The following is a 69,420-nucleotide window of genomic DNA, read 5'->3' on the forward strand; positions in this document are numbered from 1 at the left end:
TGTTCTTGGTTTTTGTGTTTGTTTGTTTGTTTGTTTGCTGTGCTGGGGCTTGAACCCAGGACCTTCACCTTGAACCACTCCACAAGCCCAATTTTTTGTGATAGGGTTTTTTGAGATAGGGTTTCATGAACTATTTGCCTGGGCTGAACTGCCATCCTCCTGATCTCTGCCTCCTGAGTAGCTAGAATCACAGGCATGAGCCACCAGCACCCAGCTTGTTTTGTTGAAATGGGACCTTGCTACTTTTTACCTGGGCTGGCCTGGAAAAATGATCCTATGATCTCTGCTTCCTGAGTAGTTGGGATTATAGAATGTACTGCTGCACCTGACCCTCAAGTCTTCTATTTCCTTTCTGGTCTTCTGTGTAGCTTTATCTACTTAGTGGGATATTGAAATCAATCCCAGCTGGGAGTGTTGGCATATACTTACAGTCCCAGCTCTTGGAGAAAGAGGCAGGAGACTCACTTGAGCCCAGGAGTTTGAGGCCAGTCTGGGCATCATACTGATACCCATCAAGAAAAGAAAGGCCAGTACTATTGGCTCACACCTGTAATCCTAGCTACTCAGGAGGCAGAGATCAGGAGGATCACAGTTCGAAGCCAGCCCAGGCAAATAGTTCACGAGACTCTATCTCAAAAATACCCATCACAAAAAAGGCCTGGTGGAGTGGCTCAAGGTATAGGCCCTGAGGTCAAGCCCCTGTACTGCAAAAAATAAAAGAGAGAAAGAGGAAAAAAAGAAAAGGAAGAGATGGAAAGAGGGAGGGAGGGAGGGAGGGAGGGAGGGAGGGAGGGAGGGAGGGAGGAATTACAAGTTAAGCATACCTAACTGGAAAACCCAAAATACGAAATGCTCCAAAATCCAAAACTTTCTGAGCACTGACATGCTACAAGTGAGAAATTTCACATCTGATCTCATGTAATAATTTGTAGTAAAAAAATATTGAATAAAATTACCTTCAGGATATTGTATGTAAGGTATATATGAATTAAAGTGAATTTTGTGTTTAGTCTTGAACCTTATCCCTAAAATACCTCATTATGTATATGCAAATATTCCAATTCTGAAAAATCTGAAATCCAAAACATTTCTGGTTTTAAGCACTTCAGATAAGGAAAACTTCACCAGTATTATTGTTGAATTGTCTGCCTTTCTCTTCAATCCTGTTGTTTATTGCTTCATAGATTTGGAAACTGTCTTGTTAGGGTCAATTGCTTCTTGTTACAGCTTCCTGACTCCTTTCTCTTTCACACCATATTCGCAATCATGTTACTGCCCTCACTTTACGTTTTCTCTCTGCTTTGGATTCCTAAAGGCTTTCTTTGTTTTCTAGTGAGCTCAATTTATTCACTTAAAAGCTAGCACCTATAGAGGGGTACACTCATTTGAAGTATTCTGTATGCATCTATGAAATTGGCACAATGAAACCCCCTTGGAGTATTAATGTATGCTAATAAAAAATGGCAAAGTACATAACTAAATAAAAGTTAGCTCTTAGTGGGGACAGGGAGCATAGCTCATTGGTACTGCTTAGCATGCACAGGCTTTGAATTTGATTGTCAACATCACATTCAAAAAGCAATAAAACTAGGCCTGTAATCCTGGGCCTCTGGAGGTTGAAGCAGATCTCGAGTTCCAGGCCAGCCCAGACTGCATAGTGAGACGCTGTCTCCAAAAGCAAGTAATAATAATAAGCTGGAGCCAGGCTCCTGTGGCTCACGCCTATAATCCAAGGAGGCAGAGATCAAGAGGATCATGGCTCGAAGCCAGCCAGGGGAAATAGTTTGTGAGACCTTATCTCGAAAAACAAACATCACAAAAAATTAGGGCTGGTGGAGTAGCTCATGGTGAAGGCCCTGAGTTCAAACGCCAGAACCAAGAGAATAATGATGGTGATGATGATGATGACCTGGGCACTGGTGGCTTACACCTATAATCCTAGCTATTTGGAAAGTTGAGACTGGCAGGATTGCAGTTTGATGCCAGCCCTGGCAAACAGTTCATAAGACTCCATCTCCAAAATAGCCAGAGCAAAATGGATTGGAGGTTGTAGTTCAAATGGTAGCACTCCTGCTTTGAAAGTGTAAAGTCCTGAGTTCAAACCCCAGTCCCACAATAAATAAATAAGCAAGCAATAAAAACATTTAAAAGCTAACATTTATTACTATAAACCATCTCTCCTTTTCTTCTCCTCATCCCCTCAAAAACCCCACCCTCTCTATGTTTCCTATTGCTGTTACACAGCATATCACCACCATCTGGGTCATTTGGCAGGGCAGGTGTTGTATTTTATACTGAGGGAAAACTAGTGATTTAGCTGTCAAAAGTAAGGCATGCATTTTTACTTATGTATTTGTTTGTTTTATGGTACTGGGGTTTGAACTCAGGCTTGAGCTCCTCAATTTTTTTTTTTTTGTGGTACTAGGGCTTGAACTCAGGGCCTTATGCTTGTCAAGCAGGTGCTCTACCACTTGAGCCACTCCACCAGCCCATTTTTATGATGGGTGTTTTCGAGATAGAGTCTTGCAGACTATTTTCGAGGGCTGGCTTTGAACTGCGATCCTCCTGATCTCTGCCTCCTGAGTAGCTAGGATTACTGGTGTGAACCACCAGCATCCCAGCTGGCTCCTCAGTTTTGTGGAACTGTAAATTGCTTGTACTTTGGATCAGATCTGCCTTCAAATACTAATTTTTTTAAAATTGTTCTGCTGGGGTACATTGTGGCATTTACAAATGTTCTTACAATATATCATACTTGAATTCACCGCCTCCATCATTCTCCTTTATCTCCACTCAAAAACTAACTTTCCTCTTATTAAATATGCCACTCTGAGTAAGATGTTCCATAAAACGAGATAATCTGTAGATTGGGGATGATATCGCTGAAAGAGTAAATTACATATCATAGTCATCTCCCTTATTTATCTATGTGCATACATTCCAAGACCCCCAATGGATGCCTGGAGCCTTTGATTCCACAGCTGCCCATCTGGTAATGAGATCCTAAGCAGCTACTAAGGGACTAACACACTGGTAGCCTATGCTGATGGACACGCAGGACAAAGGAACGATACCATTCCAGAACAGGACCAGGCAAGATGGCACAAGATTCCATCACATGGAGATAAAAGGCATGGGGCCTTTTACCTTGGCTGTGGACTCATGTTAGGGGTTAACTAGCAATTTTTGGTGTCCTATAACCTGCTTTGAGGCAATTTTCCTATCCATTCCCCCTTCTGATGCTTTTCCTACTTGTGGACAAGCATGGATCTAGGTTCCCGGGACTCTATCGGGTTCCTCCTGTCCCAAGGGTCTGCATTGGATCACCAAAAGCTGTAACTTTGTTGGCTCCATTCATGAGCTAATGAAGTGAGTTATGGCGTTGAGAATGCAAAGGCTGAATAAGAGGGCCAATAGGTGCATGAAAAAAGGACCAGCCAAGCAGGGTAGCCATGAAGCCCAATTCCAGATGCTGCTCCATCTGTTCCAGGAATTTGCTAATTCCTGTCTCCTACCTGTAACCTGGTCCTGTAATTGTTGAGCCACGTCTCTGACTATTCCTGATGGACTCACATAAAAGCAACATTCTTCATTTAGGAAATGGCAGAGCCCTCCTTTTTCGGCAGTAAGTCCAACCCTGTCCGATTTTGGAAGACCACTGATGCTAGGGAGTACAGCTAGTCCTGTGTGGTTACTACAGAGTTAGCACTTATTCTACGTCATTTGTTATAGTAGGATAACTGATTATAGTAGGAGGCTGATGAGGCAATTCCTCCTGTGCCTGTTCCTATTCCAGCTGTTATCCCTAATCCAATTAATAAAGGTATGAATTGGATAGCTCTCTTTGACCGTGTGTGGGCCATCAAAGGTACAGGGAGGGTCTGATTGTTAGGCACTGTGTTTATCTGGGGTGAGGAATGTTAATGTGCAAATGCCCTTCCAGTTAGTTGGCAAGCACTGATAAGCCAGGGTCCCACATACAAAGAAGGTTCCTGGGCTGCTACACCATGCAACTCCAAGTGATGTGCAAATTTAAGACTTACGAGTTGAGGAAAAAACCTTACAATTTAGAAAGACCAATATCACATGTTCTCTCTCATATGTGAAATCTACACAAAAATAAAAGAAGGATGTGATTGTGAAATGGGGACTGTTTGGGAAGGAGAAGCAGTGAGGGGAGAGGAGGATGGGGAGAGTGATTATGATCTAAGTGTAACAGGTACTTAAAAGCTGCTTTTGCTGAGGAGCACTGGTTCCTTGCTTGGGCCCACAAATTAACTGAAAACAGGAGCGAAGCTTGAAATACCTACCTCCATTTTGTGTCTGTGTCCTTTGCTCTGAGCCATTCTGTCCTATGGTCACCATGAAACCCCAAGAAAAACAGGTCTGATTGGTAACATCTTTACAACAAGAGATGGAAGAAACTGGCTCTCAAAAAAGAACAGCAAGCCAGGTGCCAGTGGCTCATACTTGTAATCCTATCTAGTTGGGAGGCTAAGATCAGGAGGATCTCAGTTTGAGGCCAGCCTGGGCAAATAGTTCACAAGACCCCATCTTCAAAGTAACCAGAGCAAAATGGACTAGAGGAGTGACTCAAGCTGTACAGCACCTGCTTTGCAAGCATGCAGCCCTGAGTTCAAACCCCAGTCACATGCACACACACACAAACCCAGCAGAGCCTGGGAAAGACAGACCACCTGCCAGGTAACAATGATTTGGTCATCCTGATCAGTGATAACATCAACAACTCCCAAATCTCTCCCAAAACCAGGACTGAGAAGATGATTCACAAGCACACACCTGTGACCAGGACTGTTACTAAATTATGCACATCTCCCTCCCCTGCTGCCAGTTCTTCATCTGTTTCAACCTTTGGCTCGTGTCTGCACCTGGAAGATGGGTGAAGACAGGTTGAAGTGCTCACTTTGCCTCTTCCTGAAGCAAGCCTGGCCCCACCAGCATAATAAGCTTCCTTCCTCTGCTCTTAACCATTAGATCTCTACTTGGCCTATGGTGACAAATGACTGAACTCAACATGTAGAATCCCTGGAGCCTAAAACTCCAGTTCCAGAAGTACTTTATATATGCGAGTATGAAAATAGAATAATGAAACCCATTAACAATTGTCTGAAAAGGGGGGTGGAGATATAGCTCAAGTACAAGGTCTTGGATTCAATCTCCAATGCTGCAAAATAAATAATTTTTTAAAAGAGGAAAGGGGAAGAAGGTTAAGAAAGAGTAACTGGCTCACACCAATAATCCTAGATACTCAGGAGGCAGAGATCAGGAGGATCACTGTCCAAAGCCAGGCTGGGCAAATAGTTCGAGAGACCCTATCGCAAAAAAATCCTTCACAAACAAAGGTTAGTGGAGTGGCTAGAGGTGTGGGCTCTGAGTTCAAGACCCAGTACCGTAAAAAAAAATCTAGCTGTCCTGAGAGATGCCCATATATTTGAGGGATAATGAGAGAATACATTGAAAACCTGGAGTCAGTCAGTCAGACCTGAATCCAAGTCTTCTCAGCTGTCTAACTGTAGGTATATCATTCAACTTCACGGAGCTTGTTTTTATGGATAAAAGCCACAAGTGCTAAACAATGCAGCATGTCCAATGCTTGGTGCTTAGGAAACCTGTGATAAATTTGTTTATTGAATTTATTAATACCAAGACATGGTTTTCTAAAGTATTTTCAGGTTCAAGAGCTATAAATCCATCCAGATTATTTTGTGGATGACTTAAAAACTTTTTAAATTAATTTATTTTAAAAGTATTTTAAAAGTTAAAGTGTTTAATGTTTGTATCTATCTTAAAATGTAAAATAACTAAATTAAAGTTGTGCCAGGTTGAAGATCTAAATTGATAGACAATGATTTTGGTATTTTTCTTTTTTCTAGTGGTACTGGGGTTTGAACTTAGGGCTTGCAAGGCAGGTATTTTATCATTTGAGCCACTCCATCAGCCTTTTTTTTGTGATAGGTTTTTTTGAGATAGGGTCTCATGAACTATTTGCCTGGACTGGTTTTGAACTGCGATCCTCCTAATCTCTGCCTCCTGAGTAGCTGGGATTACAGGCGTGAGCCACAGCCCCTAGCTTTAGAATCTTAAAATGTTTTTTTAAGAGACCTGAGTTCTGCCTTTGCAGATTGGTGTGATTTTTTATTATTTTCTGTTATAAATTTAATATATACTCATAGAAACACAAATCAACCTTATTACTCCATCGAGAATTAACTATTAACATTTTAGATTTTCTTCCAATTTTTTTCATATTTTTTCACAGTGCTGTAATTTTGCATTTTTCATGTCTTACATCATGAAAAGTTTTCTCAGTAGAAAATATTCTCATTCAGTTGCTCCTTGCTTGTAAAAGTACTAGATGGAGAGGGGAGGATATAAGGAAAGGGTGTGGCAGGGTGAATATAGTGGAAATATTATGTACTCATGTATGAAAACGGAAAAATGAGACCTGTTGAAGCTCTTCCAAGAATGGGGGAAAGGGGAGTAATGGAGAATGATGGAGGGGGTGAATTCAACTATGATATAATGTAAGAACTTTTGTAAATGTCACAATGTACCCCCAGTACAAAAATACTATGATAATAAATAAAATTTCAAAAAATAAGATACTCTTTTTTTTTGGCTGTGCTGTATTTTGAACTGAGCCACTCTGTCAGCAAAGAAATACTCTTCAAAAACATGTTTTTAGAGCATGCAAGGTGTTCACAATTTTAATCCCAGCACTCAGGAGGGTGAGGCAGGAGAATCTTGGTTGAGGCCACCCTGGGCTACAGAGTAAGACTCTATCTCTAAAACACAAAAAGGAGCTGGGTGCCAGTGGCTCACAATGTATCAGGGAGGAGGACCAGAAAAGAAACAGACAGGCCAGTGTTCTGATAAAGTAGCAGGGAGGAAGGGATGGCATAGCAGAGAGATAAAACCACATGTAAAGAAGGTCACATAGCACTGAGGGTAGAAGGGCATTTAGCACTAGGGTGAAGTAGCCTAGCCTATAGAATTGCATATAACCATATATGGGTTAAACATTATTTTTTTTGCCTCTGCAACCTGCTTGCAAGGGTATACCTGCTTGCAAAGAGCCCTTTGTTCTCAGGGCTCAAGCCTTTGGACATAAGTTCACTGAGTCTATGCTGGGACAATAAAGTGTTGCTTCCTAGCCTTAGTGTCCTGTATCTCTGTTTGAGTTTCCCATAACATTTCTGGAGGCTCATCTGGGATTGTGGAGATGGTGCTCTTCACCTCCCTTGTCACTGGGGTGCATCCCCTGGATCACAGGGAGAAGTGATCCTTCCAGGCACCAATAGACAACTTGATCTGGAGGAGGGACTTGTCCTCCTGGCGAATCAGGGTGAGGCCCTCAGATGCACAATGGAACCCAATGAGGTGCAGGAACCAGCAAGGGGAGCGCCACCCATCAGACTGGTAAGAACCCAGGTTCAAATATTAGGCCTGCCCCTAAGTGGCAGAAGGGGAGCTTGATCACCTCCTGGAGTTGCTCTAGTAACTTTGAGCGAAAGTGAAACTGTAACTCCTAGGCACTGGGTGCAGGGCAAAGATGCTGGATGCCTGTATATGTTGGATGCCTGTGTGAATGAGACATAGCCTGGATGTGAAGCGAGTGAGGAGTCCCTATCCACAGGTTCGTGGCAAACTCATATGGTCTAGGGTGAGCCCTAACAGGGGCTCTGGTCTGGGATTTATAGATTCACTATGGCCAAAGAGACACCTAAATCCCCATGAGGGGAGCAGCTGGAGATGGACGAAGCAAATGAGGACCCTGTGTAGGTGCAGTTCCCAGCTGGGCAACTGTGTCCAGGTCACCAATAAGGGGCATGTATTGTTCTCCCTTGTGTGTCAGAGAAGAGGGCCCCCTTTACTTCTCCTCCAAAACCCCTACCCCTCTGTGTCTGTCTTGCCATCTGGTAATAGGAGATGAGTGGAAATCACAGTAAAAACAATCCCTTGGAGTGTATGGTTAAGAACTTTATAAAGGGATTTAATGGAGACTATGGAGTTAACTCCTAACAAGCTTATGGCCCTTTGTGAAGTAGATTGGTCTGCTCTTGGTGTAGGGTGGCCCCCAGAAGGGTCACTAGATAAAACTGTGGCTAATGAAGTTTATAAGGTAATTGTAGGGAAACCTGGGCACCCAGATCAATTTCCCTATGTGATTGCTGGCAGGATGGTGTCCTCAGGCCAGTACACGTGGCTAAGGCCTTTCCTGGAAGAGGCCTTTAGGGTTATGATAGCTAGGATGGCTGCAACTTCCAAGTGTAGGGAGAAAACAAAGGAGCGTATACTGCCTGGGGAGCCTGTGGAAGTACCACTGCCCTATGTGTCACTTTATCCACTTCTGCCACGAGCACCCAGTTCCATACCCCCAACTCCAACGTTGGATGGGGAAGCTCGAGGGACAATCACGCCTGTAAAGTCTGGCCTGGAAGCCCCTGGGGCTCCAACTCCCTTGACCTCCCTGAGTCCTATGGACCCCATGCCCACTCCAAATACACCAGTTCTCACTCACATCCCCCATTCAATTGGGGGCATCTAAACAGTCTCCATGAGGACCCTTCCTTTCCTTTCCTCAGATTCCTGCTACCCTGCAGATACCCCTGAGAGAAGCCCAGAGCCCCATGTATTATGACCAGGAAGGCCAAATATAAGGAGGCAGATGGATATTTGTCTATCATCCTTTTATCACCACAGACCTCCTCAACTGGAAACATCATATTCCCTCCTTCACAGAAAAGCCTCAGGCTCTGATTGATTTGATGTAGTCTATCATCCAGACTCATAAACCCACCTGGACAGACTGTCAGCAGCTTCTTCTGGCTCTATTTAATACTGAAGAGCAGCACTGCATAATGTTGTCAGCTCTAAAATGGCTAGAAGATCATGCACCTGAGGGCACCCTAAACACCCAAGCATATGCTCAGGCAAATTTCCCTGAGGAAGACCCCCATTGGGACCCCAATGATACTGAGATTACTGGCAACTTAAGCAATATCAGGAGGTATTATTGGGAAGCATGAAGGAAGGAGGGGAAAAGGCCATGAACATGAGCAAAACATCAGAGGTCCTCCAAGGGCCAGATGAGAGTCCCAGCCAGTTCTATAAGTATTTGTGTGAGGCCTTCCATTTGTATATCCTGTTTGACCAAGAAGCCACTGAAAACCAGCAGATGGTTAACACTGCTTTTGTTGGCCAGGCCCAGGGGGACATAAGGCGAAAATTGCAGAAATGAGAGATTCACTGGAATGAACGTTAGCCAGATCCTGGAAGTGGCCACAAAGGTTTTTGTCAATCAAGATCAGGAGGCTAGACAAGAGGCCAAAAGGAAGATGAAGAGAAAAGTGGACTTCCTTGCAGCAGCCCTTGCTGGAGAGTCAGATGGGCCCCAGTGAGCTAATCCAGGCAGAGGCAGAGGCAATCCCCAAGGACAGCAACAAATACTCTCAGGATGCCCCCACCCTAGGGAGGAACTAGGGCTGTGCCTACTGTCAACAGGAAGGGCACTATAAGAATGAATGTCCCCAACAGGCCAGGGACTCCCAAAAGGCCCCCCAGACCAGAGGCAGAGGCCAGGTTGTCAAAGGAAAATATCAGCCCACCCACAGGGGAGCCAGTCCCTGGGAGGAAAACGTTGTTGATCTGGAAGGCCTGGAAGGCTATAAGGAGGACTAGGATGGACCAGGCTTCATTCTACTGGGCCCCCAGGAGCCTATGGTGAATGAAAATAGGGGGCCATCCTGTTGATCTCGTGGTGGACATGGGTGCAGAAATTCAGTTGTGACACAACCAGTGGGCCCTCCTTTCAAAAGGCTACAGGGGACCTGGTCCCCTGCCCCTTCTTAATGACTGGGGCTACAGGGGACCTGGTCCACTGCCCCTTCTTAATGACTAGATGATGCAATATTGGGAGTCATGAAGTAAGGCATGAATTTCTCTATCTCCTGGATTGCCCTGTGGACCTGATGGGCAGGGACTTATTATGCAAAGTGAAGGCACAAATAACTTTTGATTTGGATAGCACAGCAGCATTAAAGTTGAGAGGGCCTAAGGCAAAGACTCTAATCCTCATGGCTGCACAAGAAGAGGAATGGCAGCTCTATGTCCCTGAAGGGAGGCCTCTTAAGATTTCTGAGCTTCCCTTCAACATTCCAGGTGTACGGGCTAAAGATAATTCCCAGGTCTGGCCCCAAATGTGCCCCCAGTTGTGGTGGAACTAAAACCAGGAGTCACTCTCCTCAGCCAGAAATAGTACTTCACTCCCCACAAGGCCCAGGTCAGAATTCAAAAACATTTTGACAGACTCTTAAAGTATGGGATCCTCTGACCTTGTCATTCATCCTGGAACACCCCCTTATTACCAGTCCAGAAACCAGGGACTGAGGATTTCAGGCCAGTTCAGGACCTTTGGGCAGTAAATTTAGTAGCTGTCACTCTGCACCCCACAGTCCCAAATCCATACACGCCTTTAGGCCTTGTCCCAAAGTTTTTTACCTGCCTAGATCTTAAAGATGCATTCTTCTGCATCCACCTGGCCCTACAGAGCCAGCCTATTTTTGTCTTCCAATGGGAAAATCCCAATTCTGGGGAAAAGGGTCAACTAGTCTGGACTCAGTTGCCACAAGGTTTCAAAAATTTGCCCACTATTTTCAGAACTGCCTTAGCATCCTACCTAAAAGCCTTCTCAACCAACCAGCACAACTTCACACTCCTCCAGTATGTAGATGACCTCCTGCTGGCTGGACCAACTTGGGAGGACTGTGTGGAAGGGATGCACCTTCTCCTTTCTCTTTTATGGGAGGCAGTATACTAAGTCTCTAGAAAAAAGGCCCAGATTTGCCAAAACTATCAATTACCTTGGCTTTCACCTGTCCCAGGGACAACATAGGCTTGGCCCTGAGAGGAAACAGGCTGTATGTTCCAAACCAACCCCTGAGATCTGCTGCCAAATTAGAGACTTTTTGGGAGCTGCAGGTTTCTGCTGAATCTGGATCCCTAACTACTCCCTCTGGCCAAAACCCTCTATGAAGTCACAAAGAGGGGAGAACAGGAGCTTTTAGTATGGGGAAGGGAGCAAGAGAAAGCCTTTAGAGAAATCAAGAAGTCACTCACAAATGCCCCTGCTCTAGGCCTGCTGGATGTGATGAAGCCCTTTTTCTTGTATGTCCATGAGTGAAAGGAATAGCTATTGGGGTGCTGACTCAGTTACTAGGCTCCTGACACCATCCAGTGGTTTACTTATCAAAACAACTTGATGCCATTTCCTGAGGCTGGCCACCTTGCCTGCGTGCTCTAGCAGCCACTACTGCCCTGGTGACAGAAGCAGACAAGCTCACCCGAGGGTAAGAACTCACTGTCCGGGTTCCCCACTCTGTCCTAACACTCATGGAGCATAAGGGAAATTATTGGCTACCAACTCTGAGATGGTCAAATACCAGAGTATGCTATGTGAAAACCTAGTTATATGGCTGCAGGTTGTTAAGACTCTAAACCCAGCCACTCTATTGCCAATTGACTCGCCCCCTACCCCTGGAGCATGACTGCTTAGAGGTTATGGATGAGGTTTTCTTGAGTTGGCCAGATCTAACCAATCAGCCTATTGGCAATCCAGACATTGAATATTTCACAGATGGTAGCAGCTCTGTCCAGGATGGCACACACTTTGCCAGGTATAAGGTGATGAATTTGGACTCAGTCATTGAGGCTTGCCTGCTGCTAGTTGGGACTTCTGGGCAAAAGGCTGAACTTGTCGCCCTCATGTGGGCACTCCAGCTCACTGCAAGAGTACGAGTCAACATCTATGCTGACTCTAAATATCCTTTCACAACCATTCTTGTCCATGGGGCCTTATATAAAGAGAGGGGACTCATTAACTTAGGAGGAAAAAGTATCAAGTATGGGCAGGAAATTCTCAAACTGTTAGATGCTGTGTGGGCCTTTCAACAGGTGGCAGCTCTAAACTGCTAAGGGCACCAGAAAGGAGATGCAACAATTGCCTGGGGAAACTGGAAAGCTGACAAGGAGGCCAAACAAGTGGCCCTCATGAGGGAACTAACCCCGACTGTCCTGACAGCTGCCTTGTTCCCATGTCCCTTAGCTGAATGGGACCCATGGTACACACCACAAGAACAGGCTTGTTTTAAGACTGAGGAGGAAATTTTCTACTGAACGGGTGGTAGAAGTTTGCCAGTGGCCACAATGCTGTACCTGAGTCGCTGGCTTCTACATTTGTCAAGCAGTTCCATGAAGGAACTCATTCAGGGTGGAACAGCCCTTGAGACTATCCTGGCCTAGCATTTTTATGTCCCCAAGCTCTCCAGCATAAGTAAGGCAGTATGTGAGAGATAATAGCCTATGTGCCAAAAACAACCCCTAGAAAGGGCCAAGAGAACCTTCCCAGGTGCAGAGCGTTGGTAGAACTCATCTTGAAAACTTGATTGTGGACTTCACTGAAATGCCATGAGCTCGAGGATTCAAATATCTGTTGGTGTTTGTCTGTACCTTCTCAGGATGGGTGGAAGCCTTCCCCACATGGACTGAAAAGGCCTGGGAGGTAACCAGATGTCTGTTAAAGAAAATCATCCCTTGGTTTGGAATACCTGTGTCTACTGAGTCAGATAATGGGCCAGCCTTTGTGGCAGAGGTGGTACAGCTGATAGCTAAGGACCTAGGAATCACCTGGAAGTTGCATATGGCCTACTGCCAACAGAGTTCAGGAAAAGTGGAACAAATTAATTGGACCCTAAAATTACAGTTAGGAAAACTGTGTCAGGAGACCTATCTGTGGACAGGGCTCTCACCCTTTGAAGTCCTTTATGGATGCCCATCCCCCCTTAATCAAGGGAATAAGGGGGGACCTTAAGGAAATAAGTGACTTTACCTTGAGGCAGCAGATGCAGGCCCTTGGGTTGACTCTCTCAAAGATCAATGACTGGATCCCGGAGAAACTTCCTGTCAGTCTGACAACTCCCATACACCTTACAGGCCAGGGGATGCCATCTGGGAAAAGAATGGAATGTCCAACCATTAAAGCTTCATTGGAGAGGCCCTTTTGTTGTTATTTTGTCTACCCCTACGGCAGTTAAAGTAGCAGAGATAGCTCATTGGATCCACTACAGCTGAGTCAAGACAGCTTCTCTAGAGTGGAGTGTATCCCCAGTCCAGCTTCACTGTGTAAGATCACCCTCCAGAACATCAGTGCCCCTCCCCAGCAGGACTCTGCTTCCCAGGAAACAACAGGGGACCATGAACAACAAGACAACAGCCCTGCTCTAGTCATTCCAGAAGCTGACTAGTCTATGCATGGTGGAAGCTCGAATGTGGGGCTTTCCTCTACATACTTGGACCTTTTGGGTTTGCCCTTGTAAGGTTTCCCCCATGTACTGAATGTTATAAGAGAGCCTTTGTTGGGACCTCTGCACAGCCATACTTTGTATCATACACCTACCAACAGGTCGATGTTACATCGGCTCGTATACTCCTCAGGTTTGCAAGGTTGCTGGTAGGTGATTCTGGAAGTCCCAGAGTAAGGGGAACAATGCAGGCTAAATTGGTCATGGAAAGCAGGGATAATGGGTCTGGTGGACTTATTTGGGATATTGGGGAAGCTCTGATGGTGGAGGAGTCCAGGACATACTCAGGAACAACTTGTTAGAGAGACAACACACTAGGTGTCAAAGGTACTCTCACCCCATCCGGGGCCAGCTGCCAATCAAAGTGCTGGACCACTGTATAATAAAATCAGAGATGAGTTAAGCAAAGGATTGGACTTCCCAAAAAAAATCTTTTTGTGGACCTGGTAGAAAGGTCCACAAAAAAAAGTTTGAGACTAAATGTCTCAAACTGCTGGGTGTGTGGAGATGCCCTCATGAGTGAGGAATGGCCTTGGAAAGGGACCAGTTTTATTTACCAGCTTTTATAGTGGAATCAATCTATAACTAGACAAGAGAGTGACCAACTTCAGACGTGGATTCTCATATCAGAGGTAATTGGAGAAGAATGTATCAAAATGACTAGGTCACAGTATAAAAAGTGGGAGGGGGAACCCCATTCTCTTGGAATGGGACTAATCTAACCTGGTGGCCCGATGAGCCTTAATGGTATTGGGCATTGCCCCCATTGGAAAACAGTTCCCAATGTCATGATTCTCCAACCAATGGCAGCCTATTAAATTGTTCTACTATAGGCGAGGCAAACCCATTCTGAGGCATCCCTGAAACTGGCAAATATTGGAATAACTTCACCAATATTGACCCAGGGTGGTGGAGGGCATCAGATGGGTCATTTTGGATATGTGAGAAGTGAGTTTATACCAAACTCCCTAGGACTTGGAAGGGAAGCTGTACTATAGTTTTCCAGCCTGGGTTCTTCCTCTTGCCCAATCTACAATGGGAACAGCTGGGGGTTCCCCTTTATGAAACTCTGGGGCCTAGTATAAAAGGGGACCTTGAGGTGGGGAGATGACAAATGGCCTCCCCAGAGGATTATTGAGACCTATGCACCAGCCACCTGGGCGCAGGATCAGAGCTGGGGACTACTATCTATATACTCAACAGAGTTATTAGGTTACAGGCAGTCATGGAAATTATTACCAACCGGACTGCCTCTGCCCTGGAGCTACTGGCCAAGGAACAAACCCAAATGCGAGCCACTATATATCAAAATCACCTGGCTTTGGATTATCTTTTAGTGAAGGAAGGGGGGGTATGTGACAAGTTCAATCATATTGTCGCCTCCACATAGATGATAGATAGTTCTCAAGCAGTAACAGAAATTGCCACTAATATTAGAAAGATGGCACATGTACCCATACAGGTGTGGCAAGGATGGGACCCAAACAGTCTGTTTGGTGGGTGTTTCTCTGCCTTGGGTGGATTCAAAACCCTCATAGGAGTGGTGAGTCTAAATCTTGGGAGTGTGTCTGATGTCACCCTGCCTGGTCCCCCTGGTACTGCAGTAGGTCAGGACCATTATGGAGGCCCTACAGAAAGAAAAATGGCCTCCCATGTAATGATGCTATGGAAATATAAACCCCTAAATCAAGATGATGCTCTTTATCCCTAGGTAGGTCTGAACATCAAAGAGGGAATAATGTAGCAGGGATGAGGCAGAAAAGAAAGAGGCCTGTGTTCTAATAAAGTAGCAGGGGGGAAGGGACGGCATAGCAGAGAGATAAAATACCAAGAATCCAAATGTGAAGAGGGTCGCATAGCACTGGGGGTAGAAGAGCACTTAGCACTAGAGTGAAGTAGCCTATAGAAGTGCATATAACCATATATGGGTTAAACCTTGTGAGTTTTTTTGACTCTGTAACCTGTTTGCAAGGTTATTTAAGGTGAGATCCCTTTGTTCTCTGGACTCAGCCTTTGGACGAGTCCACTGAGTATATGTTGGCACAATAAAGTGTTGCTTCCTAGCCTCAGTGTCCCATGTGTCTGTTCGAGTTTCCCATAACAACTGCAATCCTAGCTTCTTGGGAGGCTGAGATGAGGAGGATTGCGGTTCAAGGTCAGCCCAGGCAAATAGTTGGTGGGACCTTCCCCACCTCCAAAATAACCAGAGCAAAATGGATTGAAGGTGTGGCTCAAATGGTAGAGCGCCTGCTTTGCAAGTGCAAACTGAGTTCAAACCCCAGCCCCACCAAAAACAAAAACCCTTTATTTTTGCTTACCACATAAAGTGACAATGTAATTTGTTTAACCATTCATCATCTGTGAAATGTTTACTTGTTTTTGTTATCAATAAACTCTGCAATGCACATCCTTTTAGCAGGACCTTTGCATTTCTGGTTATTTCTTCAGGAGAGATTCCTAGAAGGGAGTACCACTGGGTCAAAGAATGGAGGGTTTAAAAGTTCTCAATTACTCAAGAACTACTGGGTCAAACAGGATGGCCTGTTCGACGCCTTTCAAATAAAAATAAACATTGCCAAGTTGCTTTCAAGGGAAGTTTTCTAATTCATACTCTCACCAGCAGTGTGGGCAAGCACCTCACTGACATTAATAAAAAAGAATTTGCTCTTTTGATAGGTGTGAAAATACGTTTAAACTTGTATTTCTTTGACTAGTCAGGTTGAACATTCTTTCCTGTAATTCATATTTCTCCAGTGAATTGCTTGTCCAATATCCTTGGGGCTTTTTTTTTTTTTTGAGACTACTAGCCTAGACTGGGCTTGAACTCGCCATCCTCCCACCTCAGCCTCCTCGGTGCTGGGATTTACAGACACGAACCACCACGCCCGACTTCTTTGTGTTCACCTGTTTTTCTTTTTTTGTCGTTGTTTTTGGGTATTGTTTGATCCTTGGAGTGCTGTTTTTACAATATAATTATTTTAAGACGAAACAAAAAAACCATCCGTTTGCTAGTCCATGACTTCGGAAAGCCAGCAGAGCCCACAAAGATGTGCTCACAATAGGAAACTTTGCAATGGGCCTTTATTATCCGTGGCGGAAGCAGAAGTTTCCACAAATCACTGAAGTGGGAATTGCTGCAAAGGCGTCGTCCCTGCCTCAGTAGCAATATCTCGCGGGATCTCAGTTGCCCTTGGGGGGAGGGGTGTCTCCAACTAGACTACAAATCCCAAAATGCAACGCGCCCCCAGACCCAATGAAGGGTAGGGACCAAGGTCATGTGTCTGCTTGCGTCAGGCGTCCGGTCATCAATCCCACGCCTTTTCTTCGACTTGCACCCTGGTCGCCATTTTGTGCAGAAGGCTATGGAACCTCCCAGCCGGGTCGACTCTACTGTCGAGCATTTCAGGCCTCACCCAATCGCAGACCATATCTAGGAGGAAAGCCCCGCCTTTATCCGCATGGAGGCGGGAATTGCCACGAAGCTGTTGTGGAGAGAGAAAGGAAGAAGCTGTAAAGAACCAATAAGAAAGGAGGAGTTGATGACGTCAACCAATGGAGACGCGGGTGAATTGCAGCCAATGAGAGTGGAGGGACCCCAGGACACGTGGGTGGGGGAACTGAGCGCTGAGACCAAGGGCTAAAGCTGAGAGGTGAGTCAGTCACCTTGAGCTGGGCGATCGCCGTGGGCCGAGCAGGGGCTGCAGGGGAGTGGGAGTGTAGGTGACTTGGGGCCAGGAACCTGCGGCTGGTAGAGTTTAGAGCTGAGTCGTGTGGAGGGGCATTGCCCCCGGGGCTGGGAGAGATGATGGGAGTCTATAGCCTTGCTAATTAATATTAATTACCAACGGTAATGAGCGATAAACGGCCAATATTGAGGCGAGTAAAGGACAGCTGTGTAACATGGGCAGGATCCTTCATGGCATCTGCCCAATATCTGCCTCCAGTCTTCCCGGGAGACCGTCTCCTTTCGCAACATTTCTGGGGCCTGAGCCTCTTTTCTTTGACTTTCCGATCTCGGTGGCTTTCCCTCTGCAGACCCACCTGCTGTGCAGAAGGTGGTTGCCCCGGGAGTCCACGCTGTCCCTCTGACCTCTAATGCCCTCCTCTGTCCGGGCGCGATGCAAGGAAGAGAGGGTCCGGGGAGGACCGCGGGGGTGAAGGGGACGACAGAAGGTCGCCACTATAAGCAAACAACCAAGTTTTCAGAGGAATTATTATTACTTTTCTTTCTCTTTTTAATCGAATTTATATATTATTTTTGTCTCTGCAGATTGAAAAAAATGCAGACCACCGGGGCACTTCTCATTTCTCCAGTTCTGGTAAGCTGCGGCTGGTGTTTACATCGATGTTTAATGAATGCACTGAAAGGATCTTTACATCCTGGTGATGCTGGCTCACTGGGGAGGCTGTAGAATGATCTGATGCAGGTAACCCCTGTGTATTTGGGCTTGTAAACCAAGCTATCTTGGCTTTGGCGTGTCCTTAGAGAGTCTAGATCTGACCTTTACCCTCAGTCTGCTTGGCCATAGCTAGACAACCCACGAAACCAGTGATTGTCAAGCTTGGCTGCTCTTTAGAATCATCAGGAGAGCAATTAAGACTCGTGTCCATGCTGCACCGTTGACCAATTACATCAGACTCTGGGAATGGAGTGGAATGCATTTTAGAACTCCCCAGTGATTCCAGTGTTCAGCCAAGTTTAGGAATCCTTGCACTAAAGAATATTTCAAGAAAGCCGTGTTATCAGTGGGCATGGTCTTACCTATAATACCAGCACTCAAGAGGCTTAGGATTTGAGGCCAGCCTGGGCTACATAGAGAGACCCTGTCTCAAAAAGAAAGAAAGAAACAAAGCCATCCATGTTTTAGAGGGTTCTCCTTATCTCCTTAGATGGGTGTGCCAGGAGTCATACCAAGCTTCTTGGCCCACTCCATGAAGGATGTGTAGTATCGAGACTATTTTACTAAACCCCCTCCCCCTTTTTGTTTGGTGATCTGGGTACAAACCCTTCCTCTTCCTAATATGATATTAGTGTGGGTTTTCCATTCTGGGAAACTAATTAAGGCTGTGTCCATGAAAGTGAATCTAGGCATATTTAAATCCATTATCCACCTGCTCACCCTCCCAAGGTTTGATGGTTGCCACTGCTAACTATGCCAGGCTCTCAGGACAGCTGTTTCTGGTACAAGCCTATGTGGTAGAAGCAAACATACATTGACATACAATAAACTTTTTCTCTTTGATTTTTATAGTGTTTGTTTTTCTTGCTTGACTTGGAGAAAATGTTTTTCTGATTTTACAGATCCGCTGTTGTACCAGGGGTCTAATCAGGCCTGTGTCTGCCTCCCTCCTGAGTAGGCCAGAAGCCCCATCTAAACAGGTAAGGAAGTAGGGCCCCTCTTAGGGATCTCCCTAGGCAGGGGTTCCTGAGGTTAACTAAATTGCCTTTAGGCCTAACTAAGTAGGAGGGAAATTAGAGGATCTGTTATGTTCTTGTAGTTCTAAGTCTTCAAAGGCAATATTGTAGGTGAGAAACTTGCACAAGGGAGGTTTGCCTAACCCACAAAATTTCCCTAACCCTGTCTGAAAACAGATTCTAGGACTAATTTCTAACATTCTCCCAGCATTCAGAGTATTCTGTGTTTGTCAGGCAATTTGTTTCAGAGCTCAGGTGGGTGGGGTGAGGGGGTGGAGTCAGCCACCTGTCTTCCTGCCTCACTATATCCTCACTCTCCTAGCCTTCCTGCAGCAGCTCACCACTACAGGTGGCCCGACGGGAGTTCCAGACCAGTGCCGTCTCTAGGGACATTGACACAGCAGCCAAGTTTATTGGTGCTGGGGCCGCCACAGTCGGTGTGGCTGGATCAGGAGCCGGCATTGGAACCGTGTTTGGCAGCTTGATCATTGGCTATGCCAGGTAAATTTGGGGTGGCCTCTAGCATCTCCAACTGTAAGTTCATCCCATCTGGGCAAAGCCTCAGCAGGTGCTCCCTTTGGAGCCTTCAGGTTGATTTCATCTACCTCCTGTTTTCTCCAGTGACCTCTAAATTAGAATTTAAGTTTGTGTCCAACCTGGATCACTTCAGCTTGCCAAGTTGATACTCTGCTTGCCCTTCCAAATCCCCAGGATACATGCAGGCTAGGCCCTCTCCGAGTTGTACCTTACCCCCCTGTACCTTCTAGCCTTGCCCTCATCCTTTCTGTCCCCGGGCTGGCATCGATCTCTGTTCTTGGCAGGAACCCGTCTCTCAAGCAGCAGCTCTTCTCCTATGCCATTCTGGGCTTCGCCCTGTCTGAAGCCATGGGGCTCTTCTGTTTAATGGTCGCCTTCCTCATCCTCTTTGCCATGTGAGTCTCCGTGGAGGTCACCCAGCCGTCCCTGCTGCTTCGACTCCGTGCCATTCCTAGTGCTGGAGTAGACTAAGCTTTACCATTAAACACGTTTCTCTAAACCCATATGTCTGTGCCTCTGTCCTTTGGCCTTGGGAGGGCATTGGTGGGAAAGTGGGAAGAGGAACTTGGGTCAGCTTTTGATGATTTGGAAGTCTCCAGGGCTGAGAAGCAGCACTGTGTGAACATAGAGGGGGATTCATCATCTTCCAGGAGGAATGTGGATTTGTCTGAGAAGTAGTGGTTGGTGCTTTGTTCCCTTCAAGTTTATTAATATGTAACTTTTTTCTTTTTTTTTTTTTGGTGGTACTGGGATTTGAACTCAGGGCCTCACACTTGCTAGGCAGGTGCTCTACTGCTTAAGCCACTCCACCATCCCTTTTTTGAGTTGGATATTTTAAAAATAGGGTCTTGTGAACTGCTTGCCTGGGCTGGCTTTGAACTGCACGCTACTCTTGCCGCCTCAGTAGCTGGGATTACAAGCCTGAGCCACTGCTGCCAAGCAATATGTAACATTTTTGAGGTGCTTAATTTACACCAAGTCCTTCCAAGTGTATTTGCAACAATCCTGTGCATTATAAGAACAATCATTAAGCTGGGCACCAGTGATTCATACCTGTAATCCTAGCTACTTGGGAGCTGAGATCAGAAGGATCACAGTTCAAGGCCAGCCCCAGCAAAAGAACAAAAGAAAAAAGAGCAAACATTAAACCTGCTTTGTACATGAGAGGCCCATGCTTAGGGAAGCAAAATTATTTGTCCAAAGTCACAGAGCAAGTAAGAGGCAGAACTGGGAATTCTTCCCCCAGGCCATCCTAAACCTAACTGCCATTTGTTCCATTAGTTTTCTTTTTCCTTCCCCCCCATCCCTGGTGCAGCAGTATGCTAAGCTTTACCATTAAACATTTCTCTAAACCTGTATGCCTGTCCCTCTGTCCTTTGGCCTTGTGAGGTTGTTGGATAGGTGTTGAATACAGGGCCTTTTGAGGGTAGGCAAGAGCTCTGCCACTGAATTACAGCCCTAGCAATGTTCATTTTGGTCATGTAACAATTAAGATGGCACAGATAGGGAAACTGCATTTCCAAGAAGTTAACACAAGTTTTCAAGGAGGAGGTAGGTCCTTTTGGTGTATATCTAGCTCCATTTGGAAGTCTCATTTTCATTAGTGTCAAAATGTTCTTCAATAAAAGAGAAGGTACATTCCCTGCTCTTGGAGACTTCATAATCTTAGCTTTGCCAGGGATAAAAAGAGTGCTTTCGGAGGATGTACCAACTGACGAATTGCTAACTTCATGCACATGTAGGCTTTGTCCTTATGCTTTGAAAGTTTGTGTCCAGGCCTCCTGATACCGCCACTTGGCTAAAGTGGCACTGACAGTCCAGGTGGCATACAACTAAGCTTATCAGCTTATTGACAGCTGCTGTAAGTATAATACAGATATTAAATGTAAATATTACAAATATAGATATTTATCCATGAATATATATGTATATTCTTACTATGTTGCCCAGGCTAGCCTCAAATTACTGGACTCAAGTGATTTTCCTGCCTCATCCTCCCAAGCAGCTGGAACTACAGGTGCACACCACGACACCTAGCTAATTGCTGTTCTTTTGAACCCAAGTAGGAGCAAGTCATAGACAAAATTAATACAGAGGTACTTGGGGACATGGTCTATTGCAAATTGGATGGTTTCAAAGGAAATAATTTGTAAGTGGAATCCATTTTGTGAAAACTTAACACCTCAGGTTTCTGCAAAACTTCTGAGAAATGGTGAAATCAAAAACATTCCTAATTAGTGTTAAGAATACCTTTCAGCTTAAAGGCAACTGGCAAAGAGATCTAAAATACACAGAAAAGTTGGGATTGTAGCTCAGCGGGGTAGCTTGCTTGTGTGTGCTTAGCATGCCTGAAGTCCTGGGTTCATTTCCCCAACACCAAAAAAAAAAAAAAAAGACCATCCATTTGCATACAATTTAAAGACAGTCATGCAGGCACTTGGGAACTAAGGGACTTCCTAGGGACCTTGAGGGAGGCAAATCTAAAAGATTCTTGCCTTCCAGGAGATAATGACATCTACAGAACAGAAGCAGTGCCCATAGAAGCTTTACACTGTAGAAGTTCAAGAAGCGAAAGCAAGGAGGTTAACATGAGTTGTAATAATGGGCTGACATTTGAGCTCTGTGTGTCAGGCATGGTGCTAAACACTTTGCATGGTTAAGGTCCAACATTCCTACGGAAGAAATTTTTATGGGTCAAAAAAACGGGGTAACTCGGAGAGATAAGGCAACCTGCCTGAGGTCACAGCTGTTTAATAAAGCCAGCATTCGAATCCCTGAACCTGTGTTCTTACTGTGCCGGCTCATCTGAGGTTTGCACAAGCTGAGCTACTTGCCCAAGGTTGAGGAGTAGGCCAACAAACCAAACCCACCTAACATTTTATTCAACAATCTCAGTCCTTCTAACAAAAGATTTCTCAATCTTGGCGTGTTTGGGGCCAAATAGTTTTTTGGGGGCAGGGGTTCTCCCATGTGATGTATAGGTTCAACAGCACCCTTCTACTCCACTTGGTACCAACCATCCCAGTTGTGACCGGGATGAAATTTGAAACTGACAAATTTCAGGTATTGACAGATGTCCCCTGGATGGGGTGCAAAATCACAACAAGTTGAGAACTAGTGGTCTACCATAATCTGCTGTCACCTTCTTATCCTTTAATAACTCCCTCAAACAGCCCAGCAATCTCAGGGCTGAGGTTGAACTGGCAGCCACTCTGTCACCAAGGGAGCTATGGATTAACTGGTAATGGCATTACACAAATGGAACACCATCACCCTTTGGGATATCACACTAGCATCCTTGCTGGGTCACTAGCTCTGGAGGTAATCAAGGAATAGCCCCCCCAGGGAAGGTGGTTGCCTTTTCCTTCCCATGAAGTGCCAGAAAGCTTCTCTTTTAGACTAAGAATCTCCCTTCATCCAGAGCTCTAAACAACCTTGAAATTGCTGGGCTTACCAAACCCGGCAGGACTGGGAGTGAGGTTCAAGGGAGGATGATTCTCTACCCATAACTTGCTAGTTACTCCCATAACCTCATCACTGACGTTCTTCATCCAGGTCTGTGAGGGTATGTGGATTGGCCCACGGATGGGACCATCTTGTCTAATGCAAAGTATTATACAGACACGTTTTGTTCTTGGGAGAAGTCTATATTTTTTATCATATTCTCAGAGGGTAATAACCAAAACACAATTGGGGACCACCGTTTTAGGAGTTCAGCATAGGGCAGGGGGTGTAGCTCAGTGGTAGAGCAGTTGCCCAGCACATGTGAGGCTCTGGGTCCAATGCCCAGCACCATGAGTTCACCATGGTGGTGAAGAACATAGGTGTGAGAACTGGCAGAGTGGCTCAAGTGAAAGAGCACCTGCTTAGCAAGCATGAGGCCCTGCCAAAAACAAATGGGAGTCAGAAAGACAAATCCCAGGCCTGTTATGCACTAAGATGTTACCTCCTCTGAGTGGTCATTTCTTTATCTCTTCAATGAGGATAAGAAAAATTTGTAGTGGGTGTGACAAAATGAGATATACTTAATACATATAAAAATGAGATGTAATATATATATTATACACAGAATTAAATAGATCCATGGAATATTTATTAAGCTGTATTAAGAGATATCTAATGAGGGCCGAGCTTGGTAATATGGTGCCTATAATTTTAGCTACTTGACAGATGGAGGTAGGAAGGTTGCAGTTCAAGGCCTGCCCTAGCTTGAGACCGTATCTGAAGAATAGTTACAAGCTAAAAGGGCTGGGGCATGGTTCAAGTGGTAGAGCACCTGCTGAGTGAGCTCAAGGCTGTGAGTTCAAACCCCAGTACTGCCACAAAAAAAAAAAAAAGGAGTTAATGAGTGCCGGATGTCAGTGGCTCATGCCTATACTAGCTGATCAGGATTGTGGTTCGAACCCAGCCCTGGCAAACAGTCTACAAGACCCTATCTCAAAAAAACCTACCACAAAAAAAAAAAAAAAAAAAAAAAAGGCTGGTGGAGTGGCTCAAAGTGTAGGCCCTGAGTTCAAGCCTCAGTACCACAAAAAAAAAAGTTAATGAAATATATTATAAAATGATTATAGCTATTATATAGCTATTATTACTTAGAAGCCTCAAGCTATGCAGTCCAAGCTCTGATTTTTTTCCTTTTAGTTCAGAATTTATGTCCTGGTGGAGTAAGTTTCATTTATTCCTGGCATCGTGCCAAAACAAAAGTCTGGGCTGCCGAGGGGAAGGAGGGCCCTGGTGCTGGGGATCAAATCAGGGCCCTACATATGCCAGATAAGTACCCTTTACCATTGAGCTACATCCCCAGCCCCATGGTGTATATATATATATTTGAGAGTGTTGAGGCACAGCAGTGACCTGAGCTCTGGGACACTTGCCAACCCCTGTCCTTTGGGGAGGACACATGTCATGAACAAGGTGCTATCAACTTTTGTTGGTCCAAAAGATGGCCCAATGCAGGGCAGTTGTGTGCTGGGGGGGAAATGGAGACTTGATCTGGAGTACTGTGGAAAGACCCCTGAGCTGTCAGCTATCACCAGAGTACATGGGGTGGCTCCAGAAGGTACTCTTGCCCTCCTGCCAACCTGCCAGTGGAAAGCAGCCAAGTGTTGCCTTGGCAAAGTTCATGAGCACTGGACAAAGCACTGCCACCTTGGCCTGTGCTAGCATCTCTCTGGCCCTCTTCTCCCCTGAGTACCTGTAGTGGGTGGTGAACTGGTCCTTTAAGCAGCTCCCATCCCCTGTAGTCTTTCAGGCCTTGACTTGTGGCTCAGCTCTTGGAAAAATCTGAAGCGGAGGAGGTACAATCTTAAAGCCCTACAGCGAGGGGAAGGGCAACTGGCTACCATGCGTGTCCTCATTTCATTCTGTTCAGCATTTATGCACCATGCACTGATTGTCAGGCTCTAGATAGGGGCCTCACACTTCCTGCCCTAGAGGATGTCCTAGCTGATGGCTAGACAGATGAATAACAAAACCACTAAAATAAAAAGTAGTATGTGCTATAACAAAGGTATGAATAATGGGCCATTAGAACCAGAGGAGGGAGTAATTAAAGTTGACTAATTAATAATAGTAATAAACAGCCCTGGAAGTGTTCAGGCTTGGCACAGAGAGTAAAGTTTCAGCCAGCCTTGAAGGATGAGTAAAAATAATGTTAATAGTTTATTGAACATTTACCCTGGCCAGCCATGCCCATTCATTATTATTTTTTATCTTTTTAGTAGCTACAATTTCTTTCCCAGTTTTACTGATGAGAAACAGAGGTTCAGAAAGGTTAAACTACAAAGATTTCTTCTGGTAGAGTAGAGGGAAAGAGTATTCCAAGAAGAAAAAAATATCATGAGCAAATGCCTCGAGAGAAGGGAGACAGGCAAGTGAGGCACCAGTACTTGCTACTTTACCGTATGATACTTCATCCTCAGAAAAACCTTGACAGGTGGCATGAGTCCGTGTATGGATGCAGAAATGGGTTCCAAGGAAGGTAGGAGTGTGGTGCAGATTAAAAACCTGAACCTCGGGACAACCCACTCAGGACCCCTTCCTTCCCCTAGAGCTGTCCCTCTTTCACTTAATAAACTTTGCTACTTAAAAAAATAATAATCATAAAATAAAAACCTGCACCTCTTTCCTCTGAAGCTAAAGCTAAAGTGTTGCTCTATCACTGCCAGAACTTGCACCTGAAAATAAGGTGCAATAGTGAGGAGGAGATAGGTATACCTCCTGCCCTCTCACACCACAGGTCATCTTTGGGCCTCTGCAGAGGAGCTGTGAAATAGCTTTTCTTTGTGTGAGTTTCCCTTGAAAGTTGACCTTGACCACATTACTAAATTAAATAATACCCCAGCAAAATTCTGAAACCCTTTAAAAGTGAAGGAAAGGGGCAAGTGGAGTGGCTGGAGTGGTAGAGTTCCTGTCTAGCAAGTGTGAGGCCTGAGTTTAAACCCCAGTACATTCAAAAATAAATAAATAAATAAATAAATAAATAAATAAATGCATTTGCTTTGGTCCACCTTGTTAGCAATCAAGCCATTCAGAAGGAACCACTGTTAGCAGGTTTTTTTGTATCCTTTCATAGATATTCTTTCATCTTTTTTTTTTTTTTGAACTCAGGGCCTTGTGCTTGCTAGGCAGGCAGGCACTTTACCCCTTTAGCCACGCCACCTGCCCTTCCATCTTTATTGTAGTGGTAAAACACTACACCATTGCTTGCTTCTGTAGCACATATACTAAAATCAGAACGATGCAGGGAAGATTGGCACGGCCTCCGTGTGAGATGACATGTAAATTCGTGAATCATTCCATATTAAAAAAAAACTATACCAATAAAACATGACATCTATATAAGATGCTGTGTTCATTCATTTCACTTGATGTTAAGTACCTAAGCCCTGTGCTGGATTCACTGATAACACATGGTCTAGAGCTAAGACAGAGATACACACTTAGGAGAAGTTGGGACAAGGCAACGGGTATCAAAAGACCATAATTAGTAAAGTTACAAGGTAAAATATAATCAGTAACAGTGTCGCGTAGTTTGAACTCGTTCTTTGGCGTCAGATGGATTTAGTCTGTAGCCCCATTCTGCCACTTGCTCTCAGTGTGTCACTGTGTAAGTGACTGAACCTCGGTATGCTTCTGTTCTATCTATCAGAACACACTAATAATAGTACTTACATCAGAGGAATGGTGAAAGGAATAAATCACACAAAACAGATATAGTGCCTGACATTGGCTTTCGATAAATGGCAGCTAAAAATTTTTTAATTTTAGCTTTCAATAAATACTGGCCATTACTATTTAGCTTCACAATCCATTATAGGAAATTCACAAAGCTCTGAAAACCAGACTTTTTTTTTCTTTTTGGGTGGGACCGGAGTTTGAACTCAGGCTACTTCACACTTGCAAGGTAGGTGCTCTGTCACATGAGCCATTGTTTTGGCTTTTTGAGACAGGGTCTCCCCAGGTAGCCCAGGCTGGCCTAGAATTCACAATACTCCTGCCTCAGCCTCCTGAGTGCTAGGATTGCAGGCATGCATATTACTCCTGGTTCCAGACATATTTTTTTAGTGGAACTGGCATTTGAACCCAGGGCTTTGCTAGGTGGTTGCTCTACCACTTGTGCCATTTCCCCAGTTATTTTTAGGATAAGGTCCTGAATTTCTGCCCAGGGCCAGCCTCAGGACTATGATCCTTCTACCTATGCTTCCAGGTTTAGCTGGGATTACAGACATACACCACCATGCCCCATCAGCCTTTTTTAAAAAACACAAATCTGGGCTAGTGGAACGACTTAAGTGGTAAACTCAGCATGAGGGCCTGAGTTTAAACCTCAGTATCACCTAAAAAAAAAAAAAAAAAAAATTAAAATAAACAGGGCACCCGTGGCTCATGCCTGTAATCATAGCTACTTGGGAGGCAGAAATCAGGAGGATTGTGGTTTGAAACCAGCCTGGGCAAATAATTCACAAGACCCTACCTCAAAAATACTTAACACAAAAAGGGAAGGTGGAATGGCCTAAGGTGTAGGCCCTGAATTCAAACCCCGGCACTGCTAAATAAATAAATAAGTAAGTAAATGCAAATCTACCTGTAAAACATAATCCAGTAAGGCTATTTGTCTCAGTATAAATATTCATAAATATACCCGAGTATGAATATTCAGACTTTGCTGTAAACGTATCTGTAAGTTTTTTACTGGGTGTTTCCCTATGCTGCACTTCACTGTAAATTCTGAAACACATCTGACACCACTGCTTCCCAGACAATATTCTGAACCTATATTCTTGCTAGGAAAAAAATGAAGTTTTTGGTTTCTTTTGGAAGACCATAGGATTATTTTTCATTTTACAGATCTCAGAAAAGTCCTAAGGAATCCTCTCTGGATTTATTCAGTCCTTTCATTCCTGTATATTCAAGGAATTGTGGGACCAGAAAGTATGGAGCTTGAGTCAGGCCTGATTTTTCTTCCCTTTACCAAGCCTACTTGTTTCATTATCCCCAGGGCAGTGCCTAGCAAAGGTGCCTGGCCTTTCATAAGTATATGCTGAAGCTGGAGATGTAACTCAGTGGTAGTGCTTGCCCCTGGGTTCAATCCCCAGCACTGTGTGTGTGTATACATTTAAATACATATTGGCGGCACTGGGGTTTACACTCAGGACCTTATGCTTGCTAGGCCTGCGCTCTTACCACTTGAGCCACTTCACCAGCCCTGCGTATATATTTTTTTCAGAGTTGATGCGATATAAATTTTATGTACAATTTATTATATTGCATATAAATTGCATATGCAAGTATATGTATATACTTTCACTAAACCCGAAACTAAGTGGCATTTCATTCCTCCCTCTAGTTTCTGCCGCAGACAGGGGTCAATGGTAGCCTGTCCTTGGAGGCCGCATCAATCACTGAACCTTTGGGACAGGAAGGGCCCTAAGGGTCCTACAGGGAGGCTGGATCTCCAGTCCTACCCTAGGGGCGTGTTCGAGTGTCATCCTCCTTAAGTGGGAGGATATGGCTCGCTCCACCCACTCCTTTCAACTTTCTTCTCCCAGGTCAACACCTGAAGACAAAACACTGGGTGGAAGCGGGCGCTCAGCTCTCCCCGCAGAGCGCAGCGCCAGCGCAAGCCCAGAACCCTAGCCCGCCCTCCAGCCCCCGCCCCCGCCCCCCGCCCTGGAGGACCGTGGGTGGACGCTCTTGCAGAGCGCCTCTCGCTGGTCGGGGCGGGGGTGGGCGGAGCCAGCGCCGCCCGGGCTAGGGAAGCGGAGGGCGGGGACACTCTGGCCCGGCTCTCGGTGGTGCGGGAGCAGCGGCCGCTCTGGTCGGCGGACGTGCTGCTGAGCAGTCCCGGAAGCGAAGCAGCGATGGCGGAGAGTCCGACTGAGGAGGCGGCGACGGCGACGGCGGGTGCCGGGGCGACAGGCCCCGGGGCGAGCGGCGTTGCTGGTGTGGTCGGCGTTAGCAGCAGCGGCGGCGGTGGGTTCGGGCCGCCTTTCCTGCCGGATGTGTGGGCGGCGGCGGCAGCGGCGGCGGGCGGGGCCGGGGGGCCGGGGAGCGGCCTGGCTCCGCTGCCCGGGCTCCCGCCCTCGGCGGCTGCCCACGGGGCCGCGCTGCTTAGCCACTGGGACCCTACGCTCAGCTCCGACTGGGACGGCGAGCGAACCGCGCCGCAGTGTCTACTCCGGATCAAGCGGTGAGCCGGGGTTTTTCCTCCCCCAGCCCCGAGCCCTGGGGCTCGACCTTCCCTGCCCCCCACCCTTCTCCGCTACAACTCACTCCCTCCGCCAGGTTCCCGGGCCCAAATTTGCCAGCCCGGGGCGTGGGGGGTTTCCAAGTCCCTTCTGCTGCCCGCCCCTATCCCTACAAACTCCAAACCCCTCCTAGCTGGCCCAGGTTCGACCCCGCCCCTCGGCGACCTCCCCGGAACCCTGTGTCCAGGTTCCGGACACCCTCCCACACACCCCATGCCTCTGGCCTGAAACCCGACCCTTTCGCACTTCAGTAACACCCCCTCCCGCCCTCTGCACCGCCCCTCTTCCCCACCCCAGCCTACCTAGATGCTGCCCGCAGGCCCCACCCATCGATCCCACCTCGTCTCCTTTCCAGCCCTGGTTGTAGCCTACTGTGCTTGCTTGGCTTCTGCCTCAGACTCCAGCCTTCCTTTCTAACCCTCCGTTTCCTCAAACCCCCACCACATGGTTCCTTCCCCAGGTCTGGATCGTTTCCCCCACTTAACAGATCTTCCCTTGGACCCATTTTACGGTATCCCAAAGCTGTCCCACTCTCACATCTGTTCCAGAAACCCAGGCTCCCCCCGCCCCCCCAATCACCCTGGATTGTAATATCCCATTTAGGATGTTCTTTCTTGGCTCTCCACGTACCCCTCCCCATCATCTGGTTTACTTTTGTGAAGCAAATATACTCAATTCAAAATAGGAACAAAGGCCTAAATCCTTTCTGTGCTTATTTTTTGGGTGACTGATCTTAGTATCATTTAATAGGTAATATGTTTTGCAAAAGTGTTTAGTATAGTACAGTACCTGTCGAGTATGAAAAGGTAATAGTGTTTAGCTGTTAGTTCTGAAACCTGCTTCCAGATATACAGACTTCTTCTCATAACCCCATCACAAACATCCTCATCTATGTATTAACCCCCACCTTCCAAGTTCCTTAGATGTCTGTCTACCTACTTTTCAAGTTTGTATTAAAAGTTAAGCAGTGTGATGTGTGTAAAGTCCCTGGCACAGTGCCTGACACAGGATGCCAACTTTATAGAGATTGCCACCTCTAACTTAAACTCAACATACAACTCTTTTCCTCCTTCAGCTGTTTCATTCTTCCAATCTGGATGTACCTTTGAGCTTGGTCAGTACTTCCTGGCTCACCTGTTTATATCCCTACCGCCTTAGCAAATCCTTAGACTTCTCCTCATGGTAGGATATTTTGCTTTAGGCTGTTGCTCTCAACTGTCCATTTTAGTTGGTGAGATAAGACCTAGAAATTCTTCCATCTATAGAAGTCACTACATGTTGTCATCCAGATGTGAGGATTTCAGAGGGTTCCTCTCTCCCCAACATGAAGAAATCTCTACTCTGTTAGTTTCCTAGGCAAGAAGACCATGATAGTCTTGCTTCTTACTGGCTTGCTGGCTTTATATAATCCCTTTATCAACAAGGGTCCACTGTATGGTTTATGGAACTAGTTTTTTAGTTATTATGCCTTCTCAGTTACTAAAAAAAAAAAGAAAAAAATCTTACCATTCAGTGTAGTACCTGGGACTCTCAGAAGTGGGAAGTGAATGAATTTCCCATGTGGGAGGAAGCGAGAGTAAATGGGATGTGGCTTTTCCAGGTGACATCTGATGCCGTGGGGATCTCTGCTTATTTTCCCCTCCCCCTCCCCTCCTCCTATGGAAACAATGCCCTTTTGATAATAATTTGCTCTCTGCCTGCCTGACAAGTACTCAGCTGAGGTTTCTCAGCCAACAAGGACAGTCCAAACATTTGTGGTACCAAGCACCACTTTCTCGAATCCTGGCCTCATTGAGGTAGTAACAGCTGTCCTACTCAGGATTCCCCTTTTCCCTCCTCCCTCACTCCTTCCCCCACCTCCTCTTGGTGTTATACAGGGATATCATGTCCATTTATAAGGAGCCGCCTCCAGGAATGTTCGTTGTACCTGATACTGTTGACATGACTAAGGTATGTAACTTGATGAGGGGATGGGGGATTATTGGGAAACTGGGTCCAAAACGTTGAAAGAGCCTACAAGAGATTGTTCAGCTCACCTGGTTATATAGATGAAGAAATCAAGACCCCAAGAAAATAAGTGGTTTGCCCAAGGTCACACAGTGAGCCTAGAACAAGTGTCTGTTATAAGGGTACACAGTGATACTGGTTGACTTGAAAAGTCCCAGTTCATCCTGTTGTCCCAACTAAACTACTAATAGGCCACTCTTTTCCTTTCAAAATGCTCCATTCAGGATGATAAATTGTATAGTCACCCTGTCTGTTGCACATCTTGTCACTTTTGACTTTAACCATGATGCTACAACACGGGGAAGGTTGGGGAACAGGGTCCACTAGGCTGAAGAGTTTGTGGTTAGTGGGCATTAAGCCTCCTATTACTGCTCATTTTAAATGTCTGTTTCACCCCAAAGACCATTCCTTTCTTGTCCTCCACAGACAGAGAAAGCTTTCTACATAATGTCATAAGTATCTAGGCTACTTATTGTTACTACCCTCGGGTGTGAATTTGCACTGAAATTGATGTTGGGAAGAAATCAGTTTCCTAAATCTAGTGTTATTTTTAGTGAAAACTCCAAATAGTTTCAAATTTCATACAATAAAACTTCAGCTTTCATATTTTTATGTCCTTTTTTGTTTGGAATAGATTTCCTTCTAAAATGATTTTTAATTCTTTATATATGGTTGGAAATGTTTTTCCTGGGACATCTTGTCCCTAGTCAGGTACTAGTGTTAATATGCTAATCGCTGGGGTCCAGAATTGATGCCATGTTGAAACCAGTAGAGTTTGCTCTGCAGACTAGACTACAACCTCAGATGCTACCAGGCAAGGTTGGTTGAGGATTGGGATTGCAAGGTCAATTTTTTCCTCTTGCTGTTCAAATTCTGAGCAGACTTAAGTGCTTACGAACCTTCAAAGAAGAAGAAATACAACTTGAGTCAGCTCAGGTTTTCCTCCCTTTAAGAAGGGAAATTGTGTTCAATAATTATGGCTTGTAGAGAAAAAAATTTAGTATTTTGTATGAAGGAATACTGTTTTGTTTTTTTTTTTTTTAAACCAATAGAGTTGAGGGAAGTTCTAAGGCCGTATGGGGACCCTGGGCTTTCCCACTTATTTTTTGCATCTTTGACATAGCTGGATGCTGCCTGATCCACATTCTCCACAGTAGGTTTGATCTCTGTGGAGGAAGCAAGCAAACACCCTAAGCATCTACCGTAACCCTCAGCTCTGCACTGTTAAACTAGTGCTGTGGCCTTCAGTCCCTTTCTTTCCTCTTTTCCATTCATCTTATTTCCCCTTTGTGCCATATAAGCGTAGGGTGGAGTTGCATCATATGCAACTATGTTTAACCTAGACAAATCCAAACATACGTAACTCAGTAAAAATATGCATTGATTGCTTAATGTTCAAAATGCTGACCATGTTTTACAGTTGTGTGTTCTATTTTACACATTGATGGTTCTATCCACTTGTTGTAAATAACACTCATCAGGGAGATACACACAAACCATGCTTTAAGGAGATTTTAGGGACACTTAAGGGCAATTTTGATGACATTTGGGTTTTACCTTGGGCTTTACCTGAGTATGATGCTACTCCATTGTAATGGAATTTCTTAAAATTCCAAGCCTATTTATATGAGTGAGTACAGGCTGTTCAGACTGGGCCCTGCTTCTGGCAGGGGTAGCAGGTGGAAGCCAAGGAGGGGTTGGGGTGGGGTATCACCCCACAATTTTAAGATGGGGTTTTATTTTACAGATTCACGCATTGATCACAGGCCCATTTGACACTCCTTATGAAGGGGGTTTCTTCCTGTTCGTGTTTCGGTGTCCGCCTGACTATCCCATCCACCCACCTCGGGTCAAACTGATGACAACAGGCAATAACACAGTGAGGTTCAACCCCAACTTCTACCGCAATGGGAAAGTCTGCTTGAGTATTCTAGGGTAAGAGGAGACTTCTAAGTGGCCAAGTTGGTTGTTAGCAAATAATTACTCTAGGCCAGCATTTATCAACCAGAGTGCCTCATCTGAACCACAACATAGAATATGATTGAGTGGCTTTTCTCAGTTCTCTCCAGGAAGGTATATGACTTGTACCATTATAGATGAAAAGAAGGGAAGTTGAAGTATTACATACAAGGGATGTTTTATGAAATAGTTCTCAAAATGTTCCCGAACTGCCGCAGCAGCATCTACAGATTTGAAGGCCCCACCCCAGACCTGCTGTATCAGAAACTCTAGGGTGGGGCCAGCAGTCTTTTTTACAGGCTATCTAGTGCTTGTGCTGCACACTCCAGTTTGAGAACCACTCCCTTAGGACATTGGGGCCTTATTCGCTCCCAAACAGGTTGAGAGGCTTTTAGGTGTCTTATTTGAGCCTCAGTGAGTGCCTTTGGAGGCAGTAGTGGTAAGAATGATTATGATAATTTTAATAATTGAAAATGTCTGAGATTGCAAATGACATCAAATATGAAACAGATTTCAAGTGTATCTTCCTGGATGCTACTGAGATTTTGCTTCATGGAGTTCTCATTTATTCTGTTTTAATTGCCTGTGTGTTAAAAACACAGAATGGAAATGTCTTCTAGCATGTTTTAGGTTGGTCTTTTTTTTTTTTTTTTAATTTATTTTTTATTTTATTCATATGTGTATACAATGTTTGGGTCATTTCTCCCCCCTTCCCCCACCCCCAGGGTTGGTCTTTTTATTGTCTAAATTTTCCTAGGGTGGAGCTCAAGTACAGGTTGAAGATTGAAAAAGTTGCCCAAACTGGTGATCATGTTTTCTTTCTTTTTGTCCAACTCATTTTCAGGTTTGGGCTGGGAGGGAGGCAGTTGAAGCATAGTGGAGATACGATTCTTTTTTTTTTTTTTAACTCTAATCCAGGAACATGTTCTGTTAGGATTATGACAATGAGAGAATCCTTTATAAGAGGTTCTCTTATAAAGAACCTCTTATAAAGAATATAAAGAAGTCCTTTATATTATTAGGGTACATAATTGTCTGTGCTAGTGAGAGAGTGTGTATCTCCCATGGTGGTAAGGAAATTTAGTCATTGCTTTTCTATGAAATTAGTTAACGAAAGTGTGTTTGTAATAGGTTCTTCCTCATTAGGCTAATATAAAGCTATTTTGGGTAGATACCAGCTCATAGGAGGAACAGGGAAAGGAAAGTGGTAGGGCAAAAGTGGCAGAAGTGTATTGGGTGGAAAAAGAGAAACTATCTGAAATTGAAATTTTGCCCTAAAGAATCTCAAAAGTAAGTTGGGCACCAGTGGCTCATATCTGTGATCCTAGTTACTTGGGAGGCTGAGATCAGGAGGAGCTCCACCCAGGGCCAGCCCAGGCAAATAGTTCATGAGACTCCATCTCCAAAATAACCAGAGCAAAAAGGACTGGACGTGTGACTTAAGCAGCACAATGCCTGCTTTGCAAGTTTGAAGCCCTGAGTTAAAACTCCCATCCCACCAAAAAAAAAAATCTCAAAGTAGAAAGTTCCCACGTTCTTACTCTTACTAGCTTTATTGGGCTGCTGACAAAAGTAATGGAATGAGTGTTGACCTTGTTGACTGGAATTCTCAAGCATGTAAAGTCTTGGAGTGTTAAGCCCATAGCAGCCTCTGAAGAAGTTAAAATTGCGTGCAGCTGACTTGGGCCTTTCCCTAGTGTAGCAGAAAAGGGCAGTAGCCAATTAACTTGAATAAGCTAGCCCTAGCTCAGGTTGTGTTCAGCTTCCAGCTCCGATGCCATCTTGTCAGTTGAGCTAAAAGTAAATGTCATTAACATCCAAGCTGCCTCCCCTTAATACTTGATGAGGTTTATGAAAGAGGGGAACAATTTTGGTATTTCAGACCTTCCACAGTCCAGAAGTGCCCTATATTGTCTTCCTGTCCTTTGGCAGAGTTGTGTGGTCTTCAGAGTGCTCCTTGTGGGCTTGATACAGAGTTGGATCCCTGATCATCAACCCTACCACATGGCCTCTAACCAGATGGCTTCAGTCACCTGTGTGCCTCTGCTCAACTGTTCTCCCTTCACTACGTCACCACTCATAAGTAAATAAATAAGCTCTTTGAGGTCCACAGAGGTTAACATTTAGACAACCTTTAGAGTTATTTTCTTAACTTATGTCTTTCATTTTGACATGATAACCTTCACTAGTCACTATTTCTTTTCTAGTCCAAAGAAAATCCCTTCAAAGTTAGCTTGCTTGCTCTCCCTTCTTTTCTTCAGTCCCACTTGATATAAGCATTAGACAGTTGACTGATTTCTGCTCTATGAGAGTGAGGCAGAGACTAGGAATTTCCAGAGTATTGATAGTGAAAGAGAAACTTTTGGTGAGTCATTTACAGTGTTGCTGTTGCTGCTGCTGCTGTCAGGATTCCCTGGTCATTGTCTGCCTCACAGTCTTCCCTTCACTCTGCTGTGTTTGCAGTACATGGACTGGCCCTGCCTGGAGTCCAGCCCAGAGCATCTCTTCCGTGCTCATCTCCATTCAGTCTCTGATGACTGAAAACCCCTACCACAATGAGCCTGGCTTTGAACAGGTAAGACCATGTAGGCCCAACTCTGGGGCCTGCAACATTGGGGGCTTTAAGAGATCTGCATAAGTCTTTTTCTTTTTTTTACCGGGCAGAGCTGACACATACGTTCTTTATTTGTAAGAATTACAATAATGCTGTTAAATATTAGACTTGGATTAATCTACAGAGTGGAAGTAGTGCATGCAGTCATTTGGAAATTAATATGATTTCCTCTTTTGGGGGTGGTGGCAGCCAGTGAGTTTTTGAATGTGCCTACATTCCGCTGCATCCCCATAAGGTGCTCTCTGGTGTCTACTGCCCAGCCAGCCATTCTGGAGTTACGAAGTACTGTTACCTGTGGAGCCAAGGGAACTGGTCATTAGCTAACACAAGAATACTCTATAGTCAGCACTGCCAAAGAGAACATGGAGGAAACACATTTTCCTAGGGTATGCTATGTGCTGGACACTGTCAGGTTTCTATGATAATTTTTTACTTAATTCTGATGCTAACTGTTTGAGGTAAATATTGCCCCCATTTGCAAGTGAGATAATGGTGGCTTAGGGATGCTAATTAACTGTCATAATGACACAGATCAGTGTAGGACTCAGGATTTGCATTGGGGCCCAAGTTCTGCCATTGTTCCAAAGTTTCTTTCTTAATTAGGCATGATTACAGAAAAAGTTCCAATATATTTTCAAAAGAAAATAATTTCATTTCAGTGATTAAAACAGCTTTAATTGATTTTTAACTTTGTGTGTGTATATGTGCTGGGGATAAAACCCAGGGCCTCGGGGATGCTAGGCATGCCCTCTATCACTTACTCACTCTCCCACCCCTAAATTTGGAGTTTCTCTTTTGAAAAATCTCAAGTTTTCCTAATAGACTTACAGTTTGGTTCAGTGATGGTAGAACCCTATACACATGTGAAGGAGTTAACCAGGAAGCACACCCCCCCCCCTTTTTTTATTGTTTTTGGTGGGACTCAACTTCACATTTGCAAAGTGGCACTGTGCCACTTGAGCCACTCCTCCAGTCCATTTTGGTCTGGTTATTTTAGAGACGGGGTCAGTCGAACTATTTGCCCAGGCTGGCCTCAAACTGAAATCCTCCAAATCTCAGCCTCCCAAGAAACTAGGATTGCAAGTGTGAGCCACCAGCATCTGGCAGGAAGCACCCTTTACTGGCTAATGCCTAAAGGTTTTTCCACAGATACTCCTAATTTTATTTATACCTTTATGTCTCACTGTCACTTTTTGTTCTTTGGTACTGAGATTTTAACTCCACTTGTTTCAGAAGTGGTCTACCACTTGAGCCACTCCTCCAACCCTTTTTTGCTTTAGATTATTTTTCTAGTAGGGTCTGGCATTTTTTTGCTGATGTTGGACAGTGGTCCTTCTACCTTTGTCTCCAGGTTTATTTGGAATTACAGGAGTGTGTCACCACTACCTGGCTTACTAGTTGAGATGGAGATCTCCATCTAACCTTGATATTCCTGATCTCTGCCTCCTGAATAGCTGACATTACAGATGTGAGCCACTGCACCCAGCCCACTATTACCCTTATATGTGGCTATTTCTCATTTAATCCTTATCTATGCCTGATAGACCTTTCACTTAAGGTTCAGGTATTTGTAGCCTAAACTGGCCTTGGACTTTTCATTTTCCTGCCTCATCCTCCTAAGTGCTGGGGTTATAGGCATGTGCCACTATGCCTGGCCAGTTCAGGAATTTTTTTTTTTATTGTAGCTTAGGAAAATTTGATGGATCTAGTTTGCTGATTATAGGTCAAATGACCTGTAGCAGGATGGCTGTTAGTATATCTGGGGAGGTAAAGAGTCTCAAAAATAAAGGTTTCAGGGGCTGAAAACGTGGCTGAAGTGGTAGAGTGTTTGCCTAGCAAGCATGAGGCCCTGAGTTCAAACCTCAGTACCACCAAAAATAAATAAACAAACAGACAAAACAGAACAATTTTTAGCTGGGCGCTGGTGGCTTACACCTGTAATGTTATCTACTCAGGAGGCAGAGATCAGGAGGATTGAAGTTCAAAGCCAACCCAGGCAAATATTTCACAAGACCCTATCTTGAAAATACCCATCACAAAAAAGTGCTGATGGAGTGGCTCAAGGTGAAGGCCCTGAGTTCAAGCCCCAGTACCGCAAATAAATAAATATTTAGTTCTTCAGTGGGAAAGGGATCCTCTTAGTTCATGGCTTGGCTCATATACCCTGTACTAATCCTGAAGTATCTTCACATTAGCTTTTCTCTTTGCCTAAATTGTGGTTTTTTTTGATATTATGGCATCTGTCAAATTACAGGAAAGACATCCAGGAGACAGCAAAAACTACAACGAATGTATCCGACATGAGACCATCAGAGTTGCAGTCTGTGACATGATGGAAGGAAAGTGTCCCTGCCCTGAACCTCTACGGTATGTGTTAAGAGGACCCACTGGGTATTCATTCCTTTTGGAGATTTAATTTGCATCTGTGAGGGCCTTTGGTGCAGAGTTCATTGTTGAGGGAGGTAGAGAAGAAGGAAAGATGTGGTTCATACTTTTTTCCTTGTTTGTTAGTGGGAACCTAGGCCTTGTAAGAGCTAGGTAAGCACACTGCCACTGAACTACATTCCCAGCTCTTGTCTTTTTGGGGAGAGGTTTTTTTTTTTTGTCTTTTTTCTTTTCTGGTGCTGGGATCAAACCCAGGGCCTCAGGCATGCTAGGCAAGCGCTGTACCACCGAGCTACATCCCAGCCCCCCAGCTCTTGTCTTTTTGAGACAGGGTCTCACTATGTAGCCTGCGCTGGCTTCAAACCTGCTTCCGTCTCCCAAGTACGGAGATACTACAGGCATGGACCACTATCTCCATCTTGATTCATGCTTTTAAAGAGCTGCAGATTAAGCCAGATGCCGGGCTCCTGCCTATAATCTCAGCTACTTGGAAGGCTGAGATTTGAAGGTTCACAGTTTGAGGCCAGCCTGAGCAAATAGTTCACAAGACCCCCCCATCTCCAAAATAACTAGAGCAAAATAGACTGGAGGTGTGGCTCAGGAAGTACAGCCCCAAGAGGAAGTTCAGAGAGTTTCTCAGTTCTTGGAAAGTACCAAGTAAGTCAGAGTTAATTAAACTTCACAGAGGATATTAAGTAGAATTTGAGATTAGTGATGGCATATGGAAACAGTGGAGATTGAGCATGGCATGAGTTGAGGTTGGGATTTGGATGGTAAATATTAAAGGCACTCTCATTTTTGTGAGTGCTGAATTATAAGGGAAATCAGAGTGGTAGTCAGTTATCTATTCCTTTTTCCATTTCTCATTTAAAGATCTGTGTGGGAAACCAAATCTGGGCTTAGGAACTCTCACTGTTTAATTTGGCATTAAGATTAGAAAGTAAAAGGGGGACCTGTGCTTGCAGGTTGCTAACTTCTCTGTTTATCTTCCAGAGGAGTGATGGAGAAGTCCTTTCTGGAGTATTATGACTTCTATGAGGTGGCCTGCAAAGATCGCCTGCACCTTCAAGGCCAGACTATGCAGGTAATACAATCTCTGCTGCTAATTCTAGAAGCCCCACAGCACACCATGTAAAATCCCCCTCCCAAGGGTGACTCCAAATCTCTCATAGAATGTCAGAGCTAAAAGGAACCTGTGTCATTTGAGGAACTGAGGGCTAGAGAGGAGACTGATTTGAAGTCATATGGAGTTGGTTTCTAGTTCATGGCATACAGTAGATTGGTCTGAATCCTACCCTTTAGGGCGGAACTCCTTCCTTTCCTGGTCAGTAGTGTTTTCAACCCAAGAACATTCAGCCCTCTTAGAATCTTAGAGCTGATAAGAGATGTTGGAATTCTATCTCTAACTTTGGGGGCTCACAGAGAAAGTTGGCTTAGAGAAATAGTGTATGTACACCATCATATGTTGAGATTCCTCTTCCAAAGGTGATAAACAATTGTTCGTTCTCTGCCTCTACTGGGGAACTGTGTTCTTGCTTCCAATAAAATGCAGATTTTGATCATGGCTCAAGTGCTTTGCCTAGTAAGTGGAAGACCCTGATTTCAAACTCTAGTACTCCCAAAAAAGGAAAATGGAATGACTTGGCTGGGGCAATGGAGGTACATATCTGTAATCCCAGCTACTTTGGAGGCTGAGGCAGGAGGATCAAGAGTTTGGGTATCTTAGCAAAATCTTGTCTCAAAATAAAGTAAAAAAGGGCTGGCAATGTGTTACTTCAGTGGTGGAGGGCTTGCCTAGCATGCACAAGACTCTGGGCTCAATTACCAGTACCAGTAAAAAATAAAATGTAAGCAGGGCACTGGTGGTTGAGAAGCTGAGATCAGGAGAATTGAGGTTCAAGACCAGCCTGGGAAAATAGTTGGGGAGGCCCCATCTCCAAAATAACCAGAGCAAAATGGACTGGAGGTGTGGCTCAAGCAATAGAGCACTTTTTCAAAGCCTGGAGTTCAAACCCCAATACTGCCAAAAAAAATTAAGAGATCTTAGTCAACTATCCAAATCATAGTTGGGGGTCGGGGGGTGGAAGCATGAACTTGGTTTCATGCTTCCTAGGCAGGTGCTCAGTAGAGTACCTGAGCCATATCTCCAGCCCCTGACTAAGATCTCATAAGGTTTTCTCCAGCTCTTGGGCTATTTCTACTTGTCCAACAGTAGGATAGATGTCTTGTCTCCTCCAGCGCTGCTGATAAATATTAACCACCCTATCCTTTCAAGGACTTCCTAGTCACCTGCCTAACTTAAGAACAAAGGACAAGGTAGACTTGAGGTTAACTTGTTGCCTGAACCCTTTTTTACAGTACATAGTTGACACCTGACCTAGTCTGTTCTTCATCAGGAATTCTCATTGCTAATATCCAGCAGCGTTACCAGTGTTCAGTCTGTGAAGGAAAAACTTGTGCTGAGGGATGGTTTTGGAAGGGGTGCCAAAATTGAGTCAAGGATGAGAGAAGGAATATTTGGAAAATTGAATAAGGGTGAGACTCAGCCTTTGGGGACTATAAGCCTCATGAGTGAAAATGGTGGGCTGCAGTCACAGTGACTGTGACTGGCACCCCCGGCAGAATTGGGGGCTGTAGATCAGAGGTAGAGTGCATGTCTAGAACGCGCAGGGCCCTGGGGTCAGTCCCTGATACTGCAAAAGAAAAAGTGTGGAATGGGTTTTTGTGAGAGGAGCAAACAGAAAGAAGGAAATACTGTGAATTGTGTAGCTTTTTGTGACTGCCAAACAAACAGCTCTCCACTTGTTTGAAGTCTAGCCACACTACTTTGCTGCCAAAGTCTGTAAATTGCATTTCAAACTTTTTTTTTAATACCCTCCACCCCAACCATAGCTATTTTTGATTTTTTGATATCTTAAGAACAGTTAAATCTTTCTGTGATCTTTGATCTAGAATGAGAACTAAGATCAAGGGTAGATGGCTCTGGAAAAATGCCCAAAAGCCTGGATAGGAATGTCTACAGTTGCTTATCTGCAAGACAAACTCTTGTGTTCTAGACCCGCCTGTGACCTTAGAAAAGCAGAGTGTCCTTTTTGAGTATAGGGACTGAAGGATGATGATTCTTTTCTTTGGTTTTTAGAGGTTAGTTGAAGCAGGACACTTAAGGTTGTAGTCCTGGACTTTTTTTTTTGGCAAGTACCGGGGTTTGAACTCAGGGCCTAAACCTTGAGCCACTCCTACAACCCTTTTTTGTGATGGGTTTTTTTGAGGTAGGATCTCTAGAACTATTTTTCTGGGCTGGCTTCAAACCTGGATCCTCCTGATCTCTGCCTTCTGAGTAGCTACGATTACAGGCGTAAGCCAGTGGTGCCTGGCTACAGTCCTGGTGTTGAATTGCTCTTTCCTAGCTATCCACAAGCCCCACAGAAGGCCATGTAAAATCCCCCAAGGGGAACATCCACATCTTGTAAAATGTCTGCCATGCCACTTTGTACATATTTTCTTTCTTTTGAAGAATGCAAACACATTTTAATGTCAGCCCAGGCTAGACCTCTTTGGGGCAGTAATGTGCCATAGCAGTCAGAACTGTTTGGGACTGCCTGGGCTGTGCTGTCTTCTGTCCCATGACTCAGAAGATCAATTTGCATTTCATTCATACGGGCCCAAGGCTGCTCTCACCAGGCTGAGCTGCCAGACTTAAATCTATCATCCCCTTGTCTCCTTTCCCCCACAGGACCCTTTTGGAGAGAAGCGGGGCCACTTTGACTACCAGTCCCTCTTGATGCGCCTGGGACTGATTCGTCAGAAAGTACTGGAGAGGCTCCATAATGAAAACGCTGAAATGGACTCTGATAGCAGCTCATCTGGGACAGAAACAGACCTGCATGGGAGCCTGAGGGTTTAAACCCTGCTCCCTCTCCCCTCCCCCCACTTGAGAGTCCCAGCAGAGTCCCTTCCCCCCACCCCAGGGATGGGGTGTATCTCCCTCCCAACTTGATGTCATCCCTCAAGATGACAAGAAGCAAGCAAGCTCGGATCCCAGGGTGTGGGAATGGGGGGCTGTTCCCAGTCTGACCTTGGCGCTGGAACACCTGGAGCTGTGTTCATCCTGGATCAGGGCCAAGGTACCTTTACAGGAGCACCTGGGGTGAGGCCCTCTGGCAAAACAAAACAACCAACACACCTCTCTTCAGGGCCAGCTCCTTAGGGATCGAAGACAGAAATTGCAATTCCAAGAGGGAGTGTGCCCAAGTGACTTATGGGGGTATCTGGAAGGGAGCTTGGGGTGGGGGCTGTCTGTGACACTTAAGCAGTCTGGGTATTTCTGTTTGTCTTCAGTCTTGAAGCAGGGCTTCCCAATGCCCTTTTCCTCTCTGCCTCCCCTCCCTTGTTATTCCCCACAGGCCAGCATAATTTTGTTTTTCCTAATTTATAGTCACTGTTCTAGACAGACCAAAGAGAAGGAACAGTGGTGGAGTCTAGGCTGCTGATCAGTAAGCTTTACCTAGCACCTGAGCACCTTTCTCCCCCCCCCCCCCCCACCATTCCCTCACTGTTTTAGGTTTCAGACAGGGTAAACGGGACTGGGACAAAAACCCAGATCTTGGTGAAGCCTGCCCAGGCACTGTAAAAAGCCTGAAAGTACTGTCTGTTCCCACAATCACTGATTTGCAAAGTTCCCAACACAGGCCGCTACAATGTGTGTGGGATTAGAACCACTACATAGAATAGTCCTTCCAGATTTTCATGAGTGCTAGTCAATGAGGGTATTGCTCCTGGGGGTGGGGTACAGGGGAGACTGATGGTAGTCTTTATTGCATTTTGTTTGGCTGTCCTTGTGTATTTTCACCCCAGCCTATAGTCCCCCTCCTCACTTCAACCCCCAGGGATTTGTGGAGGGGGGGCAAGGGTAGTCAATGGCAGAAGGGAATTGGAGCTGGGACTCTGGAGACTCCACCCTTTCTCTCCCCTGCCCCTCCCAGCTGCTCTTTGTCACTGGCTCTCTGACGGGTGTTTGCCTGGTTCTGTTGCTTCTCTGTATTTAGCTGCAGTGATCCTTTAGCTGGTTGGCACAGAAAAAATGTGCTTTAGGTGCCCTGTAATACTGGGCATCAAGGGAATCCATCATTCCCATCTGATGTGTTTTCCCTGTACTTCTGGTGATTCTCAATCCATCCAGCCACATGGAAGGGAAAAGATAATGTGTACCTGCCCTGCCCGCTGCTATGGAGGTTTCTGCCTGGTGGATCATGTGACTCACGGGCGGTACTGAGGAGGAGGGGATAGGGCATTAAGGATATCCTACTTGGGAAGCAAAGGAAGTGGAGATGGAGTGGTGTGCTTGGGAACTGAAATTTGTCTTGGATGTCTGAAGCCTGGGTCTCTTCACATGGAGACTCAAAAAGGGACCCTACTTCCAATTTCCCTCTTCCATTCCCGGAGCTAGTCCAGGGCCGAGAAGAATGCCCTTGGTCTGTGGGTCCAGTATTGTCTGTCATCCATTTTAAGTGTTCCCACTTTCAAGTGACAATCTTCTCCTTGGCCCTGCCATGGGGCAGAGCACGTCTGGCATAGCAGCCTGACTTTTATGCCCTAACCTTGAGTTGAGGAAATATATGCACAGGAGTCAAAGAGATGTCTTTATATCTGACTGTACATAAATGAAGTTTTTTTTTTTTTCCTTTTTGGTGCAATAAAGTTTGTTTTGGCAGAAGGAGGAAGCACCTGTGGGTGTGGGAGGGTTTATGTAAAGGAAGAAAGGTATCTTAGCCACCACACCTCACCTGGGCCAGAAACTATCAGGAAAGTGGACAGTGAGTTGTTGGGAAGCTGAAGAGTTTGGTTATGTGGGGAAATGGGGAACAGGACTGTTGATGACTGGTTTTACACTGGAACCAGAGGGGCCCTTTTTGAAGCTGTGGTTCTGGTAGCTAATGAGAAAGCCACCTTGACTTCAATGGCTTCCAAAGAAAACTCTTCTGAAGCTTTGGGGAGTGAGCACATCCTACAAGGACAGGCAGTAGTAGAGACGGACCCAAGCACTTGTCTGCTCAGGGAAACCACTGGATTTCAGTTTTCTAAGTACAGAACTAGCACTACTGAAGAATTCAACAGTTAAAACAGGACTGGCACTCATAAACTCTACCTTCTTTGCTCATCACCTCTCCTGCTTGCTGCAGGAGGCTTGCTTTCTGGGGGAGAGGCTTTTCCTCTTGGCTGACCACGTGCATAGAAGGAAATGTCTGTAAATATGTCCTGCCAGCCTGTACTGTGCAAAGCAGTGATGTAGGAAGAAAGGCGCTCTGGAGTTAATAGACCTGAGTCTCCAAGTTTGGCACTGCATCATTAAAGCTAGAGGGACCTGGTAGTCTAAGGGGTAAAGCTAGTGGGAATTTGAGGAACAAAATACAGGGTTCACTGATTACCATCAAACTGAATTGTTTTCATTCTTCCAACTTAGCCACCAGTTAACTCCTGACTAAGGTTTCCTTCATACAGCTGAGTTTCCTAACCTAGAGCCTGAAATCAGAGTGACTGCTATTTGGGCCACGAGGATCTGTTACTGTGCAAATAAGGAACATGAGTTAGGAAAAGGTTTGAATCAGCACAGGTAATTTGTCCTGGCTACAGAAAGACTAAACCCTCTAGCCAGGAGATAGCCTGCGTTCTGGGCCCAGTTCCTTCGTGAACTTGTAGATTTCTGTGCAAGTCATTTGTATGTGCTTGGTGTCATTTATGTTACTCAGGTTATCTTGGATAAATGAGGCTTCCTCCAAAAAAGATGCAATGTGAAGGCACTTTAAAAAAAAATATTCAGGAAAATAAGAAAACGTGGAACTTTACTTTTATAAACAGTATTGTCCAGGTTTATTGGACGGGTTTCTCCCTCTTCTGGCCTGCTGTGCATCCTCCACACTCAGGGAAGTGCTTCTCTGGCTTCCTCAGCAGTAATTTCCTGGGAGTAGAGGTCTGTGAAAAGAGCTGGCAGCCAGTAGTGGGCCTCCCCTGGGGCCTGCAAATCCAGCCAGGCCAGCCCTTCCTTCAGCAGGTGTTCCTGGAGGAGGAGGAGGAGGAGGAGAGACTTGAGAAAGGGGAGGCTCCCTGAGTCAAGGAGGGGAGCTAAGCAATCTCCCCAGACTTACACTGGCTTCAGTGAGATTTTCAAATAACCTGGTATGCCTCCATGCGTTGACACAACCTAACAAGAATGATCCATTTGGCTTCGGCCTAAGTTGTGAAAAAGTGCTGGCAAGGTATACTAGGAGGCAACAGAAAGCAGGGCTGCAGCACCTTGCTGTGTTGGCCTTGAGGAAATTGCCACCTCTACTTCCCTGGAGCAAAACAGCTCAGTATTCAGGCTGCTGTGACTTGACTTGCTAGGAACAGATGGGAAGGCCCACATTTACACTAGAGTGGACTCACAGTTCTAAGCTGGAAATACACTCAAGATGAGCTGTTTCTGTCCAATACTGCTAGGCACGTATTTACATTCTCCCATTTCAGAGATAAACAAAGTCTAGAGACTGAACTGCCTAGATAAGGAAAAGGTACTGAATCCAGGGCTCCAAGATTCATTCTCATGCTTTCTCTCTCATTAGTCTTTAGTCAGTACCGGAAGTCTGCACGTATAAAACTATACACTATATAAACGGAATATAATTTGAGATACATAGTTACCATAAGCAGCTACTAATTCCTTTTACTCTGTACTATTCCAGTGTTAACTATTTTAAGCCCCTGACCAGCAGCTCCAGGTTCCATGTGTCAGGGAGAGCAAGTGAGTGTTGGTCCCCAGCAGCAGGGGCAGCTGGCATTCCATACACTCCAGGGTCAGAGGCCTGCCTCAGTGAGTTCTATCTTCTCAGTGCCATCAGCAGAGCGATGTTAGGCTTACTGCTTGTGTGGAAGCAGCAGCCTTCAAGGCAAAAAAGCAGAGCAAGATCAAAATGTTTGCCTGTGTAACCCACCTCCTCCCAAACAGCAGCCCATCTTTTCTGAGTCATTCAGTCACATACCAGCACTTGCCGTGCTCGCTCGGTCTCCCACTTAAGACTGGCTTTGATTTCACTGACAGTCACGTACCCGTTTTTCTGAAGGAGGAATGGGGATGAAGTCAGTTTAGGGTACACATTCCTTAGAACCTAGCACCTGCCCACAAGCAGCAGCACATTATCCAGATGAGGAAAAGCTGCCCTTGGCCACGCCTGAGAGCACAGAAAAACAAAGGTCCCAGCAGAGAGAAACAAGGGGCTTTCAGAGTGATAGAGTTTGGTGGATTCACTCTTTAAAACTGAGTTCCCAGGTACTAACATACTAAGTTGGACTTCCACACAGAAGTCGAGAGGATGTGCAGGGAAGATTCAGAATGATTACCCATAGGAAGGAATGGGTTTAATCATAAGACTCAGCCCTTGCCCTGCCAAATCCCTTATTTAGTTTTGTTTTATACTGCAGAATTAAGAAAACTGTCTTCCCTAAACACATCATGGGGATTTGGGGAAGCTTCAGCCATGCTGAGCAACAAGGAATGGCAAAGTTTAAACTCTGTTTTGAAGAATCCACAAAGTAGTTTAAGAAGACATCAGAGGGTCTGTCTACCCCAGGAAAGGGTTGTCTGCATGTTTGTCTACCTGACTAAACTGTAAGCTCCTCGAGAGCAGGGACTGTACTGCACCTCTCTATGCCCCACAGCCCAGCCCAGTGCTTTGCACTGTAGCTGCTCAATAAATGTCTGCTGAACAGCACAGGCCTGAGTAGTTCATCCACAACACAGAGATGAGAACCACTCCAGACTCCCATCCTTGGCTACCCCTCACACACTCCAAAATGCAACAGTACCTCTGCCAGCTGTAGCACCACGGTGTGGTCCATATTGAGCTCGGCTGGAACAGACTGAATGAGGTAAGTGCCGCCCACGGGGATGATGCCAAAGCCAGTGCCCAGGACCTTCAGTTTCTTGATGGCCCTAATCAGGTCATCTCTGCAGTGAAAAAGAGCAGTTTAAAGGCCTTTGGCAGATTAGATGTGACAATTTCATAGTTTCAGCTCTGCCCCATGTAGGGGTACCCTGACAAAACACTCAAACGGCTGCACAACATTCAACTGTGTCAGTAAAACAGTGGCTAAAGAGGGTCAAATGGTGCTTGGATACTCAAGGGAGATGGTACCAGCAAACCAGCCATTCCGCCTCCCAGGAAGAGGTAAAAAAATGAGTCCATCAAGACATGTGAGCAAGCTGAACAGACAGCAGAGAATAGTGTAAACTGTGGCAAACTACAGAATGTTCATGGGCTGGCGGAATGACTCAAGTAGTAGAGCACCTGCCTAGAAAGTAAGGCCCTGAGTTCAAAACTCAGTACTGGGAAGAAAAAAAAGGCTCACTCATTTTTAAAGGGGCAACACAGCTGATTGCTGCTATTTGGAAATTCAAGCCCAGTAATACTGCATCTTCTGATTTCTTAGTTGCCAACTAATTCAAATTAGAGAAAAAGAAAACTCAAAAGGGCTGGGCAGTGCATATCTGCAATCCCAGCTACTGCAGGGGCAGGAGGACTACCAGTTTAAGGTCAACTCTGGCAAAGTTAGGAAGACCCTATCTCAAAAAGAATACTGGGCTGGGCACAGTGGCTCACACCTATAATCCTAGCTACTTGGAAGGCAGAGATCAAGAAGATCACAATTCTAGGCCAGTCTGGGCAAAAAGTTCAACAGACCCCATCTCAACCAATAAAAAAGCAGTATGTGGTGGTGTGTGCCTGTCATCTTACTTACGTATGAAACATAAATAGGACTTTGGTCCAAGCCAGCCCAGGCATAAAGAAAGACCCTATTGGAAATATCAAAGCAAAAAGGGCTTGTGGAATACCTACCTAGCAGGCACAAAGCCCTTGAGTATTGAAAAAAACAAAGTGTGCAGACCATCCACCTGGCCCACATGCTGAGGCTCACCCCTGGCACAGCCTAAGAGCCAGGGAAAGAGGACTTAGGTAAACTGGAATGCTCTTCCCAAGGACCTAGAGGAGCAAATTCAAAACTGATTCAAATGCTCTAGACCCCACTCTCTTCCTAAGACTTAATTCGCAAATTGCAGCTAGTAATTTGTCATCACTTTCTTTTTGAACATTCCAGATCATCTTGGGCTGGGAGAGTGGCTCAACTGGTAGAGTATCTGCTTAGCCCTGAGTTCAAACCCCAGTAACCACCAAAAAAAAAAAAGAATGAAAAATAAATCCAGATCTTCATGAATCATGCTGCACTGGCTCTTTGGGAACTAGATCTAAAACAGCCATTTATCTTTTCTCAAATTGGATTAACACACGGAGAGTAGTGAACCAGGTCAATTTAGATCCCATTATCTCAGCCCCACCATCTCTGACCCCAGCCTTTCCAGATGATCACTCTAATCTCCTTGTCCTCAAATAATCTCAAGAACATGTATAGCCCCAAGCTATGTTAAAAAATAGTACACATAGCTAGGTGCCGGTGGCTCACACCTGTAATCCTAGCTACTTGGGAGGCTGAGATTGGGAGGACAGTGGACAGCCTGGACAAACAGTAGCGAGACCCCCATCTCCAAAATAACCAGAGCAAAATGGACTGAAGGTGTGGCTCAAACAGTAAAGTGCCTGCTTTGCAAACATGAAGCCGAGTTCAAACCTCAGTCCCACCAAAAAAAAAAGTACATATATATGATGAAAAAATGCTAATGCACAAAAATGTATACCAGTTATAATCTCTTAGTTAAGAAAAAAATGGGGTTTTTGTTTTTTTTGCAGAACTGGAGTTTGAACTCAGGGCTTCACACTTGCAAAGCAAGTGTTCTAACTGGTTCAGCCACACCTCCAGTCCTCTTTTATTTTTGTATTGCTGGGAATTAATCCCAAATCCTCACACATGCTAAGGCATGTGCTTTGCCACTGAGCTATACCCCTAGCCTTGTTTCTTTTTTATTTCTGTGTTTTCAGTTTTCTTAGGGTTTGCTAGGCAGGCACTCTTACCACTTGACACATACCACCCCCAGTCAAAGAGCTCTTCCTATACTCCAAGGGGTTGGAAGGCAAAGACCTACTGGCTGACATCCTGCGCAAACTTGCCCCTTCCTTTCAACACTTGTTGATGTAGTTCCTCCAGAGTTATCAGACCTGTTAAAGAAAGGGACAGAAAGCAAATGAAGAGAAATTACCCTAGCTGGGCAGCCTAGGCAAATAGTTTGAGAGACCATATCTTGAAAAACCCCATCACAAAAAAAAGGGCTGGTAGAGTGGTTCAAGTGATAGCAAGTATGTTTAGCAAGCATGAGGCCCCAAATTCAAATCCCAGTACCACCAAAGGAAAAAAAGAGAGATTACCTTTATGACTGCAACCACTTTAAATAAATGGACAGCTATGTCTTTCCAGTAAGTAGCAAATAGCATTCTAGTTCCTAAATTTCTTCTACCTTTCTCTCTCTCTTTTTTTTTTTTTTTTTTTTTTTTGTGGGACTGGGGTTTGCAAAGCAGTTGCTCTACTGCTTGAGCTACACCTCCAGTCCATTTTGCTCTTCACCTCTCTCCTAATAACTAGCTCCCAGTTACCTGGAAGACACAGGAAGGAGGACTTTTGTAGAAGGCTGGCCCCAAGGCAAAACCTCTAAAACTTAAAGCAAAAAAGGGCTGGGATGTGGCTCAAGTGGTAGAGGTCCTGCCTAGCAAGCTCAAGGCCACAAATTCAAACCCTAGTACCACCAAACAAAAAAAATTTCAAAAAAGCAAAAAATAAGTGGCCAGTCAGACATGGTGGTGCATACCTTGAATTCTAGCACTCAGGAGTCTGAGGCAACAGAATCAAGAGTTCCAGACCAGCCTGGGCTACATAGTGAGTTCCAGAGCAGTCTGAACTGCATAGTGAGACTCTATCTCAAAAAACCTGAGACAGGAGGATCACATATTCAAGGCCAACCTGGGTTACATAAGGAGACCCTGTCTAAAAATCAAAAACTATGGAGTTGAGCATATAATCCACACTGGCCTTCAACTCTGGATTCTCCTGCTTCATCCTCCTGAGTTCTAGAATTATAGGTGTGAACCACCATGCCCACCTAGATGACCAATTTTTTTTGGCAGCACTGGAATTTGAACTCAGGGCCTAATGCTTACTAGGCAGGCACTCTTACCTCTTGAGCCATTCTACCAGTCCATTTTTTTGTGATGGGTTTCTTTCTCAAGATAGGGTCTTGTGAACTATATACCCAGGCTGGCTTCAAACAGCGATCCTCCTGATCTCTGCCTCCTGAGTAGTTAGAATTATAGGTGTGAGCCACTGCACCTGGACCAGATGACCAATTTTAAGGCAATATTTTAGGGAGCTGAGAGGCTAAATTGACAGTACCATACCTTACACAGGCAGTACAGGCCTACGGTTATTAATGCGAAAACTAAGGGTATAGAGATGTGACTCAAATGGTAGAGCATGTACCTGCCTTGCAAGTATGAAGCCCTGAGCTCAAAGCCCCAGTACCACACACAAAAAAAAGCAGCTGTGATTAATGCGAAAACCATAACCCAGATGAATTTCACATCAGACAACAAGACTTACTTCCTACCTTCCAATTATTTTGTATAATGACTAGGCATTTGACCTTCCCAGGCAAAGATCTCTGAAGAATACAATCTTTTGGGTAATTCTATTTACCCTTGACCATGGAGACTTATCATGAACTCAACTTTGTGAAACAGCTAAGATATGTCTCAAGACCTTGCAGGCCTTGAGATGGAAAAGAAAATCTTTCAAGCCAGACACCGGTACCTCATGCCTGTAATCCTAGTTACTCAAGAGGCAGAGATCAGGAGGACCGCTGTTCAAAGCCAGCCTGGGAAAGTAGTGTATGAGACCCTATCCAGAAAAAACTCATTACAAAAAGGGGCTGATGGAGTGGTTAAAGGTGTAGGTCCTGAGTTCGAACTCCAGTACTGCAAAAAAAAAAAGAAAAACTTTCAAGGTTTCCTCCCTCTCAGAGAAGTCCAAAGCCCAGGCCCCAGGACCCAGTCACCTCACCTCCATTCCGGTGCTTCAGGGCTAGGCATACTTCGATAATCTGGACACCCAGCTCATAATAGAAGTCCCCTACGCCCAGCATCTCAGACCAAAATCCTTTTCCAGCTATAAAACAAAAAAACACAAGCTAGGTTATTCATTCATTTTCTTTTCTGTTCTTTCAACTCTGGGTTAAAATATGTATCCTGTGGGAAGTCTTGTTGCTTAGCCCTAAATCCTGCTCTACTTGTTACTTGATCCTTTTATTTTCTCTTTGCAGTAATAGAGCTTGAACTCAGGGTCTCCACCAGCCCTTTTTTGTGATGGGCCTTTTTTGAGATAGGGCCTCACAAACTATTTGCCTGGCCTGGCTTTGAACCTGGATGCTCTTGATCTCTGCCTTCTGAGTAGCTGGGATTACAGGCACCAGCCACTGGTGCCCAGCTGTACTTGATCCTTTAAGAGTCAGGTATGGTGATGCCCAGCTGTAAACCCAGCTACTTGGGAGCTGATGTGGGAGGATAATGAGTTCAAGGTCAGCCTGGTCTATATAGGAAGACCCTGTCTCAGAAAAAACAAAAATGATCCTTTGAAACAACCTGAGTCCTGTGAACCTGTGAAGTCTTGCTGAAGAACAGTCTCAGACAGTTCCAAAGGGTGGGCAACCTAAAGGTTCTTTCTGGTGCTGGGGTTATAGTTCAGTGGTAGAGCACTTGCCTAGCATGTGGAAGTTCTGGATTTAATCCCAAACACCACGATAAATAAATAAATAAATATTCCTTTCTAAACTGGGCATGTTGGTGCTTATCTGTAACCCCAATGCGTGGGAGGTTAAGGCAAGAGGATAGTGAGTTCCAGTCCAGTCTGGGCTATATAACAAACCCTAGCTCAGGAGAATACAAAAATGAATTTTTCTTTCCCAAAGCATTTGGTGAAATATGTTGGGAGATGTGGTCTAGACAAGACTAAGAGAAAAAATACATGGACTTGGCATTCAAAAACTCATTGAAGACAATATTAAATAAGAAATGAGGGCTGGGCACCAGTGGCTCATACCTGTAATTCTAGCTCCTCAGGAGGTGGAGATTGGGAAGATTGACTCAGGAAGCCAACTGAGGCAAATAGTTCTCAAGACCCTAACTAGAAAAGTACCTAACACAAAAAGGGCTGGTGAACTGGCTCAAGGTGTAGGCCCTGAGTTCAAAACCTGGTACCGAAATAAAAAAAAATAGAAATGAGGGCTGGCCGTGTGGGTCAAGTGGGAAGCGGTAGAGCACCTGCTTAGCAAGTGTAAGGCCCTCAGTTCAAACCTCAGTATTGCCAAAAACAAAAACAGAAGCAAAAAATGAAAATAGAATAGCAATTGTAGCATAATTCCAAATAGGTAAAAACAGCTTACAAGCATGAAAAGTATCTAGAAAGATGTAACAATGCTGTTCAATTTACAATGGGATCATGTCCTCCTAAACCCATTGTTAACCTTTTCTTTTTTTTGTGTTATTGGGGATTGAACCCTGTGCATGTTAGGCAAACACTTTACCACTCAACTATACCCCCAGTCCTTCCATTGTAAACTTAAGTATAAGGTAAAGTAATGAGAGTAACCTATTCCATTACACTAGCTTGAGAAAAAAAACCAAAATTCAAAGCATGGTTTCTAGTGAATGCCTGTGGCTTTTGTAGTGTCTCAAAATTGAGCCATCCTAAATCAGAGACCTTTTGTAGCTTAAACTGCCAACGGTATTTACCTCTACAATTATAGAACAGGATCAAGAGAATTCTACTTCCTCTTTTATACAGCTCTGTTGACTGGCTAAATAACAGATCCTACTCTCATTATTATTTTCTTTTTTTTTTTTTGTGGTCCTGAGGATTGATCCTAGAGCCTCACATCAACCATACCCTAGTCCTTTTTTGTTTTTTAAATAAAAAGGGAAAATGCCATAAAGAAGTCCACTACTACAGAGTATTCAAGGGAGGATCATGCACACAGGCTACTCGGCTTCAACTCCAGTGTCTTCATCTTCCCCATCAGACTGGTCAAGAGCCATCCTGGCCAGGTACTCCCTAAAGATACACCCTCTGATTTCCCTGCAGGCCCATCTAAAGGATGCTCCAACAGTGGTGATGACAACTAGGTGAGCTTCTGTGAGGATACCGGACCCCTTTAGACAATTGCTTACAGGCCAGAGGATCCACTCCAATGGTCGCACACATGTCCTGGAACTGTACCCGGAACTCGGGATTCTTCCGGATCTCCTGCTTGTGCTTGCTGGCAAACTCCTCTAGGTTGGTCTTGAACATGTCCAGCTGCTTTGACATCTGTGGGATGGACAAGGGTGAGATTAGCAGCAGCCCTAATAGATCCCTAGCCCAGTGGCAGAGAAGATCTAACATAACCAGTCTCCTTCAGGCCTACCATTATTCTGTTCACTGTCCCTTCTCTTTTTATCCCTGCTTCTCCTGCACAGTTCTCTTGTCAGCAGAAATGAGATGCTGTTATGTTCCCCCATCTGTAAAATACAGAGTTTTTCATATGTTGCTATTCTTTTAAGAAAGATATTATTTTGCAATACTGGGGTTTGAACTCAGGGCCCTGTACTTGCTAAGCAGGTGTTTTTCCAGGGACTCCCAGCCCCTGTCCCTGTTCTAATATCAGGATGTAGCTAATAATCAACATGCATGTCTAATGTGGTGCTTCTCTTCTTTTTCCTAGATAAATTGTTATTAAATGGAAGGTGCACCTGATAATCCATTTTGTGTTTAGAAAGAGGGAATGCAGTGTTCCCACAGTAGGAAATCTTTAGCCACTGATGGACAGGCCGGATTGGAAGAATGAAGGCTGGCATGACCTGGGATTGAAGTGGTTATTAACTTTTGAGTCATGGACCTCCTTGTGGATCAGCTCTAAATCAGTAATTCAGGGATGGGGGAGGGGAGACACACTGCATTCCAAAACCAAATACAATGGGTTTAAGGCTTTTATCATCTTTTATTTCTATTTACCCCTCTCTTTCCCTAATTAACAAAGAACTTCTACCCCAGCAAAAGTAAACACTCCTGGTCCAACATCTCCTCACCTGCCACTTAAAACTTGAAGAAAACTCCACATTCTTTTAATCACCACCTTCAGTTGATGTGTACACACCATCTTCCCCATGAGGGAGAGCTTTTGCAAAGCACAGCCTGTGTCTTAACTGTTTATCTTCAGTTCATGGACCCATTTTCTAACTGAACTACCTCTTCCTCTTCTTCATCAGTGATAATAACCTAGTACACTCAGAGTATGTTCAGAATAGGGAAGTGTCAGAGACAGTAAGTGAACCCACCTCACAGCCTCCTGTGTGTATCTAGATATTATGAAGATGGTGTGGATGCCACAGGTTAGGCACATTTTCCTTTTATTGTGAGGCATTTAAAATAAAAGCCTTGGGTAAGAGGTATAAATTGATGGTAGAGCACATCTCAGCAGTTATCAGACCCTGGGTGTGATCCCCAGAAGCACAAAAAAATATAATAAAGTAAAATTCCAAAAGACCTAAATCTAATAGTACTATAAGCCAGGTGTGGTGGTGCATTTTTCTTTAGAGTCCTAGCTACTTGTGAGGCTTAGGTGCAAGGATCACTTGAGCCCAAGAATGGAGACCAGCCTGAGCAACATGGTAAGACCTATCTCTTGCTACGGGCATGGTGACCCACTGTAATCCCAGCACTTGGGAAAGACAGGAGGATTACAACAAATTCAAGGTCAGCCTAGGATACACAGCATAGCACCTACAAAATAATTAATCAATTAAATAGCTCTACAACTTACTACCCATGAAACCTTGGATAAATTACTTAATGCCTCAGTGTCCTCAATTACAAACTGGGAATGATAGTTTCTGCCTTGTGGGTGTAAAAGAAATCTGGAAGTTGTCAAAACCAAAATGGAGTCTCTTGTGTCAACCCCACCAAAAAAAAAAAAAAAGAAAGAAAGAAAAAGTAAATAAAGTCAGGAGCTTACGAAGGAAGGGTTCTTAAGCATATTGCCTGATAGTAACTATCAGGAGACTCTGTTAGAACAAGCAGCAATCTCACATAAAAAGTACATCCAGCCAGGCACTGGCGGCTCAATCCTAGCTAGCTATGAGGCTGAGATCCACAAGATCGTGGTTCAAGACCAAGCAAATAGTTCACAAGACCCCATCTCCAAAATAACCAGAGCAAAATGGACTGGAGATGTGGCTCAAGCGGCAGAGTGCCTGTTTTACAAGTGTGAAGCCCTGAGTTCAAACACCCACCCCACCAAAAAAGAGGGGGGGACACAAAGGAAGGGACAGAAGAAGAAAGGAGGAAACAGGGAGAGCTGGGCACATGGCTCAGGGGACTGAGTTCAAACTCCAGTGTTGGGTGGAGGGGAATGGACAAGGGTTAGGGAATATAGTCCAGTGGTACAGTGCTTGCCCCGTATGCATCACGAAGAAAATGAACAGTGCATAGGATCTTATAAGCTTGTCATCACTCAGAGACATTAGCTATTATTATTATCAAGTTCCCAAAAGGGCACAGCAGCCCAGAAATCCAGCATAGCCAGACACCTAGTTTGTGTTCGATCTAAACAATTCAGTTTATATCAAAGGTGTGCTGAGCAGCCCTGTTACGTCCCTCTTCCTGCCTGGAGCCCTCCACTCACTCACCTGGGCTAGCTGGTCCTCAGCCAAGACTGTCCCTCGCTCCTTATACTTGGCCTGTCAGACAAAGACAACAGAAAAGTTTTTTGGTATTTTTTTTTTTTAGGAAGGACAGGGTGAGGGAATAGAATTGATGTTTCCATCTGTCGTCAAATATGGGACAGGGATACTGGTGGATGTGTGCATCCTGGCACTCCGATCCACTGGAAGCTGGAGAAACTCACTTCCCCGGCGCCGGAGAAGCCCGATTCTGCCGGGAGGCGATTTAAGGGAATTCTGTGCCTCGAGGGCCAGAGGCGGGCCGGCCGCTTCCCCTCACCTCGGCGAGCTTCTTCTTGGCGATGGCGCCGGCTCCCACCCCGCGGCGGTGCATTGCCGCCCTGGGTCCGCGGCCACTGGGCTGCCAGGACCCCAGGGCTCCGCGTCCGCGGCTCAGCCGCCGGCTCCCAACGCGGAAGCCCCGGCCGTGCGTCATCCACGTGCGCCGGAAGTCGTGTGCCCACTTCCTGTCGTGGAATCGAAGGTCTCCGGCAGCCCCGCCTTTCGCTGGTGGCCGTGCTCTGCTAAGCCCCGGCGACCAGGAAAGATGTGGGAAACTTCATGGGGTCCTATCCTAGCTGGAAGGCGTGGGGACGCGGGACTCTGCCGCCATTGTATTTCCTGGTGTCTCCAGCCAACGTTGGCGCCTCCTCCGGGAGCGCAGGTGCACCGCCTGGTGGTCGACCGAAACTCCTAGACCACCTACTATGTGCCAGGTGCTGTGTTGGCCATGAAGGGTTCCATACTGAGCAACAGCCAGAATCCCTTCTGTTCTAGTTTATCTGTTGGGATCACATGTGGAGATTCTGCCTTGGGAGGGCCTTACAGTTTAAAGAACTTGAACTCCAAGCAGGGAGTCAGTGGCTCACACCTGTAATCCTAGCGGTTGGAGACCAATCACAGCAAAAAGCAAGAGCCTATCTCAATAATAACCAACACAAAACAGGCCTAGTGTAATTATTCAAGTGGTAGAGCGTTTACCTAGTAAGCAAGAGGCCCTGAATTCAAACCCCCAGAACTGTCAGGAAAATAAAAAAAATAATAACTTGAACTCGACTCATTGCCTGGGTCCGTAGCACAGTTCTACTACATACGATTCGGTAGTTTAAGGCAGATTCCTTAATATCTTTGTATTTCACTATCCACGGTTGTGAAATACCTACTCATGAACATGAGTTTTGTGAGAAAATACGTAATAAAGCATTTAACACAATGCCCACAACAAAAATATCAGTCACGACCATTCTTACTCATCGTCTGGGGTGTAATCAGCCATCTGTGTGTTTAGACAGCTACATATGTGATTTTGAAAGTGCTATTGAGTCTTAACAAGAGGCAAATAGAAGACTTGAGACAAGATCTTACCATGTTGCAAAGGACCCTCCTGCCTCCCAAGTGCCCAGCCATAGAGGACTTTGTCAGAAAGTAATAAGATCAATTTTTTTTTTTTTTTGTGATACTGGGGTTTGAACTTAGGGCTTCAGACTTGCTAGACAGGTGCTCTATTGCTGAAGTCGTGCTTCCAGGCCTTTTTTGAGACAGGTTGCAATTCTAATCCTCCCACCTCAGCCTCCTGAGTTCCTGAGTAGCTGACACTACAGGAATGGGTCACCACATCTGGCTCCACAACCTCATTTTCTTACTACATCACCCCCAAACACAAAAATTTGTTCCCTCAAATACTTACTGACGCTATGTGGACACACCTGCTTCCTTCCTTATTCTGACTCACACTATGTAACACTTTATACACACACTGATCCTCTCACTCATACTCCTGACCTATTCATACCCTCAAATACTACACATCTGTCCTTAAGATACACACAGAGACTCTCAACAGTCACACTTGTAGCCTCACTTAAGCAGGTGTGTTCATCCTCTTATTCAGACACATTTGCTCTCTTTTATAATTTTAAAGTATGCAGACAAGCAATATGCTAGTTTCCTATTATCTATAGTGTAAATATTCTGTCTATGGTCAATTTCAAGTTACCAATGGTTTCACAACCTGTTCACAAAATATCTGATAATTTTGTCTTTTTTTTAATTTCTGGCAATATTGATTGAGGTTTGAACCTCAGTACCTAAAGCTTCCCAGGTAGGTGCTCTTCCATTTGAGCCACACCCCCATCCCATTCCTGATCATTTAACCATAGCTCTCTCTGGCGCTGTGCACCAACACATTGGTGAGCAATGTGTTGGATGCTTGAGCCACTCCACCAGCCCTTTTTTGTGATGAGTTTTTTTTTTTTCAAGATAGGGTCTCACGAACTATTTGCTCAGGCTGGCTTCAAACCTGGATCCTCCTGATCTCTGCCTCCTGAGTAGCTAGGACTATAGGCGTGAGCCACTGCTGCCCGTCTAGGAAATGTAAACTTTTTTGACTCACTGATCACCCCCACCCCTAACATCCAAGACCCCAAAAATGCAGATCCAAACTTCTGAAGATAATCATTTCTGTTGTGGAGAATCACTCTAAGCACGCACACACACACACACACACACACACACACACACACACACCCTAATTTCTAGCTTAGTGTGTTGTTACATACCTGTAGTTCCAGTTATTTGGGAGGCTGAAACAGGAAAATTGATTGAGCCCAGGAGTTCAGGACCAACCTGGGCAACATAATGAGATCCCAGCTCAAAAAATAAATAAGGCTAGGGATGAGGCTCAGTGGTAGAGCACTTGCCAAACATGTGCAGGGTCCTGGGACGGGTGAAGTTAATAAATGAACAAATAAAATATACCTTCTTAGTAAAGATGTACCCAAAATTGTGTGGTACAGACCTCAAGAGCCTCAGGAGTTGAGAGGTAAGGAGATCAGAGCTGCAAGAAACCTTAGAAGTCAACTGGAGTCCAGAGATCGCAAATTGGTAGCTCTCAAGAAGAATTCAGTTCTGATAAGAGCTTGGAGCTGGTATGTAGCTCATGGCAGAGACTTTGCCTAACATACTCAAGGCTGTGTGTTTGATCCTCAGCACCACAAAGTTTAGTTTGGTCAGCTGAATGTCTTTAGACCAGCGTGCTTCTTCCATTCCTATAGTCTCCACTCTGCTGGTGGTCTTGCATTGCTCAGTAAATTAGTGGCCCAGCCCTTCAACCAATCTACCTTGCTACACCCTGATTCTAAATTAATGCCCTTGTTTTAAAAGATGGGCAAGCAGGCTTAGGTGTGAAAACCATAATAACCACAATTAATTTTATCTACTCTTACTCTGTGCAAAGCATTATCTGAATTCTCTGAATATTGATTTCAGCCCTATGAGGTAAGTGCTTTTTGTTTGTTCTTTTTTTTTTTGCCAGACTGGGATTTGAACTCAGGACCTACACCTTGAACCACTCCACCAGCCCTTTTTTGTGAAGGGTTTTTTCAAGATAGGGTCTCTCAAACTATTTTGCCAGTGCTGGCTTCAAACTCTGATCCTCCTGATCTCTGCCTCCTCAGTAGCTAGGATTATAGGCAAGAGCCACCAACAACTGGATGTTTGTTTGTTCTGTTTTGTTTGTTGGTATTGGGGTTTGAACTTAGGGCCTCATGCTTCTTTTTTTTTTTTTAACGGTGCTGGGAATGGAACCCAGAGCCTCCTACATTATCATCTTTTTATAGACAGAAAATTGAGGCTCAGAAAGAAAAATAACTGAGCCTGAGACCTATGGAGTGACTGGAATTTGGTGTGCTTGAGTCTAGTCTGCTAAAATGTGACTAGATTAGGAAAAGACAGAAGTGTATTCCAGGTAGCAAACCCAGGCCTAGGGGGAAAAGTAGAGAGCCCTGCCCTTTGTGAGTGGAGGGTGGTGGGAGAGGGCTGCTGACTGCAGTGGGGAAGGGGAGGATAAAGGGCTGGCCTTTTGTACAGCTGCCCACTTCCTTTTTTCCCACCCCACCACCAGGTCTGTGCTATCATCATCTGTCCTGAACTCCTGCAGGAGACTCAGAACTGGTCTTCCACTTTATCCAGGCTCAGCTCAATATAACCTCCATCTTCACAGTCATTGTTTCATAATGCAAATAGATCTTCTGGACTTGCCCCTGCCCTGCTTAGAATCCCTCAAGAACTTTAAGCTTTCACTGAGGGTCCAATCCAAAATCTTTAACATGGCCTGTGAGCCCCTGCCCCTGCCCAGCTTCCCAGCCACTGTGTTGTTCAACCCATCGTTCATTTTGCTGTATAATAGTAACACTGGCTAATATTTATTAAGCCTTCCTCTCATTCTTTGACTATTTTTGTCATTCAAATCTCACTCATCTTAAATGCCATTTTCTCACCACAGTCCATCTAGAGAAGGCTTCTCCGTCCTTTCTCAGAGCTTCTTAGTCTTCCTTCGCGTAATTGAACACACCGTGTGGTTATTAATGTGTTTGTGTGTTTAAGGATTAAGGCCTGTTGGATTCAGTGGTGGTGTGTGCCCTGTCTTCCTCACTACTCAGGAGGCTTTGGTAGGAGGATCACTTGGACTTAGAGTTCAAGGCCAGCCCAGACAATAGAGTGAGACACCTTCCCCCAAAAGGAGGAAAAAATAAAGATCAAAATAAAAGATTGTGTCAGTTGCTAGATTCCAAGCTCCTGGGGGAGATTTCTGCCATGCTGTATGCTCAGTGTTTAGCACAGTCTTTATTTGTTAAGTTTCCAGTGAGTGTTTGTATAATGAATAGACAAATTAACATCTGTTAATTCATCCGTCTTTTTCATGCAAGCCAATGCAGAAACCCATGAACATACCCTGTTAGTGCTCAGTTGACATTAGAATAAGTTTTTACAACAAGCACAATGACTTATTTCAGCTTAGACTTTATTGGTTTGATTTCTCTTGGAGACTCTGGAGTAGGGCGGAAGCAAGAGCTGAGTACGTGAGGGGCAGAGTCCAGTCCTCCTCTGGGCTTGGTCAGTCACTGAGACCTGGGAGAGTGGGGACAGGAGAGGAGGGGGTGGAGGGGAGGGTCAATATCAACTTGGAGTTAGACCAGCAAGTTTATCCTGGCACCTAGCCATAATTAAACCACTCCTACCTCCAAATGACCCTTTTTATGATAAGTAATCAGAATAATTCACAAAGGTACACCTTCCAATGGAGATTTCCTCATCTCTCTTCTCCACAGGGCCAGTCACAGTCCCCTCTCCCTTCTTACTATCCCATAGGCACCTGTCCAGGTTTCTTCCCTCCATCCTTCCCCAGCTCTTTGTATCAAAATCTGGATGTGGTTTGATTTTTGTGCTTCAGTGTCTACATAATGGGTAGGTGTCCTCTCTCACCATTAGGTACATGGATCTCTCCATAGTATTTAGTCCCTTGTCTGGGACAAAACACATAGACCAAAGGATTTCTTAGCTGGTGATCATTGGGACTGGCAGTGGCTATAGAGCAGGGCAAATGCCTACAACAATAGGGGTTTCCACCACTGGAAAGGTGCCGTGTTCCAAGGGTTTAGAGGGAAAGCTGAGAATAGGAGGAGCAGCTGAACTTGGGTGGGAGGACATGGGACACAAGAGTAGCATCTTGTCAGGCACGGCACGGATGGTTCACACCTGTAATCCTAGCCACTCCAGAGACAGAGGTCAGGAGGATCTCGGGGCAAATAGTTTGCGAGACCCTATCTCAAAAATATCCAATGCAAAAAAGGGCTGATGGAGTGGCTTACATGGTAGAACACCTGCATAGCAAGTGTGAGGCCAGGAGTTCAAACCCCAGTATCACCAAAAGAAAAAAAAAGCATGTCACCTGAAGGAAGATGAGAATGAAATCCTGGTACTAAGGACACTGCTGAGTTTTTGTTACTCCTTTCATGTGGCCCTCAGCTCTTCACTTATACTATCTTATTTAAACCTTCCCACAATCCTATGACTTTTTTTTTTTCAGTGCTGGGAATTGAATCCAGGGCCCTGTGCATGCTAGACAAGAGCGTTATCTCCAGCCTTCCATGAAATGGTTTAAATAGCTTTGATTTTAATGAAAAAACTGGAGTTCAGAAAGGATAAGTAATTTGCCAGTGTGCATTGAACCAAGATTTAAAAAATGGTTGGAGGTGTAGCTTAGTGGTAGAGTGCTTGACTAGCATGTACAAAACCCTGGGTTCATTCCCAGCAATACACACACACAAATCTGCATCCATGTGTGACCTGGATGATCAAACTTTTAACCACTGTGCAACACTCCAAAACCACCGTACTCCCTACCCCACCTGAGCGTGCAGAGCTCTGTCCGGTCTACCATCCAGGCTAGCAGCTTTTGAATCAGCAGCTCCATTAGCAGATCTTCATCACTAGGGCTCTTGGGCAGGGAGCTGCAAAGGAGACAGCCTGTAGGAACCTGTTTTAGTCTGGCCTCACCCGGAGAGAGCAAAAACAGTGCCTAGGACACCAAAGGACACGTGGATGGAGGAGGGAGCCACCATAGCCACTTCTTGGCAATCTCAGCTCTCAGATCCTCAGCCTTTTTTTGTTTTTTAGTCCTGCCCCACCCTCAGAGAGGGTAGATAATTTCAGAGGGCCGACCTTGGGAGAATCCCCTACTTTTCCAAACAGTCTTTCTGGGCTGGGAGGTGCAACTCAAAATAGTTAACCACCTACCATAAGGCCCTGAGTTCAAACCAGAGCACCGCAAAAAAACAAAACAAAACAGAATCCAAGCAACCTGAGCTTTGGCAGGGACAAGTGAGCCTCCTGTTTCCAAGGTCCCTCCTTCCTCGCCCTTCCTTGACTCAGTGAATCCATGTATACAGTAAGTCATGGATCCTAGAAGCACCTCCCAGGACCCTCCCAGCTTGGGCTGCCTTCCAGGAGTCTGTTCAATGGAGACCCCTCTTTGAACTCTAAGAGGAAGGGGATGCTTATCAAAGGTTCCGCCTTGCTCTGCAGTCTGGGAGAGGGAACAGTGAGGCAGGCTGGGCAGGAGGCTCTGCTCCCTCCCTTTCCCTGTGTGTGGGGGGTCTCACCTCTGCTGCTCCACTGCCTCCTCATTCCTTTGAGACTGTCCAGCCAGCTCCAGGGTTCGGGCCTCTCTCTGGGTGATGTTGTGTTTCCAGCTATTCAGAGAAAGATTCAAGAGTGGGTGGGCTGGGGGAGACTGAAGATGTTTCCTCATTCAGGGACACTTGAATTCTTCAGTCCTTCCACCCCAATGGTACCTCTTTCTACACTCAACCCCCTACTGCTTGCCTTCAGTGCCTCCACCAGTATTTGCTTTCCAGAATCTACCAGGCTGACTGAACAGCAAGTGCAAAGAATGAGACTTGCCATAATCAGGAAGAAGAACAAGGGCAGGTTGCCTCCAAAGTCTGAAGCTGCCACCACCAGTTGCGGAAAGCAGCCCTACCTTCATGCCCAGCTTCCTGGGGATCCTTTCTGGGCTTCCACACGTTTCTCTGACTCCTCCCATTAGGAGTAAAAGATAGAAGACTAGCCCCCATCTGCCCCCAGACACCACTGCTGCTCTAGTCAGGGTCTTGGCCAGGGTCTTCACATTTAACTCCCCCTCTTTGCCTAGTGAAAGGTACCCCTGGAGATGTATCACACGGCCCATGTAGCCACATATGGTATCCCAGTCTGAATGTAGGAGACCAGGGTGTATGAAATGGGGGGTTGGAGGAGATGACTCACTCATTCTTCTTCCCCTTCTGGGCCAGCAGCCAGTTCACAAAGTCCTGCTGGCGGATCTTGTCCATGGCAATACTGTAGTCACTGATGAAAGTCCCCTCTGCATACCTTGGGCCTCGAGGTTGGGAGCCTCCAAACTTAGCATGAGATCTGAAGGGTGATAGATTAAAAACCAGGTTGTCAGAGAAGGGACAGGGAAGAGGGAAATCACAATGCCAGGAGTAAATGATTGTCACTAACAGAAGGAAGAAATCTGAAATTGAGTAAGCTCAATTCTCAGGCTCCAGTTTTTATGGAGACCCCCCTGTTGTTAATAGGTCAACCCCCTGGGACTTTATCCTCAGCTCAAGAGCCTATTTCCTGCATCCTCCATGAGTGTGTGTGTGTGTGTGTGTGTCTGTGTCTGTGTGTCTGTGTATCTGTGTGTGGCTCTGGATTCTGGGCAAAGAGGGATCAGGAAAGGATGGAATCACAGTCCCTTGCTTTTTTCCTCTTGCCCTGGCCCTTCCTGATTCAGCTCTTTTGGTTCACATTCAATCAAAATAATAGCTAACTCAGAGCTGGGCATGGTGAACACAGCCCTGTAATCCCAAACATGGGAGGCTGAGGCAGGAGGATCATGAGCTCAAGGCCAGCTTGGGCAATATACTAAGACCATCTCATAACAACAACAACAACAACAACAACGAACCAACAGAAACACACTTACTCTAACTCAGGTGTCCTATAAGCCTATTAATGCATAAATTAATCCACAACATCCCTATGAGATCGGTTTTATTTATATTACCCCTCCTTTTTCTTACTTTTTTTTGTGCTGGGGCTCAACTCAGCATATGGGGCAACATACCCCTGAGCTACACCCCAGTTCTAATATCCCCACTTTTTTTTGAGGGGGTGGTATTGGGGTTTGTACTCAGGGCCTCATTTTTACTACTTGAGCCACTCCACAGCTCTTTTTTATGAAGGTTTTTTTCAAGATAGGGACTCACAAACTATTTGCCCAGGCTGGCTTTGAACCTCAATCCTCCCCATCTCTGCCTCCCGAGTAGCTAGGATTATAGGTGTGAACCCCATTTTTGTGAATGAGGAAACCAAGGTGCCACACAGCGATCCAGGAGTTGCCACAGGCAGTCTGGGCCCAGGTCTTTGTTCTTACCATACACATGTCTCTCCTTGTGTGTTTCTGATAACTGTGCCTCACAGTTACAACTTTGCATGTGCCAAATTTACATGGATCATCATTGCATCTGAGAAGGTCCAACCCTGCACCTGGGCAAGTCTCTCTCTGTCTCTGAACACACAATCAGAGCCCCCCACTAACTTCACCCATCTTAGTATCTGCTTTTGCTCATGTACTCAGAGTGATCAACATGCCTATGTGGTTCTTTGCTGTGTCCTCTTGGGCCTGTGAGCTCCCTGAAAGCAGGAGGCATTTGTGAACCACCATTCACATGTATCCCCTGTGCCTGGTACCCAGGAGTCTTCCCTAAGATTTGAGGGAAGGTATTCATCAATGAGTGGTTACAACTTTCACTAGGAAGGAAGATGCTCCTATTTTCTTCAGACATTCAGCCATTGAGAAGTGCTTCCACAGATCTAATTACAGTTTCTCCTGCTGCAACAGTAGCTCATAATAAATATTTTCTGGTTCTGTTCTTACTTAGTGCTCAAGTGCTAGCTGGCTTTTCTCTCCACCTTTCCTCTTAGCCTGGAGCCCTCCCTTTCTCACCTTCTCCCCAAAATCAGCCCATCCTCCATCTCCCTGCCTTATACCACTCCTACCTGGATTGAGCTTCTTCTTCCTCTCCCAGCCCCACTGCCAGGAACAGGAGCACCAGCAGCAGAGAGCAGGTCTTTACAGCTACCATCTTCCAAAGGTTGTTTGCTAAGCTGAGAGAGAAAAGGGCCAGGATGAGGGGCAGTGCTGTGCCAACGTGTTAGCCAAGAGGTCATGGAATTCTGGGGCCTGGGCAGGCACTGCAAGCTGGGGAGGAACCGATTCTAAGAAGTTAGGATAGACAGGGGATGCTGGATATTAAATGTAGAGACTGGAAGGGACATGAAGCCTAACCAAGAGATGGACCCCCTGAGGAGAGTGATGGGGGAGAGGTCCAGGCAGAATAAAGCAGTGAAGACCTCTATGCACAACACCTCCTTTGCCTGGCTCCAGGGACCAGACGTGGTAGGTGTAGGGTTTGGCAAAATTCAGAGCAGCTAGCCTTCCTGCTTTTCAATTGGCTGTCACCTAAATCATTGTAACCCTCTTGCCTTAAATGAGAACCATACACAGAAGCAAGGAAACCAGGAATGGTGGCTCATGTCTGTAGTCCCAGCACTCAGGAGGCTGAGGCAGGAGGATTGTGAGACCAAGGTCACCCTAAACTATGTAGCATGACCCTGCCTCAAAAACCAAAACCAAATAGAAAGGAATGTAGGAAGGAAGGAAGGGAGGAAGGAAGAAAGAAAGAAAGAGAAAAGGAAAAGCACACAGAAAATGAACATATATTCTTTCCCTTCTTGGGCTTAATTATGTCAACTCGGGGAAGTTCTTCCTAAAGTCTGACCTGAACCCTTCTTCTGAAGGCTTGCCCCATTTCAGTCTTCAATAGAGATTAATAACGTCAAGGAACCTTTACCCCGATCCCTGAAAAGCAAAGCCAAACTGGGAGATGCATGGCTGAGACCTGATCTTCCTAAGGAATACTCAGAGCCCCCTTCTGAATTTTCCTACAGAGGAGAGAGAGATGGCAGAGAGTTGAGCATCTCAGGCTACCAAACCCACCTCCTCTCAGGTCATCTCAGTCATCCCTGACTCAGCCTCTCTCTTACCTGACTTCCTTTCTGGCTCTTCCAGAAGAAGGACAGGACGGGGTCCCTTGCTCCTGCCTGCTAGCCTTGGGAACCTGCCTCAAAAAAACCTGTCCTAGCTCTTTTATATCCGGGCATCATAGACCCACTGATTAGCCTAAAAGCATCTTATCTCAAGAAATTAAGCCCACAGCTCCTGCCACATTAAGTCCATTTCACACATAATGAAGTTGCCCTTTCCACATGGGCTGAGCTTATTGGTGATTAACATTTGTATATCTCCAGTTGCTCTCTGGGGCCTTCTTGTGTCCCCCCCACACCCCCGCTTTTCTCTTCCCTGTCTCCCTCTGGTACAGGGGCCATTTTTCTTCTCTGTGCTACTTCCTGTATGGGTGCCTCAGTTGGAGTGGGTTAGCTTGGTGATGGCAGATGGATGGTCCTGCTTGGTGGAACAAGAGGCACTTCATAAGGCAATAGGCAACTTCGGAGGAAGAGAAGGGGTTGTAGCCCTCTGACCCCCAATTCTGGTCAGGGGGATGTCACAGCAGGCCAGGAAATGCTGAGTTTTCCCAGTGACAGCTGGGCCAACTGAGAACTCCCACTTATACTGTCTCTGCTTAAGAGCACCATAGAGTGGAGAAGTGTGGTACACTCACATCATGGGAACTTCAGGAAGCTGCAGTAGCTACAACTCTATCTGTAACAACTCCTGAGACCCAAGTCCTCTCCTTAAGACCATGACCTGGGGGGTCTCCATCATGCTGTGCTTTCTAGGACACTGGCTTTGTCTCCCTGGTCAGACTGAAGGCTGTCTGAGAGGTGCCATCAGAGTCAGAGTTGTGTCCTCTAGGCATAGTGAGGCAAAGGGGTGTGTTTCCCCTCAGATGGGAGATTTTTGGATCTGGCTCTGTCCACAGGGGCTCTCAGTGTAGGAGGGTAGGATACAGAAAGCATTTTTAGCTGACCCCCAAGGCCACCTTCCTGGGCTCCTCCTTTTCCACTTGCCCTGGTCCTTGGAACCATAAATGGCCAAACTCATGCTCTGTCTACTAGCTAATAAAGGCCACTTTGCACTCCAGGTGGATTTGCTGATCTGGGAGTAGCTCCAGCATGAAGTTAAGTGCCCATGTGGGATAAGAGGTCCCTGGGTCAGGAAAGCAACTTACCTCTGCTCCTAGAAACCTTAGCTGCCTACTCACCCACTGCTTACCACCTAGAAAACTTCTCTCCCCAGGCAAGCTCTCCACATCCCATCTCCCAGCTACCAATGGGCAGAGATTACACATCAATTCAGAATCCATCTCCAGAGGGGATGTGGGGGCTGCTTGGGATCTTGCTTCCTGCTGAGCAACATAGTTAATGGGCTCAGTAGGGTTTGCATCAAAACCTGGGCACTTCTGTCTGAAGGAAAAGAGTATCCAAAAAAGTGGACATCACAGGGCACCAGTGGTTCACACCTGTAATCCTAGCTACTTGGGAGGCTGAGATTGGAAGTACCATCTCCAAAATAACCAAAGTGGAGTGGAGGTGTGGCTTAAAAGCGGTACAGTGCCTGCTTTGTAAGAGTGAAGCCCTGAGTTCAAACCCCAGTCCCACCAAAAATACCCCCCAAAAAACAAAAAGAGTGGACATCATTCCCTGGGACCCTGAATCTGGTACCAAACCAGAGTCAGAGGCACCTGTGGCTCACTCCTGTAATTCTAGCTATTCTGGATGCAGAGATCAGGGGATCATGGTTTGAGCCAGGCAAATAGTTAAAAAAAAAAAAAATCACAAAATAGGGTTGGTGGATTGGCTTAAGGTGTAGGCTCTGAATTCAAACCCCAGCATCACACACACACACACACACAAAATTAAATTAAAAAAATCTAAAAAAAGGAAAAGGAAGGTTCTGTGAAGCTGTTCAAGATGGTACATACCTGTAATCCCAGCACTTGGGAGGCTGAGGAGAAAGACTGTGAGTTCAACACCTGGGCTATATAGTGAGTTCCAGGCTAGCCTAGGCTAATAGTGAGACACTGCCTCAAAAACAAACAAACAAATAAAAAAGAGAATAAATAAGTAAATACATAAGCTTCTGTGGTAGGTTCCAGTGGCTGTGAACCCCATTTGGTCCTCTGGATGTGCTTTAAAGTGGCAACTCTGAAGGCCTGTATTGCCTTCAGACCCCATCCCAGTCCCCTCTGCAGCCATCTCCCAGCCTCCCTTTGATCATGAGGTGGCCCCCATGCCCAGAAATAGAGGAGGGAGGATGTGGCCAGAGTCTTGGGAGGGGATGGGTAGACTAGGAGGGAGATTTGGGGAGGGGCACCAAGCCCAGATCTCCTGCTAAAATCTGTAAGCTCCACACTTAACCAGAGCAACAGAGCAATGTAGGGAAGGCCAGGGAAGATCAGAGCAGAAGCCCAACTCCCAAGGGGTGCTCACAAGCCCCCACAGGGCATAATGGGAGGCAGGAAAATGGAAAATATGACACTGGGAAGTTTCTGGGGATTGGAACCCCCCATCCCTTGATCATGGAGATCAAACCCAGGGCCTCTCAAATGCTAAGCATACCGTCCACCACTGAGCTACTCCCCCAGTCCTGGCCCGCTGACTTGATCAAAATTGTTCAGTAAATTCACCTGGCAACTCAATCTACCTGACCACACCAAAAGGAGCTGTGCCTTGGTGTGCAGATTCCTATGAGGTTTTGGGGTGGCTGGGCTGGGGAAGTTCAAGGAGGAGCAGAGTACCCCCTCTAGCTGTTCCACAACAGAAAATTTCTACGACGTGAGGGGTGAGAGAGGACACAGGATGGGAGGTAGGAGGACACCCCAACTGGCCCCAAACCCAGACAGATGGTGGAGTATGTAGGATTGGGGATGTCGCAGAGTTCTGGAAGTTGGGGTTCATGGAGTAAGATAAGGAAAGTCATAGATGGTACTATGGCCACAGAACCCCTCCTGGGTTCTGAGTTGAGGCCCTAGGAATGAGAAGTGGAGTTTTTGGACTTGCTGGCTCTTCCAGCCCCCACTGGTGACTCACTCCCACAACCTCCCACCATGGCTACTGTAGACATTCCAGGCCCAGCTCTGCAGCCGCAGCCTGGCTGACTCAGAGCTAGCCTAAGCCTCTCTGCCTGGACTGGGCTTTTGAAGTTCTCTAACTCACAGGTTGACTCAGAAAGCCAACTTCCCTCTCTGATCTCTCTTACACCTCCTGCACAGCAAGAGATGGAGGTGACATGATGCCTGAC

The 69,420-nt window shown here is 45.5% G+C and overlaps 4 protein-coding genes, 1 long non-coding RNA gene and 1 other non-coding gene across 9 annotated transcripts; 3 read left to right on the forward strand and 3 right to left on the reverse strand.

The window, feature by feature from the left end:
• Positions 1–16,443: 16,443 nt before the first annotated feature.
• On the reverse strand, positions 16,444–30,731 carry LOC141413750 (uncharacterized). The gene is made up of 2 exons (XR_012438622.1): positions 30,588–30,731; positions 16,444–16,861 (listed from the first exon to the last, which is right to left on the reverse strand). It is a non-coding gene; the product is annotated as an uncharacterized lncRNA (long non-coding RNA).
• Atp5mc1 (ATP synthase membrane subunit c locus 1) lies at positions 16,954–19,831 on the forward strand. Of its 3 annotated transcripts, none has more exons than XM_020173934.2 (5): positions 16,954–17,029; positions 17,650–17,698; positions 18,682–18,759; positions 19,118–19,296; positions 19,617–19,831. In XM_020173934.2, exons 2-5 carry the CDS (start codon positions 17,660–17,662, stop codon positions 19,729–19,731), a joined length of 411 nt encoding a protein of 136 aa, XP_020029523.1. In that variant the 5' UTR covers positions 16,954–17,029; positions 17,650–17,659; the 3' UTR covers positions 19,732–19,831. The 3 variants fall into 3 exon arrangements, with proteins under 3 accessions (XP_020029523.1, XP_020029522.1, XP_020029524.1); XM_020173933.2 differs by having other exon boundaries at positions 17,020–17,099; XM_020173935.2 differs by lacking the exon at positions 16,954–17,029 and adding an exon at positions 17,036–17,095.
• On the forward strand, positions 26,038–26,139 carry LOC141414363 (U6 spliceosomal RNA). The gene has a single exon (XR_012439413.1). It is a non-coding gene; the product is annotated as a U6 spliceosomal RNA (small nuclear RNA).
• Ube2z (ubiquitin conjugating enzyme E2 Z) lies at positions 28,592–46,790 on the forward strand. The gene is made up of 7 exons (XM_020173942.2): positions 28,592–29,023; positions 30,959–31,031; positions 32,836–33,023; positions 35,511–35,622; positions 37,916–38,028; positions 39,040–39,130; positions 41,780–46,790. The coding sequence occupies exons 1-7, from the start codon at positions 28,695–28,697 to the stop codon at positions 41,948–41,950; spliced, it is 1,077 nt and encodes a 358-aa protein (XP_020029531.1). The 5' UTR covers positions 28,592–28,694; the 3' UTR covers positions 41,951–46,790.
• Snf8 (SNF8 subunit of ESCRT-II) lies at positions 44,869–56,208 on the reverse strand. 2 transcript variants are annotated; one of them, XM_020186548.2, is made up of 8 exons: positions 56,050–56,208; positions 55,737–55,787; positions 53,241–53,379; positions 51,079–51,183; positions 49,115–49,187; positions 46,885–47,026; positions 46,062–46,136; positions 44,869–45,100 (listed from the first exon to the last, which is right to left on the reverse strand). In XM_020186548.2, exons 1-8 carry the CDS (start codon positions 56,203–56,205, stop codon positions 44,963–44,965), a joined length of 879 nt encoding a protein of 292 aa, XP_020042137.2. In that variant the 5' UTR covers positions 56,206–56,208; the 3' UTR covers positions 44,869–44,962. The 2 variants fall into 2 exon arrangements, with proteins under 2 accessions (XP_020042137.2, XP_073902061.1); XM_074045960.1 differs by lacking the exons at positions 55,737–55,787; positions 56,050–56,208 and adding an exon at positions 53,477–53,570.
• Positions 56,209–60,667: 4,459 nt separating this feature from the next.
• Gip (gastric inhibitory polypeptide) lies at positions 60,668–65,242 on the reverse strand. The gene is made up of 5 exons (XM_020186547.1): positions 65,157–65,242; positions 63,375–63,521; positions 62,711–62,800; positions 61,958–62,059; positions 60,668–60,677 (listed from the first exon to the last, which is right to left on the reverse strand). Exons 1-5 carry the CDS (start codon positions 65,240–65,242, stop codon positions 60,668–60,670), a joined length of 435 nt encoding a protein of 144 aa, XP_020042136.1.
• Between the last annotated feature and the right edge of the window lie 4,178 nt (positions 65,243–69,420).

Source organism: Castor canadensis, chromosome 11 (genome assembly GCF_047511655.1).
Source record: "Castor canadensis chromosome 11, mCasCan1.hap1v2, whole genome shotgun sequence".
Classification (NCBI taxonomy): Eukaryota; Metazoa; Chordata; class Mammalia; order Rodentia; family Castoridae; genus Castor; species Castor canadensis.

Bases quoted from the DNA above. Each gene is read 5' to 3' on its own strand.
- Atp5mc1 (XM_020173934.2), top strand. From the start codon at position 17,660: ATGCAGACCACCGGGGCACTTCTCATTTCTCCAGTTCTG. The intron at 18,760-19,117 runs GTAAGGAAGTAG...TCACTCTCCTAG, and splicing joins CAGAAGCCCCATCTAAACAG to CCTTCCTGCAGCAGCTCACC. The intron at 19,297-19,616 runs GTAAATTTGGGG...TGTTCTTGGCAG, and splicing joins TTGATCATTGGCTATGCCAG to GAACCCGTCTCTCAAGCAGC.
- Ube2z (XM_020173942.2), top strand. From the start codon at position 28,695: ATGGCGGAGAGTCCGACTGAGGAGGCGGCGACGGCGACGGCGGGTGCC. The intron at 29,024-30,958 runs GTGAGCCGGGGT...GGTGTTATACAG, and splicing joins TGTCTACTCCGGATCAAGCG to GGATATCATGTCCATTTATA. The intron at 35,623-37,915 runs GTAAGACCATGT...GTCAAATTACAG, and splicing joins ATGAGCCTGGCTTTGAACAG to GAAAGACATCCAGGAGACAG.
- Snf8 (XM_020186548.2), bottom strand. From the start codon at position 56,205: ATGACGCACGGCCGGGGCTTCCGCGTTGGGAGCCGGCGGCTGAGCCGC. The intron at 55,788-56,049 runs GTGAGGGGAAGC...TTTGTCTGACAG, and splicing joins CCAAGAAGAAGCTCGCCGAG to GCCAAGTATAAGGAGCGAGG. The intron at 49,188-51,078 runs GTGAGGTGACTG...TTTCTTTAACAG, and splicing joins CCTGAAGCACCGGAATGGAG to GTCTGATAACTCTGGAGGAA.
- Gip (XM_020186547.1), bottom strand. From the start codon at position 65,242: ATGGTAGCTGTAAAGACCTGCTCTCTGCTGCTGGTGCTCCTGTTCCTG. The intron at 63,522-65,156 runs GTAGGAGTGGTA...ATCACCCTTCAG, and splicing joins GAAGAAGAAGCTCAATCCAG to ATCTCATGCTAAGTTTGGAG. The intron at 62,060-62,710 runs GTGAGACCCCCC...TCTCCTTTGCAG, and splicing joins GAGGCAGTGGAGCAGCAGAG to CTCCCTGCCCAAGAGCCCTA.